Raw genomic sequence first — 59,472 nt, 5'->3', positions numbered from 1 at the left:
TCATAGCAAAACCGAAAATACCATGTACTGCGAAGACTGTAGAAAGTCTGGCAAAGACAGGCACCAGTAATTTTAAACTCGAAACTATAAAGGACTATGAAAAGTCAAATGCACACATCGGTACTATAACATAAAAACAGGCAAAGACAGCTAGTTCACGACAGGACAGCATTGCTTTCAAGTCCCTGGCTGTCATGAAGTCGGCTGAGCTGGAGAGGATGGAGCTGCTGTTTAGAAATGTTAAGCTACCTTAACAGCACTGAATACTTGAGTGCTACGGTAGAGATACATTATATGTTGCCATTCATAAATAAATCTAGATCTTCTGAACTTTAACGTATCATGGTGAAGAAAAAAACTGCGATTTCCTGGCAACAAAATTGTGGCTAGTGAAAAGGCTGAATGGCTAGTGACTCGGGAAAACCACTTGCCACAGTGGCTGGTGAGCAAAAAAGTTAATGTGAAGCCCTGTTCCAAACCCAACCTCCTTTCTACTTTCACCACATGTCACAATATCATCCGCAAGCATCATGTTCCATGGTGACGCTTGCCTCACTTCGTCCGTCAAGCTATCAATCACTATGGCAAACAAAAAAGGACTCAAAACAGATCCTTGATGGAGTCCCACCTTCACCTTGAACCATTCAGTTGTTCCAACTGCACACCTCACTGCTGTTTCACTGTTCTCATACATGTGTTGCACCACTCTAATATACTTCTCATTCACTCCACTCTTTCTCATACAAAACCATAACTCATCTCTCAGCACTCTATCGTATGCCTTCTCCAGGTCTACAAACACTCAATGTAGCTTTCTCTGGCCTTCTCTGTACTTCTCCATTAACACTCTTAAAGCAAAAATTGCATCCGATGTGCTCTTCCTTGGCATAAACCTGTACTGCTGTTCACAGATTGCTACCTCTCTTCTCAATCTCGCCTCCAATACCCTTTCCCATAGCTTCATGGTGTGGCTCATCAATTTTATCCCTCTGTAATTACTGCAGCTCTGTACATCTCCCTTATTCTTGTATATTGGGACTAGCACACTCTTTCTCCATTCATTTATCATTTTCTCATATCTTATGAAACAATCTCGTGAGGAACTCCACAGCTGTCTCACCCAAGCCTCAATCGGGATACCATTCTTCATTCTTTTCATGGCTGCCTTCACCTCATCCTTACTAACCAACTCTGCTTCCTGATTTGCTGTCTCCAACAAATCTGACCACCCCGTTTGTGTCCATTAATACTAATTAGTCATCGCTTGAATGCCACAGCCTATCTTTGTATTGTTGTTAACTATGTGCATTCCTTCTTGGCAACAATTTATCATCTTCTAATGGCTACTTCCAGCCTGATAATGCACCATTTTCAGAGCCTACCATGACTATGAAGTTGTACTTCAAATTACACTAGTCATGGTAGGCTCCTTTTAAATCGTTTGGTCAATAATTTATTAAAACCTCAGCAGGCAATGTAAATGAACAACTGAATCTTTTCATATCAAGTCAATAGAATTTTTATTCAAAACTGAACATTGGGAACATTGAGTTAAATACAGAGGTAGGTAGGGAACCAATAAGCTAAAACAAGCAACAGTAAATTGTAAATCTTCAGCTCTTCAGCTGTTGGTTCTCCTGCTTGCTCCTGTATTGTCTCACACTCCGGGTCCTCCAGCTCCTGCCGCACTGTGTTGCAGTTGCTGCTGTCTGTCATCTGGAATAAAGAGCAGTGGATAAGATAATTTAATTAAATATAATTATAATGTTATTTCTGATTTATTTATTATCTGAACGAGGATTTGAGCTTTGAAAAATGACCGGATTCTTTCTGTAACGTTGATTCCCGCTGTTATCTAGGTCACGTGACACCTTAACGTTGACGGTTACCAAGGAGCTGCCTTGGATACTTTGATACTTTGCTTCGATACATAGCAGCACTTTGATACATACTGGATACAAGCTAGCAAAATGAGTTAAAAGCAGGCATCTTTGGAAAGTTTCTTTGGAAAGGGGAAAAGGCCCATTGAGGAGACAGAAGAAGAGCCTATGACGAAGAAAAAGAAAGCTGCATTTTAGCAGACAGTTTGTCGAGTCCTACACCAATCCTGCTCTGCCTTACATGTTGTGACCGGCTCTCTAATGACGCAATGAAGCCTTCAAAACTGCTAGTGTCGTTAATTTTAGCCTTCCTGTCTTGAATAACACTTTTTGTTGCCTGAAGAATAACAAACGAACGTCCAGGCTGATTAAATGAATGGCCTTATACAAGAAATCAAAGCTAACATGAACCTGAGTAAGCTATCGATAGCTGGCTAGACTCCAAACTAACATTCATTATGATAGCTGTGTTGTTATCCGCTGCCCACATATCGGGAACTTTACAGCATGATAGTGGGCTCACAGAAAGTGGGACTGATATTCGTAACTCTTGACTTACCCCCTGAAATGTTTTTTTCTTGCGATCTTAAAGCCGAACCTGCTTAGGTCTTGCTGTCCACTCTGCTTGGCCATGATGCTGCAATCCGCTGCTGTCACTGACGCCGAATGAAATCAAAAATAACGGAACCCCAACTGAATGTCACCTCCTCAAACGCTTCGCTTGCACGCGCCCTCTCTCGCGGTAGCTTACTGTATGCTCAGTTTCAGCAGAGCTACGTGGAATGGCATTTCTAATTCCAATGTTAAATAGAAGTAATGTCCACATTTATTGATAAAATTGCTCAAGGGAAGGGAGGGGGGATGCCCGTTTTAGAGGGGGGATGATTTTGACCATTTTTTATTCCGGGGGGATGGCACCCCCCCCCCATCCCCCCTCAACTCGAGTACAGATTACTATTATATTGAGATAATAATAATTAAGAGATCATCAGCTTAACATTAACAGCTTAATATGTTAAATGAATAGGATGTATGAATAAATTACTTGATATATACATGCACATGCAATTTTTCTGTTTCATAGACGCAGAGATGATGATGGACTGTCGCTGAGGATCATGGGAAGGCTAATGTAGCGTGGGGAATAGAGAAAATCAATAATCGTAAATTAGAGTTATTATTTCGTTTTGGTTTCCCTGTTTATTATTTGTTCTGTTTTGAGTTGGAAAAAGGAAAACAAACACCAATCCCTCATTTTTTGGTCATACAGAAAAACAGGAAAACGAAATATTGAGTGGTTTTTTTGTTTTTCGTTTTCCAGATTGAATGGAATACTTGAATGATCGGATGATCCACGGACCATGAAACCAAATCAATGGACCTTAGTTGTTTTTGGCATTTTGGCAAATGGGAAAGCAAACTCCAGAAAAGTTCTACTGGTGATGACTGTAAAGCTCTGGACATACAATTCCAGTAAAGCTCCAGTTTCTATTAAAGCAGCAATATTTCTGAGTATTTCGGACTTTGATGTTTTATTTCCTATTCCGACTGATTCAAATGGTAAAAAGCTGTAGCCGTTGTCTACACATATTTCCCAGTCGCCTTCACAGAGATGAGAGCAAACATGAAGAGAATTCCTCAGTCAGGGCACAGTCCAAGTGCAGGAGCATCTTGTGGTATTTTACTGACATCTTGTGGCCAAACCGTGTAATTGCATCTAAATATTATCATCAAGATCTGAAAATTGATGTAAGCTTTTGCTGGGAATGAAGTGACAAAGTTTAAATGCTGACACTTTTTTCTTTTAACCGCTGAATAACCACATGACCGCATATCACTATTATCACCATTGTGGTTTATGCAGTCAGATCAATAATTACTGTCATCATCAGTAAAGAAGGTTTGTTTGGTTGTCCTTGGGTTTTACAGGAATGTTTGTTTTATGTGTCTATAATGTTAGTTTTTGGTTGCATGTGTTGGTTGATGGAACGTTCTCCTTACGTTTGTAAAATAGGAACGTTCGGAGAGGCTTTGGAGAATGTTCCTGTTTGGTTGTATTAAAGTTCCCCTCGCTATTGCAGCACAAGAAAACTTTGGAAAACCTATGACCAGTGACGGACTGGGATAAAAAAACGGCCCTGGCATTTTGCACCTACAAGCGGCCCCGTAGACTGTGGAACGCATTTGAACCAAAAAAAAAGGGGGGGGTGTCATAATCGCAAGAGAGTGTCACGGTCACAGGCAGGCCTATGGTCGATGTTGAAATTAGGTCTGACAACGCCACCACACATGAGTCCACCAATGCGTGGGTGACCAGTGTTTCAACAGACTCTCCCGGCATAGCCTTCTTTTTTTCAGCCGTTTTTCGGGCAATGCGTCCATCACCTCCACTTCAACATCCTCACTGTCGAACCTTGAGTTTGCCCAGCTTACAAACTTGTCTGTGGCCTCTTTCACCGTGTCAAAATCTCGCACAAAACTTTGGAGCTGTGTGTGAGTTTCCCTAACCATTCGGTGGGCGCTCAAGAGATCCAGGCCGCTGGTTTGGAGGTATTTTGACAGGGGTCCAGTTAGCGCAAAAATGCGCAGGAACAGCTGTGCGGTCAACACCGTTTCATACTTTAAAAGTGACTCCATGTATGTGCGAGCCTTTGCACTAGAGGTCTGCGCGGGACAGAATTTTCAGTCCCGCTCCCGCCTGCGCCCGCATTGTGCAGTCCCGCTCCCGCAAAGAATTATGATTTTCAGTCCCGCTCCCACCTGCGCCTGCCATATTTTGTCCCGCTCCCGCCCGCAAATCCCGCATAATGCAGACGTTCGCGTTATTTCTCACGAGTTCTTGTCATTGGCTTGGGGAATTAAACATGCTGAGCTTAGCTGAGCTCTCCACTGACCGATCCTTCATTTATTGTAAGTTTATTGTTTAGACTCTGACATTCTGCTGACACATTCCAAGTTGAGCGCTGCATGCGCTCATGATTGACAGCTCTCGCTTTGATTGACAGCTCTCGCTTTGATTGACAGCTCTCGCTTTGCGCACTCGCACTCCCACTTCCGAGTCTGTGGCGTTATGATTCCAACCGTGATTTCATTCTCCTCTCATATGAAGTGCTGCGCAACCACAACCAGCTCCTCAGATTATACACTCAGGGGCGCAGATACATTTTTTGAACTGGGGGGGACAAAAAACTGGGGGGGGACAAAGCTGCCAGCAAACCAACCCCAACCCCGATATGCCTGTCAAGCTTGTTGTGGGTTACCATAGCAACCAAGCTCGAGCTCGCAACCTGTGCAGTCTGCGCAGCTCAACCAACCGAATATCAGTCTTTGTTTTGTTTTATGTGAGTTGTTGCAACTATGTATACACTGCCGTGCACCTCAATAAACCGAATGGTAATTAGTCTTTTGATTTTTCCGTGAGGTTTGCCTTATGCAAAGAAAGACAGCATAGACGTTTTTTCCTCCCTATAAGTGGGGGGGACCGAATGAAGTGAATTTAAATCTGGGTGGGATGAATCCCCCCCATCCCCCCTCTATCTGCGCCCGTGTATACACTGTCTATTTCTAACTTTAAATTGAACAATCTGTGCGATACACAGTCCTTTTTAATACTAGTTAATACTTTTTAATACTTTTTTTAATACTTTTTAATACTTAGGACTAATACTCTTGACTTTTTAACAGTAAATGTACCTCTTTTTAAAGCAGCACTTACTTCTGAAGCACTGTGAGCTTCACTAGAGGAGCTCTGCTCTTCTGCCATGATTGGAGATCTCAAACATGGAAGAGCGGAAAGGAATCGGAAACGTACGTGAGATTAGACCACATCCGCAAATTTAGGCATCTTAAAATATTTTTATGAATGCCAAATTAAATATCCAGCACAAATTATATATGATAGACATAAATTAATAATTTATAAATTTTATTTTAAACACGTTTTTAGTTAGCGGGACTGCAGCTTATCACCTCTCCCGCCCGCTCCCGCATTGTGCACTCCCCCTCCCGCCCGCGCCCGCAATGAGCTTTCAAAATTTGTCCCGCGCCGCACTGCTTTGCGTCGGGTCCCGCGGGTCCTGCGGGACTCCTGCGGGAGTGCAGGGCTCTACTTTGCATGCGCTTGCGTTGTGAAGCGTGGTTTGTCATGTATGACAAACAAAGCGTTAACAAGAGTCACATACAAACCACTGTCTGGTTTGCCGAACAATCCGAATATCTTATTCAGCGCAGCATCCTTTGCAGACCAACGCATCTTGCCAATCAATTAAATCTGCCTCTGCTTGGGGTCCTAGCTGACACCCTCCCAGGTGTTCATCCGCTGATAGGAGTCACAGAAAAAAATGGCGATGTCATTCAGTAAAGCAAACAATGATGCTGCTGCTATCACGACACTTGTCGTTTCGGCCATAACCAGATTAAGTACGTGGGCGTAGCACCAAACATGAACCTGGCCTGGAGACTCTTTGGACAGCCAAGCAGAGAACCCCTTGTATGTCCCTTGCATATTGGCAGCACCATCTGTTGAATTCCCAATGCAGTTCTTTATGTCTATGCCACAAGACTCCAACATCTGTTTGAGCAGGTTCAGAAAGTCCTCTCCTGTCGCTGATTCACACTGAACAAATGCAATAAGCCTCTCATGGATAGTGTCAGTGACGTAGCGAACAATGACACTGCACTGATCTTTAGCTGTCAAGTCCTGAGTTGTGTCAATTTGGACTGAGTACATTTTTGCTTGGATGATGTCAGAACAGTGCCTCTCTTTAATAAGCTGTCAGATGGCTTCAATGACAGAATTCACGGTGGTTTTAGACATCAGTGTCACAAAGGAACCTCTTCCCTGTCCTTCCGTGCTCTTTTCAATGCATTCCTGGACGTGTTGTTGTAAACAGCGATCATATTTACTGAGCAGGAAAAGTATTTCCAGAAAGTTCCCGTGATCAATGGACATGTCAGCTAACGTCCGTGCAGATTCATTCTTGTTGCCACGATAGCTCAGTGCCCGCTTTCCGATCAGTTTTACTATGTCCACCACCCGCTCTAAAACTTGACGCCTCTTGCGCACTTGTTCTCGGAAGGCCGTCATTTGATTTGTATCAATCAGACTTCTTATGTCTGTCTGATTCATCCATGACAAGTACACCTTAACACAGTCCATATGGGTTGTGATTTTCTCATGTTCATCAAGCCTCTGGTGTAAATGTCTGAAGTCATTGCATCCGTTTATGAATGGATTAGCCTCGGTTTTTTTCGAGAAAGCTAAACAGACAGCACAAAATAGAGAATGTTTCTCCTCACTGTAGCTGACCCATTTACATTGTGTTCCATCCTTATGGCTAAATGCCCTCCTAATAGTTGCACTATCGGTTCTCTGGTGTGGATGAAACTTGAAAAACAAGCTCAATGAGCTGGAGTTTGGCCGACTGAAATAGTTGAACTGATCTTCTGAAGTAGTCACACTTACATTTGCAATGCTCCCTCCTGCAGCATCGGTCTCCATCTCGGTTGCACCGGCTAATACACAGTCAGACCCACCGTTGCCACTGCCAGTTCCATGCATTCATTATCCACCATCATCACCATGTCTTGTTCATCCTCTTTTTGCTCATTTTGTTCATCCTCCTTTTGCTCATTTTGTTCTTGCTCATCATATCCCTCCTCGTCAGTGATGCCAACATCAATGCTAGCGCTGCTAGTTGAGGTTGCAGTAGATGAAAAAAACACATCCAGTTTCGCACATTTTTCGCCCCCCGACAGCAGTGCTCTCTTCAATTTTTCCCTCTTTTTCTCCGCTCCCCCTTGTGTCGTTTCGTGCCTCCTCGATTCATTTTACTAAACTATGGTAAGTATCCGACCTCTACCGTCCGTTTATCTCCTCTTCTACTTGACCAACATCAACGTGACCACTACCACATCGCTGAAGTAGGTTACAGAATGTTGAATCTTCAACGTTTTATTTCTGTCAGTTTGGCGGTAGGCTAAATGAAATTCCCACAAGGCAGTGCTTTACTTCAGTTGTCGCAAACAAATACAAAATACAGATATATTTGTTTTATTTTAAACTGTGCACATTTTTTACATTGTAGGAAGAAATTTCCCGGCAAAATAAAATAGGCTAATGTAAAACCTGAAACACATCATCATGGTGCCACCATCACTGTAATATATGGAGTTGTAAGGGGTATAAATAGCGAACATATCTTGCTTGATATGTCAATAGGGTGGAATTTTTAAGACGACGAAGCACATAGTGACCGAGTAGCTGAGGGTGGACTGCGGCAATGCGGTTGCGGGGCCGCAATGGGCATTGTCGGGGCCGCGGCCCCTCTGGCATGTGCCCAAATGCCAGACCGCTCAATCTGTCCTTGTCAGCCAAGGACAACCAAACAAACCTTCTTTACTGATTATATTGTAATCAGTAAAGAAGGTTTGTTTGGTTGTCCGTGGGTTTTACAGGAATGTTTGTTTTATGTGTCTATAACGTTAGTTTTTGGTTGCACGTGTTGGTTGATGGAACGTTCTCCTGACGTTTGTAAAGTAGGAACGTTCGGAGAGCCTTGGGAGAATGTTCCTGTTTGGTTGTATTAAAGTTCCCCTTGCTACTGTGACACAAGAAAACTTTGGAAAACCTATGACAATGTTCTCTATGACAAGGTTCTCTGAGTGTTCGCTGAGGTTAGTTAGTTTTTTGAAGGTTAGATAAGCACATGCAGTCAATAGGCAACTGGTATGAAATTTAGTTCGAGTTAGTTGCCGTGGTTAATGCCATCACTGAACTCATTTGTTTGCGAGTTATAATCTCAGTACAATAAGCTGGCTGAAGGAGCAACATATCAGAGAAAGTACATTAATACTGGGCGAGATATCAAGGCCAATCGAACTTGTAAACATGACAGAACACTGATTCTCCCCGAGAATAAGTTGTGAAGATGTAACAAAAAATGTCGGCTCCTGTTATTTTTGCAGATGCCTCACAAATACTTCGCCCAGCCACTAGAGGACCACAGAGGTACTTTAGCCAGACAAATTCTCATTCATCTCATCTCATTATCTCTAGCCGCTTTATCCTTCTACAGGGTCGCAGGCAAGCTGGAGCCTATCCCAGCTGACTACGGGCAAAAGGCGGGGTACACCCTGGACAAGTCGCCAGGTCATCACAGGGCTGACACATAGACAACCATTCACACCTATGGTAAATTTCAAGTCACCAGTTAACCTAACCTGCATGTCTTTGGACTGTGGGGGAAACCGGAGCACCCGGAGGAAGCCCACGCGGACACGGGGACAACATGCAAACTCCGCACAGAAAGGCCCTCGCCGGCCACTGGGCTCGAACCCGGAACCAGCAGATTTCCCAGCCAATCATGTCTACTCAGAGGTTAACATTAAAGGGCAGAGCAGAGATGACCCCATACCGGCTTCTCCAACACGCCGGGCCGGCACAACACTTACCTCTATCCCGTCCTCCACAAGACCTGTTCCGAGACTGCCACCAAGGTCTGCCCCTAGACCTGCCCATGCTCCAGTACGACCCGAGAGCAGTACTCAGGTATGACTCCACCTAGTCATCTCACACAAACAATAATACTCAGACCCAGTGGTTTAAACCGAGTCCAGAAAACAGACCAATGCCACCATTGAACTATTTTTCCACAGAATATCAGTGTTTCATCAATGAAGAATCCACCCCTCCAATCTGCGCAGCCGCTGGTGCAAAACTCCGAGTTTTCCATATATGAACAGATTCCAGAAAGGCCAAACAAATCCAGACCTCCACTGCCACCACCTCCGAACTCCAAACGCTGACTCCAGGTCACCACCAGCTGACGTCTAACCCTTTCTACTAGCAAATACACCCGTTTTACACTGGATAAGACAGCTACTCACAGAAAGTGATAAATACCGATACCAAAAGCCTACAGGAATCATTCCATGTAATGCATATGGTACTGTACATTGCAAAGCTTACCTTATCCTGCACAGGTGCCACTTCAGCATTCTTTTATATTTTATTATTTTTTGATAGTTGACAAAGGTTGGATAGCATGTTTGGTGGCACAAAATATTCAGTATGAACTTTAATCTCTTGGATTGACAGCATGCCGAGTCTGATTCACCACTGTCTCTGACACAGACCTGTGTATAAAGAGGATTTATACTGTATCTACTATACAATGGAATTAATCAGTTGGAACATTAATAAACATTTTAAATGAGTTGTTATGGGTATTAAATTTTCAACTAGTCCATCTCAAAAAACAAACAAACAAACAAAAAAACCCCTTTGACTCTTCTAATCAACTATGGGGTGGCATGGTGGTGTAGTAGTTCGCACTGTCGCATCATAGCAAGAAGGTTCTGGGCTCGAACCTCACAGCTGAGCGGGGCCTTTCTGTGTAGAGTTTGCATGTTATCCCCGTGCCTGCATGGGTTTCTTCCAGGTGCTCCGGTCTCCTCCACAGTCCAAAGGCATGGTGAATCTTATCTTCGGCTCTCTCAGCCAGCACTGCCTTGGGCGAGCGGGGAGACTTGGGACAAGTTTTAATCAAACCAGAGCTAATCAAACGCAACTTCAGAAGTTGCACAGGTGCTTTACTCAGAGTTTCCTACAGCAGATTTTGCATCTAAATACACTGACATGTCAGAAAATTCTATTTTCTGGTTGTTAAATAATTTCTATTTACACAGGAGGCTGGGAAAGCCCTGCTTTTGGTCGTTACGTTTAGACCCTTCCATCTGTGTGTGTATAATAACACAAGTTGTAGAAGAGGGAAGACAAAAAAAAAATCTTACTTTTAGCAGCAATACAAAACGATTTTATCATTTTGGCTCAATTAAAAATAAGTAAATAAACATATGTGTTAAGATAATACAACAGCTTTATTACATTATCTTTATTGCTTATAAAATTCTGCACAAACCTGTACAATGACCCTTCAAAAGCCGAATATTTTCTAAAAGAAACATGGCTTCCTTTGGCATTGAGAGGAATGAGGACTGGAATAATGTTTTTTAACCAACAGAGTTTGGACATTTTGGCTGGTCCTCACGTCTTCAAAGGGCTGTTTGAGGGTCAAGACTTAGTTTTAGGAATCAATTTAAGCATTTAGTTGTCACGGTTAGGGTAAGGGGTGAAGGAATGCATTAGGTCAATGAGAGTCACCACAAAGACAGAAAGATAGAGGAACGAACGAGTGTGTGTGTGCGGGGTAATCTTTGACATGATGTTTCAACACAGTGACTTGAGACACGCTTAAAGTGGAATGCATGAATGAATGAGTGGGTTTGCAGAGTCTTATAGTGACTAAAGGTTAAGGCTAGTGCCCTTACCAAATTTACATTAAAAAATAATAATGAAGTGGACATTTCCAAAACACCAACTATATTCTAAAGGCACATTCAAAACCAACTAATTATGAAATTTCAGCTTATTACAACACGATCCATAATATGTAAAGGTTATCTGGATCGCAGCGAATGTGGCTCCAGTCATACCTGGTGCCCACATTGTAGATGTTGTACTGCAGCGTGAGGTCTCGGCCCTCCACGGCGTACCGATTTAGTAAGGACTTGGAGGTGAGCAGGCGAGCTCCTTCCTCCCCCATCGCCGCCAGAGCCAGCGAGGCAAACACACAGCACCCTCATCTGTGGGGTAAGTGAGAAACAGAGAGAGAGAGAGACACAGACAGACAGAGACACAGTTCTTATACGTTGCTCCAAGTTTAGACAATTTATGAAGGAAGATCTATAATCTAGCACTCAACATTCTCAAAGCAGTAGAGGTGTGACGATTAGATCAGGGCTCTATTATCGATCCACTTCAATCTGTGATTCAAAAATCGATTAAAATTTAATGAATCATGACTCACCAACAATACCTAATTTCATCCCGATAACCCTAGATGCATAACAAATTTCGACAAACGGCATAATTTTGATATTAAAAACCGATTCGGTGTCCGGAGCTGTACGTGGGCGCAGCCATGTTTATGGCTGCTATAGCAATCTCACAAGAGCACATGTTGCTTTGTGAACAACATGGTAGACGACTCGGACTTCCTGAAGCCACCGGCTTTTAAAAGCCCAGTTTGGCGGCATTTCTTACTGCCTCGTGACAGAAAACAAGTGCTGTGTAAGCTGAGAGTCTAAGTCTCCTCATCGTGGCAATAAATTATTGCTATCTCAGAACCTACTGAATCTCAGTGCCTTCTGTACTCTCTGGGCAATGAATGTTGTGTCTCAAGAAGTGGTATTCAGTATTCACTTTAACACAAGTGACTGTCTTTTTGTGTTTTAAAAGACTGAGACAAAAGTCATGAAGTTTTCATTGCTTTTTTAGTTCTTAGTGTTTTGCAGTTTGAAAATTAAAACGTGCCAAAAATGACTGAACTGTGATACATTCAGAGTTACATTCAAAGTCAGTGGAGTGACTGGAGTCTGAATAAAAACTATAAAGGCAACATGACTTCTTTTTTTTTTTTAATTGCTCTACATTTCTAAGCTGTACGGTGACGTAGTGGTTAGCACAGTCACCTCACAGCAAGAAGGTTCCGGGTTCGAGCCTAGTGGCTGACGAGGGCCTTTCTGAATGGAGTTTGCATGTTCTCCCCGTGTCTGCATGGGTTTCCTCCGGGTGCTCCGGTTTCCCCCACATGCGGTTAGGTTAACATGGGACGGCCTTGGGCTGAGGTGCCCTTGAGCGAGGCACCTAACTCCTGATTGCTCCCCAGGCGCTGTTAGCATGGCTGCCCACTGCTCTGGATATGTGTGTGCGCTCATTGCTCACGTGTGTGCGCGCATGTGTGTGTTCACTGCTTCAGATGGGTTAAATGAAGAGAGGAACTTTCACAAGTGTGTGATGAATAAAGTTGTGCTTTGTTTCTTTCTGAAGTGCCCTTGAGCAAGGTACCGAACCCCTGACTGCTCCCCAGGCGCATGGCTGTCCACTGCTCTGGGTGTGTGTGCGCGTGTTCACTGCTTCAGATGGGTTAAATGCAGAGGATGAATTTCACTGTGCTTGAAGTGTGCATGTGACAAATAAAGGTTTCTTCTTCTAAGCTGAGAGTTAACAGAATATTGACAACAATTTGCATCCGTTATAAAATAGAGGACCAAAAAAAAAGTGAATCGTGATTCAAATTGAATCAGAAGGTCAAATCGTAAAGAAATTGAACCGTCACACCTCAACAAAGCAGGGTCTGAGAAGCTTACCTTGACAGCTGCTTTAACTCTTTACCCCTTAATGACGACCCCGTGTATATCCCATAACAACGACATACGACGCCGGCGTGTATGCACCATAATGACGACATTTGACGACTCTGAATTTGCCTCTACATACAGTACGTATTTTACCCTTTTACAGGTATCCCAGGTGAATATTTATGATAAAATGTATGATTTTTGAAATGATAATTGAACGTTATATAAAGCATCTTTGTAAAGTTGCAGTAATCATTTATTGTACACCATTTGACATGAATTCTTCATGTAAAATGTGAAGATTGCTTTTCACACAGGTATTACTCACCTTTCAGAGTTGGTGAATGTTGAAACATAACTTTGACTGATTTTTGTATTCTGTGTCATGCCCTCTTTTCAAAAATGATATGAACAATTGATGGAGAAAACTGATACGAACAAAACCTTGTCTTTAGACTTTTTTCTTGTAAATTTGTTCGAAGGGTGAAAAGTATATACATATACAAGGGTGGCTGTAGCAACTGCTTTAAGGGGTAAAGAGCTTAAAAACAAACAAACAAAAAAACTAGTCATATTATCAAAAAAGTTATGTTTTTTTTTTTTTTTTTTTTAAATTAGTATCTTGCCCACACGGTGGTGTAGTGGTTAGCGCTGTTGCGTCACAGTAAGAAGGTCCGGGTTCGAGCCCCGTGGCCGGCGAGGGCCTTTCTGTGTGGAGTTTGCATGTTCTCCCTGTGTCCGCGTGGGTTTCCTCCGGGTGCTCCGGTATCCTCCACAGTCCAAAGACATGCAGATTAGGTTAACTGGTGACTCTAAATTGACAGTGAGTGTGAATGGTTGTCTGTGTCTATGTGTCAGCCCTGTGATGATCTGGTGACTTGTCCAGGGTGTACCCCGCCTTTCGCCCGTAGTCAGCTGGGATAGGCTTCTGCTTGCCTGCGACCCTGTAGAACAGGATAAAGTGGCTAGAGATAATGAGATGAGATGAGTATCTTGCCCACACGGTGGTGTAGTGGTTAGCGCTGTTGTGTCACAGTAAGAAGGTCCGGGTTCGAGCCCCGTGGCCAGCGAGGGCCTTTCTGTGCGGAGTTTGCATGTTCTCCCTGTGTCCGCGTGGGTTTCCTCTGGGTGCTCTGGTTTCCCCCACAGTCCAAAGACATGCAGGTTAGGTTAACTGGTGACTCTAAATTGACCGTAGGTGTGAATGTGAGTGTGAATGGTTGTCTGTGTCTATGTGTCAGCCCTGTGATGACCTGGCGACTTGTCTAGGGTGTACCCCGCCTTTCGCCCGTAGTCAGCTGGGATAGGCTTCAGCTTGCCTGCGACCCTGTAGAACAGGATAAAGTGGCTAGAGATAATGAGATGAGATGAGTATCTTGCCCACACGGTGGTGTAGTGGTTAGCGCTGTTGTGTCACAGTAAGAAGGTCCGGGTTCGAGCCCCGTGGCCAGCGAGGGCCTTTCTGTGTGGAGTTTGCATGTTCTCCCTGTGTCCACGTGGGTTTCCTCCGGGTGCTCCAGTTTCCCCCACAGTCCAAAGACATGCAGGTTAGGTTAACTGGTGACTCTAAATTGACCGTGAGTGTGAATGGTTGTCTGTGTCTATGTGTCAGCCCTGTGATGACCTGGCGACTTGTCCAGGGTGTACCCCACCTTTTGCCCGTAGTCAGCTGGGATAGGCTCCAGCTTGCCTGCGACCCTGTAGAACAGGATAAAGGAAATGAGATCTTGCCCACCTCTTTAACTGAATTGAATCCAAAGATCAATTAATCCAAGAAATAAGTACACCTATAAATAACAGCATTTTAATGCATTTTGTGGCTGGATAGTTTAACAAAAAAAACATTTTGGCTTTTATTGGAGCCATAAGATCACTGTATAGATTTAAATGTCATTGAAAATTTGAACAGCTGGATCATGCACATCAAATTTATTTGTGCTGAGGAGGTCTTGGAATTATTATTATTAATTTTCTAAAGATGGGCAAAGCAAATGTCTGGTGCCTAATAGGAACAGATCATTTCAACGACATTCAAGATATGTTAATTTACCAAGATGTCTTTTGTGCAGTGTATAGAGTTAAAATATATTTAAAATATAACCAAGATATTTATATTTCCACTTGGAGTTTGACACTGTGATTAGCAGCACCGGCGCACCCCAGGGCACAGTGCTGGCCCCTCTTCTCTTCACTCTGTACACCGCAGACTTCTGCTGCAACTCGGAGCTGTGTCACATTCAGAAGTTTGCCGATGACACAGCCATCGTTGGGTGCATCAGTGACGACAGAGAGGAGGAGTATAGGAACCTGGTGAGGGACTTTGCTGTGTGGTGCAACAGGAACCATCTGCAGCTCAACACCTTGAAGACCAAGGAGCTGGTCATTGACTTTGGGAGGTCCGGACCAAGGTCATGACCAGTTCTGATTGAGGGAGTCGAGGTGGAGGCTGTGGATTCCTACAAGTACCTCGGGCTGTGGCTGGACAGCAAGCTGGACTGGACTTGCAACATCAGCCACCTGTACAGGAAGGGACAGAGCAGGCTGTACTTCCTGAGGAGGCTGCGGTCCTTTAACATCTGCAGGAAACTCCTGTGGATGTTCCATCAGTCTGTGGTCGCCAGTGTCTTGTTTTACACCGTGATGTGCTGGGGGGGCAGCACATCCAAGAAGGACACATTCAGGCTGGACAAACTGATCAGGCGGGCCGGCTCTGTGGTCGGCATGAAGCTGGACTCTCAGAAGTCTACATTGGCTGATACAACCAATAAGAACTACATTTTAGTGAAAATACTTTGACTGGGACATTACTTAGCGAATAGAAGATAATATTGTGAAGGAAATAATCTTATAGAACACAATTTTAAACAGAGTTTCAACCATAAGTTTTAGTTGCAGCTCGAATAAAATAAACTTTTTCTAACTTTTTGTCTATGAAAGAAAAGGGGGAAATAGTCATATGTGAAATAACTTATTGGACAACATATAACTGTAGAGCCCAATTCTATACTGGGTTACACTAACTGATGCAGTGAGTAGCTTCTCATTTCTTAACCGAACTTGTCGGAAGCCATATCCCATGCTCATGGAAAAGATATCACTGTGTTTCAGAAGGTCAAATTATTGGTCTGCATCAAGCAAAGAAAACAACTAAGGAGATTGCTGAAATGACTGCAATTGGGTTAACAACTATGCAACACATTATAAATCTTGGAGGGATAGTGGTGAACCGTCAACTTCATGGAAAGAATGTGGTTGGAAAAAGATCCTGGCTGATCATGATTAGAGATCACTTAAACTAGATTAGATTAGATTTAGATTAGATAAAACTTTATTGATCCCTTTGGGCGGGTTCCCTCATGGAAATTAAGAAATGCTTGGTGAAATAGAATCGTAAAAAAAAAAAAAGAGAGTAGAACTCACAGCTATGTTTAATAGTGAAGTTAAGAGCATTTCCACGCTCACAATGTGACAAGAACTCACGGGATTGGGATTAAACTGCTGTGTGGCCATAAGAAAACCACTTGTTAATGAGACTAATCAGGAGAAAAGGCTTTGATTTGTTAGGGAGCATAAAAATTGGACTCTGGAGCAATGGAAAATGATCATGTGTTTTGATGAGTCCAGATTGACCCTATTCCTGAGTGATGGGTGTGTCAGGGTAAGAAAAGAAGCACATGAAGTGATGCATAGTGTCCACTGTACAAGCCTCTGGAGGCAGAGTTATGATCTGTGGTTGCTTCAGTTGGTCAGGTTGAGGTTTAGCAAAATTATGGGGCAATAAAATGAAGCCAGTTGATGACCTGAATGTACTGAATGACCAGGTTATCACATTAATGGATTTTTTCTTACCTGATGGCACAGGCATAACATTTGAGCTCAGATTGTGAAAGAGTGGTTCAGACAGCATGAGGATTCATTTTCACACATGAATTAACCACCACAGAGTCCTGACCTTAACCCTGTTGAGAATCTTTGGGATGTGCTGAAGAAGACTTCAGCAGTGGTTCAACTCTCCCATCGTCAATACAAATTAATACAACTCTGCACTGAAATAAAGGCCATGACATTACAGAAGTTTACTGAAACAATGCCACAGTGAATGCATGCCATAATCAAAGCTAAAGGCGATTCAACTACATATTAGAGTCCAAGACTTTTATTTATTTATTTATTTAATATTTATTTATTTATTTATTTATTGGGGGAGGGGGGCAGTGTATATAACGTCTTTAAAAATGTGGCTTATAAGAACCTGAGTTCTAAGCATCGTAACCCCCTAGGCAAACCAAAACCTACTGGGGTTTACCATATGTCTTTTATGGTTAATGAGCCAAGCCAAAAATAAACCACAGAACATCCTTATGACATCAGCAAGTGTCTATAAAAGGAATGGAAGCATTCTTATTTTATCCTTAACATCTTTGGCAAGACAGGCTAAATATAGTTCTTCTTCTGCAAGACAGGCTAAATATGTCTCTTTTTGTGCAAGGCAGGCGAAATACATTTCTTTACCCATAATCCCTAACTTTGTTGACACATGTGAGACACTCTTCTTTCTCATCAGCCAAAGATGCAGGTGCAGGGGGGATTTCCCCATTCCAAACCAGTTTCAGTACAAAACACAAAGTTCACAGTCAAGCAGACAAAGCTTCAGTTTCCTAAGTCAGCCTGAGGAGTCGCTGGTGATATGAGGATCTTTGCAGTTGATCGTTGATCTCCATGAGATTCTGCTGGTTGTCCTCACAAAGTGTCCTAAGATCCCTTCTTCTATTTCTGCAACACTTTCTGGGATGCTTCTCGGCTTCTCCTTTCTCCTGCCTTTCTTCCTGCTTTTGGATCTAAATGCACACAATTCATGACAATAGTACTAACGTTCCCATGGGAAAGAGGTAAAAGTCTTCTTCCTGACTGAGAATCAAACCTGGGCTGTGGCAGTGAGGGTGCCTCTGAGTACTTCTGAGGCCCATTAGTGGCTGGGTGCAATACTGTTAAGGCTCTGAAGAGAAATCACTATTTATAACAGATTTTCTAACTTATTTCATTGCGTTGTACATTATGACTGTGAGTTAGCCTAGTGTTCTTTAGATTCGTTTCTTAAGACAAGGAACTTGTCCTTGTCTTAAGAAACGAATTTAAAGAATAGTTTCAAAAGGTAGACATAATGAACTTTCACTACATAGTTAGCCTAGTGGTTAGCGTGTCTGCCTCCTGACTGGGAGATCATGATTTCTACTCGTGGTTGGACCAAAGACCATCATTAAAATGGTACCTACTACCGTCTGGCAAGGCACGCTGCAATACAGATGCAAGTGGGGAAGTCAAACTGTCAAAGTGACCAGAGGACCAACCCCCACTGTAATCCTGGCTGTATACATGAGAGGCTGAGGGCTATCGAAATGGAGATTGGTGCTGCACCCATACACCTAGTACTGGGACAGGAGACTGCCTGGGAAGACCAGATTCTGGCATGAAAGGGACTTTGACTTTGTTGTATATTACATGTGCACATGAAATGGATTTGTACGTGAAGCCAGCTTGTGGGAAACAACTTTTCTAACCTAGGAAATAGCTTTGGTGTGCAGCAATTTATATGCAATATATTAGAACAACAAGTTTTTCAAGTTTTTTTTTTTTTTTTGCTCATTTATCAAACATGCTCTTTGAGGCCCTCCTTTGACAGCTCATTTGGTAGCGTGGAGGACTGTAGGTGCTTTTGATGGCTGTCGTTAGGTCACTGGTTTGAATGTGTTTGTTTTGACATTTTAATAATAATGTTCCCCCTGGGTAAGAGGGAACAGCATTTTCTTTAATTAGTGATAGAATTAGCTGATTTTTAAAGCCTTTAATTTTCTGTAAAGCTGCTTTGCAACAATGTCAATTGTTAAAAGAGCATGAAAATGAAATATCATAAAGCAACATGGCTTTTCCCTGACCGGGAATCGAACCCGGGCCGCGGCGGTGAGAGCGCCGAATCCTAGCCACTAGACCACCAGGGAGTGAAAACTCTGGACTGTAGGCAAACTCTTTGCAGTACCACTGAGAGCCACCAGAGGTTGTGGGAAATATTTTTCGAATTTGTCTGCCGAAAGTACCTCTGTGGTCCTCTAGTGGCTTGGTGCAGTATTTGTGAGGCATCTGCAAAAATAAAAGGAGCCGACATTTTTTGTTATATCTTCACAAATTATTCTCGGGGAGAATCATCGTGTTCTGTCATGTTTACAAGTTTGATTGGCCTTGATATCTCGCACAGTATTAATGTACTTTCTCTGATATGTTGCTCCTTCAGCCAGCTTATTGTACTGAGATTATAACTCGCAAACAAATGAGTTCAGTGATGGCATTAACCACGGCAACTAACCCGAACTAAATTTCATACCAGTTGCCTATGGACTGCATGTCCTTATCTAACCCTCAAAGAACTAACTGACCTCATCGAACGCTCAGAGAACCTAGCCGGAACATTGTCATAGGTTTTCCAAAGTTTTCTTGTGTTGCAATAGCAAGGGGAACTTTAATACAACCAAACAGGAACATTCTCCAAAGGCTCTCCGAAGGTTCCTACTTTACAAATGTTCGAAGAACGTTCCATCAACCAACACGTGCAATCAAAAACTAACGTTATAGACACATAAAACTTCCTGTAAAGCCCAAGGACAACCAAACAAACCTTCTTTACTGAGTATGACAGTAATTATTGATCTGACTGTGTAAATCACAATGGTCATAATCGTGATATGCTGTCATGTGGTTATTCAGCAGTTAAAAGAAAAGTGTTAACATTTAAACTTTATGTCACTTCATTACCAGCAAAAGCTGACATCAATTTTCAGATCTTGATATTAATATTTGGGTATAATTACACGATTTGGCCACAAGATGTCAGTAAAATACCACAAGATGCTCCTGCGCTTGCACTGTGCCGCTGACTGAGGAATCCTCTTCACTCTAAAAAATAATGGGGCCAGTACCGGTTCTTCAGGGCGATGCCATAGAAGAACCTTTTTCAGGGCTTCAAAGAACCGTTCATGCAGCAGTTCTTTAAAGAACCATTTATTGAATGGTTCTTCAAAGACCTTGTTTTAGTTCCATGAAGCACCTTTTCAAAAGGTTCTTCCAAGAACCTATTCTTAGAAGGATCTTCAAAGAACCCTCAAACAAGGATCTTCAAAGAACCAGTGAATCTAGTTCATCAAAGAACCACTTAAGGTTCATTTTATACAGCACTTGATTTTATGTTAGTTACTTTTTTTTTTTTTACACAATCTATGCTTTTGGAGAAAGAAGACTGACAATGCTTAACACTTTGTCATTTTTATGTTTATTTAAAATTATGTTTAGTTCATTACAGTGATCAACTATATAGATGGGCACACCCAAAATAGCAATTTTATTATTTCGATACAAACAGGTGTGAACACACACATACCGCAAGTTTTATGAGCAACTGATCCAAGTGTTATTAACTCAATGAACTGATTACAACATACACACCTGCACTACCACACTGATCAGTCAATTGTATTTTACACACAGATGCGAACACACACACACACACACACACACAAAAAAAATCCAACCCTAATCTGAAGTCACAACAAGACATTAACAGTCCACCAGTCACAAGATCTCCTTAAACTACACTCCTACTTAGTGTAGAAGATCCAGAAATGTTAAACTAGAGTGTGAATTTTTTTTTATTTTTTAATCACATTTTTAAAATATATTTTAAAATAACTTCAATGTCTTCTAAACTTCTAAATGCCAAAGATTGTCCAGATAATTATGTAAAGCAAAGTAGCCTAGGCTATTAGCATCAGCTCAGTTCAGAAGAAACTGCAAGACATTGGAAAAGTATGTGGCAGCATAACAATATCTACATAGTATATTTAAGGAAGAAATACAGATTAATGTAACTTTATCCAAATGATGTATGTAAGCCCTTGGCCCTAACTTGTCAGCCTGAACGATTAGCTCTATACAAAGGCAGTCTGCCTGTGGCGCCAGTTGCCTCACACCAAATCACATTTTTACTGTAGTTAATAAAATGCAATATTTTAGACATGAAAAGCCTCCTGTTTTCCTGCCATACATGTTTGAAATTATGTGGCCTTCCTTCAACCAGAGCATAGCAAGTTGCTTGCACAAGGGTTTATTTGACAAGGGCTATTTGACATGCTTTGCTTAGATAAACTCTCCCTGCTAGGACCAATGTTGTATTAAGTACCTAGATGCTCATACACACACACACACTCATACACACACACACATATACAGTACACAAATATCACAAAAATCACTCGAGTGAATTGAATAGTTTCTGAACTGTTAGAGGAACACTAGTTTTCATCAGAAAGACGAAGGCCTCAAGAAAGGCCATTGTCTTTCTGATTTGTTTTGGATAATGGACTTGGTAGACATGGAAAATAGTAAAAGAAATGGCCAAGGCCAAACTGACATCAATGCTACCATCATCTAAAATCATCTCAGAGCCATCCATCTTTACTGTTATGTCTGTGCTGGTCAGGGGGTTGGTGCCAGTCATCACAATGGTGGGAGTGGGAGAAATGGGTTCCTGTAAAATTAGACTGCATGTTACAAAATATTACAAACAGTTTAACCAAATACAAGCAGGCAAACCAACAAACAATGAACCAGCTTTCTTGTAATACATTATCAAATTCTATCATGTGCTCTACCAGTTCTACCATGTGTGACCACAGTATTCAGAGTAACGTGAAAGCAAAAGTATTACATGAAAATAGCATATTAAAGCGATAAGGTAACAAAATGCTACGGCCTATTTTTTAAGGAGGCATTACCTGGTCGTTGACAAAAAGGAATGCAGGATTTTCTTTGAAGAATGATGGCAGCAAGACAATGGCTGCACTGACCATATGAGCTACAACAAAACAAAATAAAAAACAGACATCCTTTCAATTCCAGAACCCCATACTGTTTAGTCACTACATAGCATTCTGCTAAATAGAACTCACTTTACTTTTAAACATTACATTACATTATCAAGGTTCCTTGATAATTATTGTATACATTTTGCATTAGGTTTCATTTGCATACTTGTACACAACATTTCAGAAAACTGGTAATACAAAAGATGTCAATGTGAATAATCAGATGAGGTTTTGTGTGGATATCTATAAGTTGAATTATAAACTATTCCCCTCTAATATAGCTCTCCATGGATATATATACTGTATTATAGACATAAACCTCCTGATAAAACATTAAAAGTTACGCTAAATGCAATGCAAACATCGAGACTCACTGCCCTTTAGTGGTACCGATGGGCCAAATTTGGGCGTCTGGCTCCTTAAATGAAAAACATACACACCTTTTCTTTCCTGCTCATCTTGATTGCAGTGTCTGAAGGCAGGTGTCTTTTAAAGCACCTGTAGAAAATCAGTGATTCAGAAATCAACCATGCTAAATGGTTTGAAAACAAGCACAATTTATATGTCAGTTGCTGAATCCTCTCTAATCCTCTCTAAGACCTGAGCCCTCACAGACTTCACTGGCTCACACTATTGTGATTGAATTTGTGCTCACTGACCACAGTTACATGCAAGGACTAATTACGGTTTTAAACGGAATATTGGCGATATTTGGGTTATGCCAGATACCAGAATACGGCCAAACCGTATTCTGGTATTTGTAATTGATTGATGTCAATCAATCAATTGAGTTTACATGACTTCTGTGCAAACCGAATATCACCACTATTAGTTTAGATTCGGAATAACCCCTGCATGTAACTGTGCTCAATGGCTACATGTTTTTTTAAGGGAAAAAAACTGTACCTTTAGGGGCCTTTTCTAACAACTTTGGCGCAAATTCTCCCATTTTGGCTAGGATGGCTTTATCAGCGTCAATCTGGTGGATTCTTTTCATCTCTCCAAGGAGCGGCAGTAGACACAGAAGAAAATTGATGATTGTACAAACAAAGTTCACTGTAAAAAAAAATAGTTGAGAATACTTGAAATTTCAAGGCAACCGTCTGCATTAAGAATTTTATGTTTTGCCAACGATGTGCCCATGATAATCCAAACTATGATAAAACTGTTATCTTTATTAAGAATTCTTAATTAAGTCAATTTTCAATTCCTCATTCTGCCAACATAGATTTCTCTTTTTGCTGAACAGTGGCATTCACAGTAGTACAAAAAGGCAATTGAGGTTATCACAATTTTTTTTTTTTAGATTTTTTTGGGGCTTTTTTCACCTCTATTTGGATAGGACAGCGTAGAGACAGGAAATGAGCAGGAGAGAGAGACACGGAGAGGGATCGGGAAATGACCTCAGGTCGGAACCGAACCCGGGTCCCCGGATTTATGGTATGGCGCCTTATCCACCTGAGCCACGACTGTGGTCGCCAGTGTCTTGTTTTACACCGTGATGTGCTGGGGGGGCAGCACATCCAAGAAGGACACATTCAGGCTGGACAAACTGATCAGGCGGGCCGGCTCTGTGGTCGGCATGAAGCTGGACTCTCAGAAGTCTACATTGGCTGATACAACCAATAAGAACTACATTTTAGTGAAAATACTTTGACTGGGACATTACTTAGCGAATAGAAGATAATATTGTGAAGGAAATAATCTTATAGAACACAATTTTAAACAGAGTTTCAACCATAAGTTTTAGTTGCAGCTCGAATAAAATAAACTTTTTCTAACTTTTTGTCTATGAAAGAAAAGGGGGAAATAGTCATATGTGAAATAACTTATTGGACAACATATAACTATAGAGCCCAATTCTATACTGGGTTACACTAACTGATGCAGTGAGTAGCTTCTCATTTCTTAACCGAACTTGTCGGAAGCCGTATCCCATGCTCATGGAAAAGATATCACTGTGTTTCAGAAGGTCAAATTATTGGTCTGCATCAAGCAAAGAAAACAACTAAGGAGATTGCTGAAATGACTGCAATTGGGTTAACAACTATGCAACACATTATAAATCTTGGAGGGATAGTGGTGAACCGTCAACTTCATGGAAAGAATGTGGTTGGAAAAAGATCCTGGCTGATCATGATTAGAGATCACTTAAACTAGATTAGATTAGATTTAGATTAGATAAAACTTTATTGATCCCTTTGGGCGGGTTCCCTCATGGAAATTAAGAAATGCTTGGTGAAATAGAATCGTAAAAAAAAAGAGAGAGTAGAACTCACAGCTATGTTTAATAGTGAAGTTAAGAGCATTTCCACGCTCACAATGTGACAAGAACTCACGGGATTGGGATTAAACTGCTGTGTGGCCATAAGAAAACCACTTGTTAATGAGACTAATCAGGAGAAAAGGCTTTGATTTGTTAGGGAGCATAAAGATTGGACTCTGGAGCAATGGAAAATGATCATGTGTTTTGATGAGTCCAGATTGACCCTATTCCTGAGTGATGGGTGTGTCAGGGTAAGAAAAGAAGCACATGAAGTGATGCATAGTGTCCACTGTACAAGCCTCTGGAGGCAGAGTTATGATCTGTGGTTGCTTCAGTTGGTCAGGTTGAGGTTTAGCAAAATTATGGAGCAATAAAATGAAGTTAGTTGATGACCTGAATGTACTGAATGACCAGGTTATCACATTAATGGATTTTTTCTTACCTGATGGCACAGGCATAACATTTGAGCTCAGATTGTGAAAGAGTGGTTCAGAAAGCATGAGGATTCATTTTCACACATGAATTAACCACCACAGAGTCCTGACCTTAACCCTGTTGAGAATCTTTGGGATGTGCTGAAGAAGACTTCAGCAGTGGTTCAACTCTCCCATCGTCAATACAAATTAATACAACTCTGCACTGAAATAAAGGCCAAGACATTACAGAAGTTTACTGAAACAATGCCACAGTGAATGCATGCCATAATCAAAGCTAAAGGCGATTCAACTACATATTAGAGTCCAAGACTTTTATTTATTTATTTATTTATTTAATATTTATTTATTTATTGGGGGAGGGGGGCAGTGTATATAACGTCTTTAAAAATGTGGCTTATAAGAACCTGAGTTCTAAGCATCGTAACCCCCTAGGCAAACCAAAACCTACTTGGGTTTACCATATGTCTTTTATGGTTAATGAGCCAAGCCAAAAATAAACCACAGAACATCCTTATGACATCAGCAAGTGTCTATAAAAGGAATGGAAGCATTCTTATTTTATCCTTAACATCTTTGGCAAGACAGGCTAAATATAGTTCTTCTTCTGCCAGACAGGCTAAATATGTCTCTTTTTGTGCAAGGCAGGCGAAATACATTTCTTTACCCATAATCCCTAACTTTGTTGACACATGTGAGACACTCTTCTTTCTCATCAGCCAAAGATGCAGGTGCAGGGGGGATTTCCCCATTCCAAACCAGTTTCAGTACAAAACACAAAGTTCACAGTCGAGCAGACAAAGCTTCAGTTTCCTAAGTCAGCCTGAGGAGTCGCTGGTGATATGAGGATCTTTGCAGTTGATCGTTGATCTCCATGAGATTCTGCTGGTTGTCCTCACAAAGTGTCCTAAGATCCCTTCTTCTATTTCTGCAACACTTTCTGGGATGCTTCTCGGCTTCTCCTTTCTCCTGCCTTTCTTCCTGCTTTTGGATCTAAATGCACACAATTCATGACAATAGTACTAACGTTCCCATGGGAAAGAGGTAAAAGTCTTCTTCCTGACTGAGAATCAAACCTGGGCTGTGGCAGTGAGGGTGTCTCTGAGTACTACTGAGGCCCATTAGTGGCTGGGTGCAATACTGTTAAGGCTCTGAAGAGAAATCACTATTTATAACAGATTTTCTAACTTCTTTCATTGCGTTGTATATTATGACCGTGAGTTAGCCTAGTGTTCTTTAAATTCGTTTCTTAAGACAAGGAACTTGTCCTTGTCTTAAGAAACGAATTTAAAGAATAGTTTCAATAGGTAGACATAATGAACTTTCACTACATAGTTAGCCTAGTGGTTAGCGTGTCTGCCTCCTGACTGGGAGATCATGATTTCTACTCGTGGTTGGACCAAAGACCATCATTAAAATGGTACCTACTACCGTCTGGCAAGGCACGCTGCAATACAGATGCAAGTGGGGAAGTCAAACTGTCAAAGTGACCAGAGGACCAACCCCCACTGTAATCCTGGCTGTATACATGAGAGGCTGAGGGCTATCGAAATGGAGATTGGTGCTGCACCCATACACCTAGTACTGGGACAGGAGACTGCCTGGGAAGACCAGATTCTGGCATGAAAGGGACTTTGACTTTGTTGTATATTACATGTGCACATGAAATGGATTTGTACGTGAAGCCAGCTTGTGGGAAACAACTTTTCTAACCGAGGAAATAGCTTTGGTGTGCAGCAATTTATATGCAATATATTAGAACAACGAGTTTTTCAAGTTTTTTTTTTTTTGCTCATTTATCAAACATGCTCTTTGAGGCCCTCCTTTGACAGCTCATTTGGTAGTGTGGAGGACTGTAGGTGCTTTTGATGGCTGTCGTTATGTCACTGGTTTGAATGTGCCTTGAAGAATGTGTTTGTTTTGACATTTTAATAATAATGTTCCCCGTGGGTAAGAGGGAACAGTATTTTCTTTAATTAGTGATAGAATTAGCTGATTTTTAAAGCCTTTAATTTTCTGTAAAGCTGCTTTGCAACAATGTCAATTGTTAAAAGAGCATGAAAATCAAATGGACTATCATAATCCAACATGGCTTTTCCCTGACCGGGAATCGAACCCGGGCCGCGGCGGTGAGAGCGCCGAATCCTAGCCACTAGACCACCAGGGAGTGAAAACTCTGGACTGTAGGCAAACTCTTTGCAGTACCACTGAGAGCCACCAGAGGTTGTGGGAAATATTTTTCGAATTTGTCTGCCGAAAGTACCTCTGTGGTCCTCTAGTGGCTTGGTGCAGTATTTGTGAGGCATCTGCAAAAATAAAATGAGCCGACATTTTTTGTTACATCTTCACAAATTATTCTCGGGGAGAATCATCGTGTTCTGTCATGTTTACAAGTTCGATTGGCCTTGATATCTCGTACAGTATTACTGTACTTTCTCTGATATGTTGCTCCTTCAGCCAGCGTATTGTACTGATATTATAACTCGCAAACAAATGAGTTCAGTGATGGCATTAACCACGGCAACTAACCCGAACTAAATTTCATACCAGTTGCCTATGGACTGCATGTCCTTATCTAACCCTCAAAGAACTCATCGAACACTCAGAGAACCTAGCCGGAACATTGTCATAGGTTTTCCAAAGTTTTCTTGTGTTGCAATAGCAAGGGGAACTTTAATACAACCAAACAGGAACATTCTCCAAAGGCTCTCCGAAGGTTCCTACTTTACAAATGTTCGAAGAACGTTCCATCAACCAACACGTGCAATCAAAAACTAACGTTATAGACACATAAAACTTCCTGTAAAGCCCAAGGACAACCAAACAAACCTTCTTTACTGAGTATGACAGTAATTATTGATCTGACTGTGTAAATCACAATGGTCATAATCGTGATATGCTGTCATGTGGTTATTCAGCAGTTAAAAGAAAAGTGTTAACATTTAAACTTTATGTCACTTCATTACCAGCAAAAGCTGACATCAATTTTCAGATCTTGATGTTAATATTTGGGTATAATTACACGGTTTGGCCACAAGATGTCAGTAAAATACCACAAGATGCTCCTGCGCTTGCACTGTGCCCTGACTGAGGAATCCTCTTCATGCTCTCATCTCTGTGAAATCCACTGGGAAATATGTGTCGACAAAGGCTACAGCTTTTTACCATTTGAATCAGTCGGAATAGGAAATAAAACATCAAAGTCCGAAATACTAAGAAATCTTCTTCTGGCTGCTCCTGATTAGGGGTCGCCACAGCAGATCTTTCATCACGATTGCTCCCTGTCTTCCACATCCTTCTCTACCACACCTGCCACTTTCATGTCCTCTCTCACCACCTCCATGTGTCTCCTCTTTGGCCTTCCTCGTTTTCATTTGCCTGGCAGCTCCATCTTCAACATTCTCCTTCCCACATGCTCTGCATCTCTTCTCAGGATGTGCCCATACCATTTCAGTCTCATCTCTCTTAGCTTAATTCCCAAGCTCGCCACATGTGCTGTCCCTCTGATGTACTCGTTCCTTATCCTGTCCAACCTTGTCACTCCCATTGCAAACCTTAACATCCTCAACTCCGCCACCTCCAACTTTGCCTCCTGTCTCTTCGTTAAGGGTATGGTCTCCAATCCATACATCACATCTGGTCTCACTACTGTCTTATACATCTTACCTTTCATTTTTGCTGGGACTTTCCTCTCACAGATGACTCCCGAAATCCTTCTCCAACTGAAATCCTTCCCTGCCTGCACTCTCTTTCTCACCTCACTATCGCAGCCCCCATTTTCCTGCACAGTTGGCCCCACATACTTGAATTCACCAACGTTCTTTACGTCTACTCCTTGCATCTTCACTACATTCTCATCCCCATTCTCATTGAGGCCATGTATTCTGTCTTGCTACTGCTCACCTTCATTCCTCTTCGTTCCAATGCATACCTCCATCTCTCCAAACCAGGGCTTTACATTAGCACCCGCCCACTCGCCAAATGCGGGTAAAATTTGGCTTTGGCGGGTAATAACTTTAGTCCCACTCGCCACTTTGGCGGGTGGTTTATTCTGTGGTATGACAATATATTTTAATTGTAGTTTTCTCTGAAGGCATCTGATATAATAAACGCATTGCAATGTAATATTAGGGTAGACTGAGTACAGTTGAGACAGTTTTTGCTTTCTCATTTTCCACACACAAATTAGACTCTGAAAAGACACTAAACAAAAATGTTTTTGAGACATAATATATCCTCAATATGTGTGCTAATATATAACCAAGAAATTATATCTCTAAGGTGTTTAAATTTTACGTAATTAATCAAAAACAAAAGGTGCACTTTTGTCTCAACTGTACCCATACTCTACACATATGGTGTACAGTTGAGACAGTACCATGGTACAGTTGAGACACCATTAAAAACACTGGAAATCTGACATCAGTGCAAATGCAATTTTATTCCTTTTAATGATTGCAATTTTATTTTGCTTAATTTATCTTATTTCTTTAAAAATGTAATAGTTTACAACTCATCACTTCATATAAACCTTCAATATTTAATAGATTAACGCAACTATAATAATAGCATAACTAGAACAACAAACAGTAACAGAAAACTAGAACAAAAATTTATCTTTTTTTAATGACAGTATCTGGAACTCCTCTGCCACCTGCCTGAGTGACTTCCCTTCCTCTACAACTCTTGAAGCCCTCTCTAACACCTGGGCTGGCACTCCCCTATTTGTTGTTCTAATTCTGATGCGCGGCATCCTGTAACAGGCATAGCACAAAAACAAATAAATAAATAAATATCAAATAGGCTATAGAACACATTCTCTCTTGTTCTCTCTCTCTCTCTCTCTCTCTCTCACACACACACACGTGCGCTTGATGAAGTAACATTTCTATACATAACAGTTTTATGTGATGCCTTAATGATAATGCAGATTAAAAACTTGCTAGGTAGATAAAAACTAGCTAACAAGTGTAATCCATATATCTTTTAGTGTTTTGAGTGAGCTCTGTAAGTACATATACATGACCTGTCTCAACTGTACTTGTTTTACCACGTTATATTTCACTTCATACTCTGATGTCTTGATAACATTCATGCAATACAAATGTATAAATAAATAGTAGAGAGTTCAAATATAAATAAACATTACAAATTAATTCACAGATGTCTTCTCATCTCATTATCTCTAGCCGCTTTATCCTTCTACAGGGTCGCAGACAAGCTGGAGCCTATCCCAGCTGACTACGGGCGAAAGGCGGGGTACACCCTGGACAAGTCGCCAGGTCATCACAGGGCTGACACATAGACACAGACAACCATTCACACTCACATTCACACCTACGCTCAATTTAGAGTCACCAGTTAACCTAACCTGCATGTCTTTGGACTGTGGGAGAAACCGGAGCACCCGGAGGAAACCCACGCAGAAACAGGGAGAACGTGCAACTCCGCACAGAAAGGCCCTCACCGGCCCCGGGGCTCGAACCCAGGACCTTCTTGCTGTGAGGCGACAGCGCTAACCACTACACCGCCCCTAGACTTCAATTGCTTTTTAAAAAATGTATGCCCTTTTCAATAGCAAAATACTAGACGGTTATTGGATAAAACCGACTAAAACGCTCCATTCGGAGACTGAGCCTCACTGGAGATGGGAGTCAATAAGAGGGGCGGGACAAGACTTCCCGAGAGGAGGCTCATCTCCAGCTGCTGATTGGAGGAGGAGCTGTGAACGCGGCTGGGCTGCTCATGATTGACAGAAAGCAGTCAGAGGCGGTACATCATGTTGTGAATAAAATGTGAACATAATAAGTTTGCTACCCGTTTTCATTTCCGTTCGAAAATACAACCAATGATCAAAACAATAGTGTCTTGTGTTCACGTTAGCCTATAGTCTGGTAGCAAAATAGCTCAAGTCTCGTCAGCACCCAATAACTTCATAAACAACAGGTCACGACTGTCCAGCCTTTTCTGATCTGAAACGCACCAAATCAAATCGAGAGAGAGAATAAAAGAGTTTGTGCCGCCTGGAAAACGAAAATCCTATCTAGCTAAGTGGCTTCAACTGTTGTTGCTTGAAATGCTAATTAAAATTGCACTGTTAATGATCATAAGCATTCCGGCACATAACTGTCAGTGACTGGCAAAATTAACTCCCCTTCTTCCCTCTTTCTCTCACTTGCTGACTTTCCAAAGCTGAGTTTGGTTTGTTTTAGTGTAGTAGACTTCTTCATCTTATGTCAATTTTCAGATTCCACGACTAATTGACAAACTGCCTGGCTGTGGAGTCGGGCCTTGATGAGAACACTTCTCAGCTCTTGTGTATCCCGTGGTGCTTAGCTGACTATCGCGAGGCTGCCTGATATGAAATGTTTCCAATGTCGGATATTTCAGCTTCGTTTAAAAATGATTATGTGAACTTTATTTTTAGACAAACAAATGAGAACAGGGGGATGCAAGCTGAATTTAGAATTTTCCACCGATCAAAGTCAGAACAATTTTCATCATATATTAATTTCACATTTCTGAGTGAAAAAAAAAAGACAGTGGGAAAAAAATGCCGAGGACATGACCTCGGTGTCCTCAATGGTAGTTACGGCCCTGGTTACCAGAAACGTTTAGTTGCAGTTATTGCTGCACAAGGGGGTCACACCAGATACTGAAAGCAAAGGTTCACATACTTTTGCCACTCACAGATATGTAATATTGGATAATTTTCCTCAATAAATAAATGACCAAGTATAATATTTTTGTCTCATTTGTTCAACTGGGTTCTCTTTATCTACTTTTAGGACTTGTGTGAAAATCTGATGATGTTTTAGGTCATATTTATGCAGAAATATAGAAAATTCTAAAGGGTTCACAAACTTTCAAGCACCACTGTATATGTGTGTCTGTATCAATAAAGCTCGCGCATATAAGGCCATGTCTATCTGTATATACATGTGTGTGTCTGTATCAATAAAGCTCGCGCATATAAGGCCATGTCTATCTGTATATGTGTGTGTGTCTGTATCAATAAAGCTCACTCATATAAGGCCATGTCTATCTGTATATATATGTGTGTCTGTATCAGTAAAGCTCGCGCATATAAGGCCATGTCTATCTGTATATACATGTGTGTGTCTGTATCAGTAAAGCTCGCGCATATAAGGCCATGTCTATCTGTATATATATGTGTGTCTGTATCAATAAAGCTCGCGCATATAAGGCCATGTCTATCTGTATATATATGTGTGTCTGTATCAATAAAGCTCACTCATATAAGGCCATGTCTATCTGTATATATATGTGTGTCTGTATCAGTAAAGCTCGCGCATATAAGGCCATGTCTATCTGTATATACATGTGTGTGTCTGTATCAGTAAAGCTCGCGCATATAAGGCCATGTCTATCTGTATATACATGTGTGTGTCTGTATCAATAAAGCTCACTCATATAAGGCCATGTCTATCTGTATATATATGTGTGTCTGTATCAGTAAAGCTCGCGCATATAAGGCCATGTCTATCTGTATATACATGTGTGTGTCTGTATCAATAAAGCTCACTCATATAAGGCCATGTCTATCTGTATATATATATGTGTGTCTGTATCAATAAAGCTCACGCATATAAGGCCATGTCTATCTGTATATATATGTGTGTGTCTGTATGAATAAAGCTCGCGCATATAAGGCCATGTCTATCTGTATATATATGTGTGTCTGTATCAATAAAGCTCGCGCATATAAGGCCATGTCTATCTGTATATACATGTGTGTGTCTGTATCAGTAAAGCTCGCGCATATAAGGCCATGTCTATCTGTATATACATGTGTGTGTCTGTATCAATAAAGCTCACTCATATAAGGCCATGTCTATCTGTATATATATATGTGTGTCTGTATCAATAAAGCTCGCGCATATAAGGCCATGTCTATCTGTATATATATGTGTGTGTCTGTATGAATAAAGCTCGCGCATATAAGGCCATGTCTATCTGTATATATATGTGTGTGTCTGTATCAATAAAGCTCGCGCATATAAGGCCATGTCTATCTGTATATATATGTGTGTCTGTATCAATAAAGCTCGCGCATATAAGGCCATGTCTATCTGTATATATATGTGTGTGTCTGTATCAATAAAGCTCGCGCATATAAGGCCATGTCTATCTGTATATATATGTGTCTGTATCAATAAAGCTCACGCATATAAGGCCATGTCTATCTGTATATATATGTGTGTCTGTATGAATAAAGCTCACTCAGATAAGGCCATGTCTATCTGTATATATATGTGTCTGTATCAATAAAGCTCACGCATATAAGGCCATGTCTATCTGTATATATATGTGTGTCTGTATGAATAAAGCTCACTCAGATAAGGCCATGTCTATCTGTATATATATGTGTCTGTATCAATAAAGCTCACGCATATAAGGCCATGTCTATCTGTATATATATGTGTGTCTGTATGAATAAAGCTCACTCAGATAAGGCCATGTCTATCTGTATATATATGTGTGTCTGTATCAATAAAGCTCACTCATATAAGGCCATGTCTATCTGTATATATATGTGTCTGTATCAATAAAGCTCACGCATATAAGGCCATGTCTATCTGTATATATATGTGTGTGTCTGTATCAATAAAGCTCGCGCATATAAGGCCATGTCTATCTGTATATATATGTGTCTGTATCAATAAAGCTCACGCATATAAGGCCATGTCTATCTGTATATATATGTGTCTGTATCAATAAAGCTCACGCATATAAGGCCATGTGTCTCTGTATATATATGTGTGTGTCTGTATCAATAAAGCTCGCGCATATAAGGCCATGTCTATCTGTATATATATGTGTCTGTATCAATAAAGCTCACGCATATAAGGCCATGTCTATCTGTATATATATGTGTGTCTGTATCAATAAAGCTCGCGCATATAAGGCCATGTCTATCTGTATATATATGTGTCTGTATCAATAAAGCTCACGCATATAAGGCCATGTCTATCTGTATATATATGTGTGTCTGTATCAATAAAGCTCGCACATATAAAGCCATGTCTATCTGTATATATATGTGTCTGTATCAATAAAGCTCACGCATATAAGGCCATGTGTCTCTGTATATATATGTGTGTGTCTGTATCAATAAAGCTCGCGCATATAAGGCCATGTCTATCTGTATATATATGTGTGTGTCTGTATCAATAAAGCTCGCGCATATAAGGCCATGTCTATCTGTATATATATGTGTGTGTCTGTATCAATAAAGCTCGCGCATATAAGGCCATGTCTATCTGTATATATATGTGTGTCTGTATCAGTAAAGCTCGCACATATAAAGCCATGTCTATCTGTATATATATGTGTGTGTCTGTATCAATAAAGCTCACGCATATAAGGCCATGTCTATCTGTATATATATGTGTGTCTGTATCAGTAAAGCTCGCACATATAAAGCCATGTCTATCTGTATATATATGTGTCTGTATCAATAAAGCTCGCGCATATAAGGCCATGTCTATCTGTATATATATGTATCTGTATCAATAAAGCTCACGCATATAAGGCCATGTCTATCTGTATATATATGTGTGTGTGTGTCTGTATCAGTAAAGCTCGCACATATAAAGCCATGTCTATCTGTATATATATGTGTCTGTATCAATAAAGCTCACGCATATAAGGCCATGTCTATCTGTATATATATGTGTGTCTGTATCAATAAAGCTCACGCATATAAGGCCATGTCTATCTGTATATATATGTGTGTCTGTATCAATAAAGCTCGCACATATAAAGCCATGTCTATCTGTATATATATGTGTCTGTATCAATAAAGCTCACGCATATAAGGCCATGTGTCTCTGTATATATATGTGTGTGTCTGTATCAATAAAGCTCGCGCATATAAGGCCATGTCTATCTGTATATATATGTGTGTGTCTGTATCAATAAAGCTCGCGCATATAAGGCCATGTCTATCTGTATATATATGTGTGTGTCTGTATCAATAAAGCTCGCGCATATAAGGCCATGTCTATCTGTATATATATGTGTGTCTGTATCAGTAAAGCTCGCACATATAAAGCCATGTCTATCTGTATATATATGTGTGTGTCTGTATCAATAAAGCTCACGCATATAAGGCCATGTCTATCTGTATATATATGTGTGTCTGTATCAGTAAAGCTCGCACATATAAGGCCATGTCTATCTGTATATACATGTGTGTGTCTGTATCAGTAAAGCTCGCGCATATAAGGCCATGTCTATCTGTATATACATGTGTGTGTCTGTATCAATAAAGCTCACTCATATAAGGCCATGTCTATCTGTATATATATGTGTGTCTGTATCAATAAAGCTCGCGCATATAAGGCCATGTCTATCTGTATATACATGTGTGTGTCTGTATCAGTAAAGCTCGCGCATATAAGGCCATGTCTATCTGTATATACATGTGTGTGTCTGTATCAATAAAGCTCACTCATATAAGGCCATGTCTATCTGTATATATATGTGTGTCTGTATCAGTAAAGCTCGCGCATATAAGGCCATGTCTATCTGTATATACATGTGTGTGTCTGTATCAATAAAGCTCACTCATATAAGGCCATGTCTATCTGTATATATATATGTGTGTCTGTATCAATAAAGCTCGCGCATATAAGGCCATGTCTATCTGTATATATATGTGTGTGTCTGTATGAATAAAGCTCGCGCATATAAGGCCATGTCTATCTGTATATATATGTGTGTGTCTGTATCAATAAAGCTCGCGCATATAAGGCCATGTCTATCTGTATATATATGTGTGTCTGTATCAATAAAGCTCGCGCATATAAGGCCATGTCTATCTGTATATATATGTGTGTGTCTGTATCAATAAAGCTCGCGCATATAAGGCCATGTCTATCTGTATATATATGTGTCTGTATCAATAAAGCTCACGCATATAAGGCCATGTCTATCTGTATATATATGTGTGTCTGTATGAATAAAGCTCACTCAGATAAGGCCATGTCTATCTGTATATATATGTGTCTGTATCAATAAAGCTCACGCATATAAGGCCATGTCTATCTGTATATATATGTGTGTCTGTATGAATAAAGCTCACTCAGATAAGGCCATGTCTATCTGTATATATATGTGTCTGTATCAATAAAGCTCACGCATATAAGGCCATGTCTATCTGTATATATATGTGTGTCTGTATGAATAAAGCTCACTCAGATAAGGCCATGTCTATCTGTATATATATGTGTGTCTGTATCAATAAAGCTCACTCATATAAGGCCATGTCTATCTGTATATATATGTGTCTGTATCAATAAAGCTCACGCATATAAGGCCATGTCTATCTGTATATATATGTGTGTGTCTGTATCAATAAAGCTCGCGCATATAAGGCCATGTCTATCTGTATATATATGTGTCTGTATCAATAAAGCTCACGCATATAAGGCCATGTCTATCTGTATATATATGTGTCTGTATCAATAAAGCTCACGCATATAAGGCCATGTGTCTCTGTATATATATGTGTGTGTCTGTATCAATAAAGCTCGCGCATATAAGGCCATGTCTATCTGTATATATATGTGTCTGTATCAATAAAGCTCACGCATATAAGGCCATGTCTATCTGTATATATATGTGTGTCTGTATCAATAAAGCTCGCGCATATAAGGCCATGTCTATCTGTATATATATGTGTCTGTATCAATAAAGCTCACGCATATAAGGCCATGTCTATCTGTATATATATGTGTGTCTGTATCAATAAAGCTCGCACATATAAAGCCATGTCTATCTGTATATATATGTGTCTGTATCAATAAAGCTCACGCATATAAGGCCATGTGTCTCTGTATATATATGTGTGTGTCTGTATCAATAAAGCTCGCGCATATAAGGCCATGTCTATCTGTATATATATGTGTGTGTCTGTATCAATAAAGCTCGCGCATATAAGGCCATGTCTATCTGTATATATATGTGTGTGTCTGTATCAATAAAGCTCGCGCATATAAGGCCATGTCTATCTGTATATATATGTGTGTCTGTATCAGTAAAGCTCGCACATATAAAGCCATGTCTATCTGTATATATATGTGTGTGTCTGTATCAATAAAGCTCACGCATATAAGGCCATGTCTATCTGTATATATATGTGTGTCTGTATCAGTAAAGCTCGCACATATAAAGCCATGTCTATCTGTATATATATGTGTCTGTATCAATAAAGCTCGCGCATATAAGGCCATGTCTATCTGTATATATATGTATCTGTATCAATAAAGCTCACGCATATAAGGCCATGTCTATCTGTATATATATGTGTGTGTGTGTCTGTATCAGTAAAGCTCGCACATATAAAGCCATGTCTATCTGTATATATATGTGTCTGTATCAATAAAGCTCACGCATATAAGGCCATGTCTATCTGTATATATATGTGTGTCTGTATCAATAAAGCTCACGCATATAAGGCCATGTCTATCTGTATATATATGTGTGTCTGTATCAATAAAGCTCGCACATATAAAGCCATGTCTATCTGTATATATATGTGTCTGTATCAATAAAGCTCACGCATATAAGGCCATGTGTCTCTGTATATATATGTGTGTGTCTGTATCAATAAAGCTCGCGCATATAAGGCCATGTCTATCTGTATATATATGTGTGTGTCTGTATCAATAAAGCTCGCGCATATAAGGCCATGTCTATCTGTATATATATGTGTGTGTCTGTATCAATAAAGCTCGCGCATATAAGGCCATGTCTATCTGTATATATATGTGTGTCTGTATCAGTAAAGCTCGCACATATAAAGCCATGTCTATCTGTATATATATGTGTGTGTCTGTATCAATAAAGCTCACGCATATAAGGCCATGTCTATCTGTATATATATGTGTGTCTGTATCAGTAAAGCTCGCACATATAAAGCCATGTCTATCTGTATATATATGTGTCTGTATCAATAAAGCTCGCGCATATAAGGCCATGTCTATCTGTATATACATGTGTGTGTCTGTATCAGTAAAGCTCGCGCATATAAGGCCATGTCTATCTGTATATACATGTGTGTGTCTGTATCAATAAAGCTCACTCATATAAGGCCATGTCTATCTGTATATATATGTGTGTCTGTATCAGTAAAGCTCGCGCATATAAGGCCATGTCTATCTGTATATACATGTGTGTGTCTGTATCAATAAAGCTCACTCATATAAGGCCATGTCTATCTGTATATATATATGTGTGTCTGTATCAATAAAGCTCACGCATATAAGGCCATGTCTATCTGTATATATATGTGTGTGTCTGTATGAATAAAGCTCGCGCATATAAGGCCATGTCTATCTGTATATATATGTGTGTCTGTATCAATAAAGCTCGCGCATATAAGGCCATGTCTATCTGTATATACATGTGTGTGTCTGTATCAGTAAAGCTCGCGCATATAAGGCCATGTCTATCTGTATATACATGTGTGTGTCTGTATCAATAAAGCTCACTCATATAAGGCCATGTCTATCTGTATATATATATGTGTGTCTGTATCAATAAAGCTCGCGCATATAAGGCCATGTCTATCTGTATATATATGTGTGTGTCTGTATGAATAAAGCTCGCGCATATAAGGCCATGTCTATCTGTATATATATGTGTGTGTCTGTATCAATAAAGCTCGCGCATATAAGGCCATGTCTATCTGTATATATATGTGTGTCTGTATCAATAAAGCTCGCGCATATAAGGCCATGTCTATCTGTATATATATGTGTGTGTCTGTATCAATAAAGCTCGCGCATATAAGGCCATGTCTATCTGTATATATATGTGTCTGTATCAATAAAGCTCACGCATATAAGGCCATGTCTATCTGTATATATATGTGTGTCTGTATGAATAAAGCTCACTCAGATAAGGCCATGTCTATCTGTATATATATGTGTCTGTATCAATAAAGCTCACGCATATAAGGCCATGTCTATCTGTATATATATGTGTGTCTGTATGAATAAAGCTCACTCAGATAAGGCCATGTCTATCTGTATATATATGTGTCTGTATCAATAAAGCTCACGCATATAAGGCCATGTCTATCTGTATATATATGTGTGTCTGTATGAATAAAGCTCACTCAGATAAGGCCATGTCTATCTGTATATATATGTGTGTCTGTATCAATAAAGCTCACTCATATAAGGCCATGTCTATCTGTATATATATGTGTCTGTATCAATAAAGCTCACGCATATAAGGCCATGTCTATCTGTATATATATGTGTGTGTCTGTATCAATAAAGCTCGCGCATATAAGGCCATGTCTATCTGTATATATATGTGTCTGTATCAATAAAGCTCACGCATATAAGGCCATGTCTATCTGTATATATATGTGTCTGTATCAATAAAGCTCACGCATATAAGGCCATGTGTCTCTGTATATATATGTGTGTGTCTGTATCAATAAAGCTCGCGCATATAAGGCCATGTCTATCTGTATATATATGTGTCTGTATCAATAAAGCTCACGCATATAAGGCCATGTCTATCTGTATATATATGTGTGTCTGTATCAATAAAGCTCGCGCATATAAGGCCATGTCTATCTGTATATATATGTGTCTGTATCAATAAAGCTCACGCATATAAGGCCATGTCTATCTGTATATATATGTGTGTCTGTATCAATAAAGCTCGCACATATAAAGCCATGTCTATCTGTATATATATGTGTCTGTATCAATAAAGCTCACGCATATAAGGCCATGTGTCTCTGTATATATATGTGTGTGTCTGTATCAATAAAGCTCGCGCATATAAGGCCATGTCTATCTGTATATATATGTGTGTGTCTGTATCAATAAAGCTCGCGCATATAAGGCCATGTCTATCTGTATATATATGTGTGTGTCTGTATCAATAAAGCTCGCGCATATAAGGCCATGTCTATCTGTATATATATGTGTGTCTGTATCAGTAAAGCTCGCACATATAAAGCCATGTCTATCTGTATATATATGTGTGTGTCTGTATCAATAAAGCTCACGCATATAAGGCCATGTCTATCTGTATATATATGTGTGTCTGTATCAGTAAAGCTCGCACATATAAAGCCATGTCTATCTGTATATATATGTGTCTGTATCAATAAAGCTCGCGCATATAAGGCCATGTCTATCTGTATATATATGTATCTGTATCAATAAAGCTCACGCATATAAGGCCATGTCTATCTGTATATATATGTGTGTGTGTGTCTGTATCAGTAAAGCTCGCACATATAAAGCCATGTCTATCTGTATATATATGTGTCTGTATCAATAAAGCTCACGCATATAAGGCCATGTCTATCTGTATATATATGTGTGTCTGTATCAATAAAGCTCACGCATATAAGGCCATGTCTATCTGTATATATATGTGTGTCTGTATCAATAAAGCTCGCACATATAAAGCCATGTCTATCTGTATATATATGTGTCTGTATCAATAAAGCTCACGCATATAAGGCCATGTGTCTCTGTATATATATGTGTGTGTCTGTATCAATAAAGCTCGCGCATATAAGGCCATGTCTATCTGTATATATATGTGTGTGTCTGTATCAATAAAGCTCGCGCATATAAGGCCATGTCTATCTGTATATATATGTGTGTGTCTGTATCAATAAAGCTCGCGCATATAAGGCCATGTCTATCTGTATATATATGTGTGTCTGTATCAGTAAAGCTCGCACATATAAAGCCATGTCTATCTGTATATATATGTGTGTGTCTGTATCAATAAAGCTCACGCATATAAGGCCATGTCTATCTGTATATATATGTGTGTCTGTATCAGTAAAGCTCGCACATATAAAGCCATGTCTATCTGTATATATATGTGTCTGTATCAATAAAGCTCGCGCATATAAGGCCATGTCTATCTGTATATATATGTATCTGTATCAATAAAGCTCACGCATATAAGGCCATGTCTATCTGTATATATATGTGTGTGTGTGTCTGTATCAGTAAAGCTCGCACATATAAAGCCATGTCTATCTGTATATATATGTGTCTGTATCAATAAAGCTCACGCATATAAGGCCATGTCTATCTGTATATATATGTGTGTCTGTATCAATAAAGCTCACGCATATAAGGCCATGTCTATCTGTATATATATGTGTGTCTGTATCAATAAAGCTCACGCATATAAGGCCATGTCTATCTGTATATATATGTGTGTCTGTATCAATAAAGCTCGCGCATATAAGGCCATGTCTATCTGTATATATATGTGTGTGTGTCTGTATCAGTAAAGCTCGTGCATATAAGGCCATGTCTATCTGTATATATATATATATATATGTGTGTGTCTGTATCAATAAAGCTTGCGCATATACAGTAAGGAGGCCATATCTATCTATCTATATATATATCTATCTATCTATATATGAGCTTGGGTACAGAGAAGGTGGTGGTGGGTCTGAATATTGTTTATATATGGTTTTAACTTCCATTCGTGGATGCATTGATGAACTATGTTCACAGACAGTGGTTTTCAGAAGTGTCCCTGAGCCCATGTAATGATTTTCACTACAGAATCGTGTCTGTTTTTAATGCAGTGCCACCTTAGGGCTCAAGGATCATGGAGCATCCATGATTAGTTTTTGTCCTTGTCCCATGCATACAGAGATTACTTTGGACTCTCTGAATCTTTTCATAACATTATGTCCAATAAATGATGTGATCCCTAAATTCTTTGCAATTTTATGTTGAAAGTGATTGTAGCACTATTTGTCTTTCACAGACTGGCGAACCCCTCATCCATCTTTATTTCTGAGAGACTCCACCTTTCTGGTATGGTCTTTTAATACCCACTCATGTTACTGACCTGTTGCCAGTTAACCTAATTAGTTGTGAGATGTGTCAGCAGTTTTTTTCAGCATTAGACAATTTTTCCATTCTTTTTTTACACAATCTCAACTTTGTTTGAATTGTGTTGTTAACCCCGCCGACAGTAGTCGGAGGGGTTATTATTTTCACCTGCGTCAGTCTGTGTGTGTGTGTGTGTGTGTATCTGTCTGTCTGTCTGTCTGTGTGTCTGCAAGATATCTCAAGAACCAATGGATCGATTTGGACCAAATTTTGTACATGTGTTGCCAATCACCCAGGAAGGAAACCATTAAATTTTGGAGGTCAAAGGTCAAGGTCATGGCAGAACTTCGAAATTTTCGCCCAATGTATTTTAATAGGGAAAAGGCGGGGTTTGCACTCGTTAGAGTGTCCCTGTCTAGTTGACTTTCCATTCAAAATGATCATGAATTTAAAAAAAATACAATAATACAATTTCAATATTTGACATGCTGTCTTTGTACTATTTTCAATGGATTATGTTGTTTCTGTGATTTGCAAAATTTTGCATCCTGTTTTTATGAACATTTTACACAGCATTCCAAGTTTTTGGTACCAGGGTTGTACAGAAACCTGTGACTTGCCTTGCAGCTGTCAGAGCTGCTGTTATAGAAAATTAATCAGCACCAAGTAACCTAAGCTCTTGACTGAAGAATTCAGTAAAACAATCAAATAACATTATTCATTCAGCTTAAAGAAATGCTGAAATGAGAAAATTTGTTCTCTGCATTGGATCAGACATCTCCTCTTGGAATTGCAGCTGTTGAAAACTTATTCATATTTTTTGCTTCCAAAATGAACAATAGGGCATTTGTCCCCTATTTTTTGTTCAACAGCACGATTCAAGGATACAAACCAACAGTTGTCTCTGTATAACTCATAAAAGGCAACTTACTACCACTTTTTTCATTGTTTTCAACACTATTTATAAAATGAAGGGGTTTTTGTCATGCGCAAACTGGACAAGTGCATTGTATGCATGGATTGGATTGTATGCATACAGTGTGCTGTCATCTTAATTTTAGGATGTAGATATGGTCAGACGTCCCAAAGTTCACAGGGAACAGAAAATTTCCATTCTCGAGTGAACCTAATTCAGTCCTTGGGTGGCTAGGTGCTGCTACTTGTGGAGTGCCCAGATTAGCAAGGTGAATTTTTTTTGGAAAAGTGAACATTTTGACTGTGTACACTAGCATTCCCAAATGCACTTAAGCAAAGTCTTTCCAATGACAATAAGATACAAACCCACATGCGCTGTGCACTGTGGATTGGAGTCCATAGCCAAAACTTCTTGTTGACCTCGGCCAGCCATTTGACCATACATCCCAGTTACAGTCCCAGAAAGCACACGATATTAATGGAAAGACTCTGATTATCACTGAAGTGAATGGTGCATTGCCTGTCTTTGGATTGATAAAATATTTTAGTTGTTAGTTCATCTTCTGTCATGGCTCAGATGGCTAAGGCACCATACCATAAATCCGGGGACCCGTGTTCGACTCTGACCCGAGGTCATTTCCCGATCCCTCCCCGTCTCTGTCTCTCCCGCTCATTTCCTGTCTCTCTATACTGTCCTATCTATAAAAAAAAAAAAACAGAAGGAGGTGGTGTTCTCAAATACAATATCCTTCCTCATTTATGGAGTGGTGTCCAGTCAACAGGGCTGCACACAGCATCAGAACTCAGCAAAATGGCACTGACTTTCGATCATGTATCAACAAGTATTTGCTTTAGACCAGCCAACATGTAGACACTTTTGCTTGTTAAATCTAAAACAGTGACTGTACAGTTTCCCGTTTGTGGAAAAAGTAGCGTGTCGCCAACGAAAGAAAATCACACTCGTGTACTTCACGTTTTTTCACAGGACAAGTTGGCCCAGGTGAAAACCAAAATCATTCAGCCCTGTGAACAGCCCTCAGTCACATCCAAACAAGGTCATGACAGGCAACTGATTCTTTCCCAGTGCCTTTCATTGTAGCAATGAGATATTGGCATGAAAGGACATGCCTTGACTAGGAATCAAACCCAGGTCACCCACTTGGATGGCAGCTACACTAACCACAAGCCAGCCAACACCTACACTGGGGACAAGTGCTCAAGTGGGATTGCTTCTAGTGTTGCAGCCCAGGTAACAGCAAACTGGCATACTTGCTGTAGTGTCGTGGTTATCACATGTCTCACATGTGAAAGGATCCTGGTTCAAGACCAGGCAAAAACAGTGCTTGATTTCTTGGACTGAGAAGTGAATAAACGTTGAGCTGCCATCGCTGCTCTGTCTGTGACTTTTGGAACAACCGAGAACCTGAAAAACCTTCAGGTATTTTTTCCCCTGTCCTCAAAAACCAATCTTCTTACCGAACTGGGAATCATATTAAACCAATCGTGTTGTTACACTAATGCAAGCACACAATTGTTTTGTATACCAGTGGCCACTGAAAGTGCAGCCATGCTATGTTTCTCTCCTCATTCATTTAAAGAGGGACTTGATCTTATATTCAATCTATTTTCTCTCCCCAACTCCATCTGCTGCCATCTGTTGGTTACACAATGCTCTACAATTACCAGGAGAGATGGAAACAGTTTCAAAGAACTTCCTGTTTCTCCAGTGAACAAAAATATAAATTCAACACTGAAGATTTAGAAACATTTTATGAACCTATGGTTTAATCTAGTGTTGTAGAACTCGAGACTGATTTCAAGACCACTTTTTGAAGGTTTCGGTCACGTCTCGGAATTGACCACAATTTTACTCAATCTTGTCTTGGTCTCAGACATGGAGGACTCGAGATTTTATCTCAAGACCGGTCAAGACCACAACTCTGGGGATTTCACTAAAATTCCTGTGCACTGTCTGATTTATTTGTTAACATCGTTATTGTGATTGGATGTAAAATTTCCTTCTTCAAATGCAACCAATAACATGACTCATTGCGATGTGTTTCGACAAGGAAACACATCGCAAACGGTAATGGAGAAGAAAAAAAATAGGTACCCTATAGGTCCATGTGGCTACTGCTTGCAAATAAAATAGTTTTCTGATCCCATGTCCATACAGTAAATATAGCATATATAAATGTTATCAATTCTACAACCCCGATTCCAAAAAAGTTGGGACAAAGTACAAATTGTAAATAAAAACGGAATGCAGTGATGTGGAAGTTTCAAAATTCCATATTTTATTCAGAATAGAACATAAATGAAATATCAAATGTTTAAACTGAGAAAATGTATCATTTAAAGAGAAAAATTAGGTGATTTTAAATATCATGACAACACATCTCAAAAAAGTTGGGACAAGGCCATGTTTCCCACTGTGAGACATCCCCTTTTCTCTTTACAACAGTCTGTAAACGTCTGGGGACTGAGGAGACAAGTTGCTCAAGTTTAGGGATAGGAATGTTAACCCATTCTTGTCTAATGTAGGATTCTAGTTGCTCAACTGTCTTAGGTCTTTTTTGTCGTATCTTCCATTTTATGATGCGCCAAATGTTTTCTATGGGTGAAAGATCTGGACTGCAGGCTGGCCAGTTCAGTACCCGGACCCTTCTTCTACGCAGCCATGATGCTGTAATTGATGCAGTATATGCTTTGGCATTGTCATGTTGGAAAATGCAAGGTCTTCCCTGAAAGAGACGTCATCTGGATGGGAGCATATGTTGCTCTAGAACCTGGATATACCTTTCAAAATTGATGGTGTCTTTCCAGATGTGTAAGCTGCCCATGCCACACGCACTAATGCAACCCCATACCATCAGAGATGCAGGCTTCTGAACTGAGCACTGATAACAACTTGAGTCGTCCTTCTCCTCTTTAGTCCGAATGACACGGCGTCCCTGATTTCCATAAAGAACTTCAAATTTTGATTCATCTGACCACAGAACAGTTTTCCACTTTGCCACAGTCCATTTTAAATGAGCCTTGGCCCAGAGAAGACGTCTGCGCTTCTGGATCATGTTTAGATACGGCTTCTTCTTTGAACTATCGAGTTTTAGCTGGCAACGGCGGATGGCACGGTGAATTGTGTTCACAGATAATGTTCTCTGGAAATATTCCTGAGCCCATTTTGTGATTTCCAATACAGAAGCATGCCTGTATGTGATGCAGTGCCGTCTAAGGGCCCGAAGATCACGGGCACCCAGTATGGTTTTCCGGCCTTGACCCTTATGGACAGAGATTCTTCCAGATTCTCTGAATCTTTTGATGATATTATGCACTGTAGATGATGATATGTTTAAACGCTTTGCAATTTTACACTGTCGAACTCCTTTCTGATATTGCTCCACTATTTGTCGGCGCAGAATTAGGGGGATTGGTGATCCTCTTCCCATCTTTACTTCTGAGAGCCGCTGCCACTCCAAGATGCTCTTTTTATACCCAGTCATGTTAATGACCTATTGCCAATTGACCTAATGAGTTGCAATTTGGTCCTCCAGCTGTTCCTTTTTTGTACCTTTAACTTTTCCAGCCTCTTATTGCCCCTGTCCCAACTTTTTTGAGATGTGTTGCTGTCATGAAATTTCAAATGAGCCAATATTTGGCATGAAATTTCAAAATGTCTCACTTTCGACATTTGATATGTTGTCTGTTCTATTGTGAATACAATATCAGTTTTTGAGATTTGTAAATTATTGCATTCCGTTTTTATTTACAATTTGTACTTTGTCCCAACTTTTTTGGAATCGGGGTTGTACTCGTCTCATCTCTTGCAAACATCACCAAACTGTGAGCAGCATCAGGGCTTGGAGTGTTTTGGTTACCAATTTTGTTTAGTGTATTTTGTTATAAATACAGTGCTGTGAACTAGATCTATTTTCAAAATAGTACGAAAGCACTTGTTCATGAATTGTCTTCAAAGCATTATTTAGAACTAATGAGCACATTTTGTTTCACAAGTGGAGTGTAAAGACTCTGAAATAAAAAAAAATGCAATTAAAAAATGTATGCATATAGCAGAAGTTTGATATCACCTTCTCAATCTATCTGCCAAAAAGCTCAAAAAAACTTACAAAACCTTTCATTTAACCTTTCAGAAGGACCAAACAAAAGCCGTGTTAATCAAAAAGGTAAATTTTCTTAAAATGAACACCACTTACTCGGTATCGAATCAGTAGCCTTGGTGAACCGCGAGGTGAATTTCGTTTATCTTTTTATCTGCCGATTATCTTACGACACTACGAAGTTATAATGAGGTTTCTCTTATTCCATTTCTGGTTGGTTCTGAAGTTTATCAAGAAGTAGAACGGGTAATCGAACTTGATCAGGATAAGTGCTGATTGGTTACGAAGTTTCACTATTGTTACACTCATTCTTACAACACGATGACATAGTGGCTACTGCCTCGCTTCGCCTTTATGAGGCAGTAGCCACAAAAAAACCCCAAAACAAACAGTGGATTAAATGCTGAGCTGCAGAGCAGGAGTATCTATGAGCCAGATGTTGGTGTGCATTTTTTTTTGTGCTTGTATGAGCATGCGGTGTTACTGAGTGCTAGCAGCAGTTCCCTGGTGTAAACAATAGTCCCATGGCTATACGCCGGCTGCCCCAATATGAGCACGAACAGAAGTCCCCAAACAAGCAGAAAAAACACGAGTGTTCTGAACATAGTTTGTGTAGTAAAATAAATAGCAGTTAAAAGAAACTACGTAAACTGTGAAAAACTGACTGTGTACCACAGTCACATTGGGAGAGGAAGCCTTGACCAGGTCAAGTATTGGGGATAGATGGGTCCATATGGCTGCAGGGCCCTTTTCTTTTGATGAGCTGATTGTGCCAAAGCAGACATGTTCTTCCACTCCACCGACACTTGATGGGTAACACAGTTGACATTTCTTTCATTTTAGGCCCTTGTGCTAGCCGCTAGGTGCTAACATGTCACCTCATGACCTTGATCAACGTCTGTTTAAACAATCTTTCTCTACAGTGTTGTAAATATAATATCTAAATCAAGTGCACACGAACATGTTCATAACACAGTTGACGAGCAATTAACCCACTCTATGTGCAGACAATAATATTGATGAAATATTGAGGAGGAGGAGAAAAGACGGACCACACTGAAGTTAAAATTTCCTCCACTGAAGGAAGTGACATCACCTACTGTTGGACAGGTGACTTTGGAGCAAACCATTGCTGAGTTAAAGGGGGTTTGCCAATGGCTAACACAGTTGACAGAGATTTCTCGGACACACGCAAAGTGAATAATTGAATATATAGTAGTGAGTCAAATAGATTTAAAAACACCTTTATCATGTTTTAATGGTTATTTTCAATAAAAAATGATGGAAATAATATACAAAAACATGCATCCTACTGTTAATTTGGAGAGCAAACCTTGACCTTTAACAAATCGGACAGCACAAAAAAAAATTCCAATGTAGTGTACGCAATTTCTGCAAAATAAACGATGGGACTTGCTGACGTTTTGTATCAAATTAAAAAAGAATGTGTACCAATGTAAAATTAATCATTTTTTGAAGTGAATATTTCGTAAAATTGATAAATACAACCTGTGGACATGACATGTACCCCTAATTATAGAATGAACCAAATAATTAGGTCAATGGATTAAAAAGCTCGACATAAGTATTAAAATAGAACATATCCAAAAGACTGCCTTGTTAGGAACAGCGAGAATATTGCGGAAAGTTTTGGAAAAATGAAAATGATGCTTATGAAGAAACAATTAAATTCCTTTGGACCTTCGGCTACTAGTTGTAGCTCGCTCCTGAGGACAAATCCGGTTTAACATCTATATACTGAGAAATGTAGAAACCAGGGCAGGAATTTCACGAGGGCCACGAGGGCCATGGCCCTCATGCCCTCTCAATTTGGCCTTGTGCCCTTGGAAAAAAATACCTGCCGTAAGGCCACAGTGGCCTTGTTGCCCTGTGGTTTTGCGGTTTTGTACTCTGCCTCATGACTGCCAATAGGCTTTAACATCACCTGCATCTATTGAGAAAAAAATACGTCTTTTGATGACATTCTGGATTCTTTTTGGGCAACTCATCAGTGGTGGATCGGACTCAAGCCTGGCATGAACCGCTCCGACGTGCTATAATGACACCAATCTATCACCAGCCAACCAGGATACTTAATCAAATGCATCCCCCGCCCACTCGTGTCCGCATCTGAGACGTTGAATTTTCACAGAAGGAGGGAAGAAGTTGACTGAGGTAAGACTGTGTGATAAATTAACGAACGAATAAGAGAGGAATTTCAACATATAGGGCTTAAGTTTGTTACCGTTAAATAAGCATTGCTTGTACAGTAACGTTATGTCGTTACAACGTTGACCCATTTTTAACGTGCCGAGTACCGACTGTAGCCGGTAACAAATGCTAATTAGCTTGCTGTCAAAAGTGCAAAGACCTTAAATTGCTCTGTGTAAATTAGAAAATGGCGTAACTTCCTCTGTAGCCGTCAACGGACAAGCACAGACTTGTCTTGAGTTTTGAGCCAATCACAACAGGGCAGCACTGTGGCCTGAGGTAAAACATGATAGTTTAAGTTTGTTTAAATTACAAAAATGAGTACACCCAATGACTGTCTCATATACTCTTCATATACTCATACTGTTTAAGTAATGCAATAAAACTAATCTTTAAAGGTGGTATTTACTCAAACTGTTTGCATAGAATGAACTTTCGGGTTAACAGTGTAATAGTGTTGCAGTGTTCCGCAAATTTGCAATTTAATATTTCAGATCTTGAGACATGAATGTGCTAGTTTAAAAAATAAAAGGTCAGAAATGTTTTCTTTGTCATCTATTTAGTTCATTTTATTTCCTCAATAATTTTCCTTGATTGAGAAATCGGTCTGGGCTCTTATGGGTTAATCAGTAGCCTGCATGCTGGTATATGTTCCATTTGCAGTCAAACATTTTGACGTACTCCAGGCTCAATTTTGATTAATCAAAAATCTGCGTAGTAGTACAGTCTGAAGATGCTCTTGCACATTCGGTGTCAATTGAACAAAAATTGTGGGAGGATATAGGTTTAATAAGTTTTACAATTTTTGAAGTGAGTGATGGATTGATAAGTTTAGATGTGTTCAATATTTTCTTATCTTCAGACATAATAGTGTAGGAGACATTTCTTTACATGCTTGATAGTTTCAACTGAGACTCCAATCTTCCTCAGAAGAGTCATTAGTCCTTAAATTAAATTCATTATAGACGTGAACTTAAAATCATTGTTTTATTTTATGGCCTTGGTGCCCTGGCTTTTGGCCTTGGTGCCCTCAAAAAATTGACAGCACAAAAGGCCAAGTGGCCTTGCCCCTAAAATGACGAAATTCCAGGCCTGGTAGAAACACATAATAATATTAATAATAATAATAATAATAATAAATTAGGCGGCACAGTGGTGTAGTGGTTAGCGCTGTCGCCTCACAGCAAGAAGGTCCGGGTTCGAGCCCCGTGCCCGGCGAGGGCCTTTCTGTGCGGAGTTTGCATGTTCTCCCCGTGTCTGCGTGGGTTTCCTCCGGGTGCTCCGGTTTCCCCCACAGTCCAAAGACATGCAGGTTAGGTTAACTGGTGACTCTAAATTGAGCGTAGGTGTGAATGTGAGTGTGAATGGTTGTCTGTGTCTATGTGTCAGCCCTGTGATGACCTGGTGACTTGTCCAGGGTGTACCCCGCCTTTCGCCCGTAGTCAGCTGGGATAGGCTCCAGCTTGCCTGCGACCCTGTAGAAGGATAAAGTGGCTAGAGATAATGAGATGAGATGAGATGAGAATAATAATAATAATTGATATTGTACTGGATGGCTGTTGGTTTCCCTCATGTGGCCACATTTGGAAACTTGACTCGCTGCATTTTCAGTCAATAAATCAGTTGAAATAATGAAATGATCCAATAATTGTAATGTAGGATATGGATGCATGCCGCTCCCATCCCATTCATCCATGAGAGATGTGAAAAGCGTGGGTTTATTTGTCACCATTGTGTATTAATGCCTGCGTTCAACCCACTGTACTGCATGGCAGTTTGATCAACACTGGAGTGTGAATTGAGGAATATTGTAGACATGTAATACATTAAGTAGTTAGATAAAAAATAATCAAAATAAATAATCACAAAACTAAATAAATACATCGATCTGGTCAAAACAGAGTGTAGATGTATATACATTTACTGTAACCCAGATTGGGAAGATGATGGGCCTTAAACCCCCATTTACTGCGAGCATTGTGTTTATAGAGAAGAAAAGGCCTGGGAGTAGACAGTGCTGAGTGTGCTCATTAGAGCGCTGGCTTTATTTTGACAGATGGGTTTGATGTTCTGCATGTTGGTTTATTTTGCCCAACTGGTGAAATGAATAAGATTTCCCTGTAAATGAAACTTGGAGTTTAAGAATGAGGTTAGTGTTGGTGAAAATGCAGCGAATTTAGAACTTTATAGATTCTGTATTAAATGTTCCATTTGTGAGAGCTGATAAAGTGCGGTCTGATATTTGTTATTGCATTCCTTTCTGTGCTGCTGATGGTAACTTAGATAAATTAATGGCATGTTCATTGACATTTATATAACTATTTTGTCTGGGCCATTTGACTGGGCCATTCTAACACATGAATATTCTTTGATCTAAACCATTCCATTGTAGCTCTGGCTATATGTTTAGGGTCATTGTCTTGCTGGAAGGTGAATCTCCTTCCCAGTCTCAAGTCTTTTGCAGCCTCCAACAGGTTTTCTTCCAGGATTGCCCTGTATTTAGCTCCATCCATCTTCCCATCAACTCTGACCAGCGTCCCTGTCCCTGCTGAAGAAAAGCATCCCCATAGCATGATGCTGCCACCACCATGCTTCACAGTGGGGATGGTGTGTGCAGGGTGATGAGCAGTGTTAGTTTTCCACCACACACAGCGCTTTGCATTTAGGCCAAATAGTTCAACTTTGGTCTCATCTGACCAAAGCATCTTCTTCCACATGTTTGCTGTGTCCCCTACATGGCTTCTGGCAAACTACAAACGGGACTTCTTATGCCTATCTTTCAACAATGGCTTTCTTCTTGCCACCCTTCCAAAAAGGCCAGATTTGTGGAGTGTATGACTTATAACTATAAGACAGATTCTCCCACCTGAGCTGTGGATTTCTGCAGCTCCTCCAGAGTGATCATGGGCCTCTTCTCTGACCAGTGCTCTCCTTGCTCGCTCTGTCAGTTTAGGTGGATGGCCATGTCTTGGTAGGTTTGCAGTTGTGCCATACTTTTTTCATTTTTGAATGATGGATTGAACAGTGCTTCTTGAGATGTCCAGAGCTTGGGATTTTTTTTATAACCTAACCCTGCTTTAAACTTCTCCAGAACTTTATCCCTGACCTGTCTGGTGAGTTCTTTGGTCTTCATGATGCTGTTTGTTCTTCAGTGTTCTCGAACAAACCACTGAGGCCTTCACAGAACAAGTGTATTTATGCTGAGAGTAAATTACACACAGTAGGACTCTATTAACTAATTAGATGACTTCTGATGGCAGTTGATTGCACTGGGTTGTATTTAGAGGTATCAGAGTACAGGGGGCTGAATACTAATGCACACCACATTTTTCAGATTTTTATTTGTTTAAAATTTTGAAGACCATTTATCATTTTCATTTCACTTCACAATTATGTGCTACTCTGTGTTGATCTATCACATAAAATCTCAATAAAAAAACTTTTAAGTTTGTGGTTGTAAGGTGGAAAAATGTGAAAAAGTTCAAGGGGTATGAATACTTTTTCAAGGCACTGTATATTGGAGACTCTGGTCTGTGCCAAAATCCCCTAATGATCTGAACACATTGTGCAGGATATTAATTTTATTGTACCAGATCCACAACAGAACATTTAGATAAAACAGAAGAGTATATTAAAAGTACAGTTTCAAAAAGTATATTAAAAACCTACAAATGGATCTTTCCAAATTGTTTGTTGATGGCTGGTTTGTACAGGCCTGTAGGGACACAAGTTCCTGCAGCAAAAGTATATATTTTTAAGTGAAACTGTATGTTCTATTCCACTAAACATTACTGAATTACCTCTGCAGATGGACATCAGGAAATTCTTCATCCAAAACAGAGGCAGGGAGAGAAGCAGTAAGGAGAGATGTGGATAAGGTGGAGGGAGGTAAGATGATCTAGCTGTATGTTAATGTTATCATCATTGAGCTATGCTCTGTCAGCTGGCAACAGTGATGCTAGTTGTTGATGCTGTATGCATTTGATTTACGGCTGTCAACCTTCAGTAAGTTCACTGCATTGTAAAAAGTAGTTAGTTAGTTCTAATCTACAGAATCCCGTAGCACTCAAAAGCCAGTGCACACTAGCATTTATATAAGCTACAAAAACTATGCAGTCTTGCCAGGGTGAAAATCAATAACTACCGTAAACCTTTGATATGGGGGGGGGGCTGTGCCCCAATAGAGCTTTATGTCTAGCAACACCCCGGGTCTGTATTCATCTTCTAAAAATTAAAAGTGGAGCATAACTTGGTTCCATGGTGTAACGGTTAGCACTTTGGCCTTTGAATCCAGTCATCCGAGTCCAATTCTTGGTGGAACCTTTAAAAGCTTTTGCCCACTTTGAATGATGGACAAAGAAATAACTTTTGCTAAAGATGAAAATGGGTCATGGCTGTGAATTTTGGTCCATGCAGTTAAAGAAATGTGTGCACTGGGTGCAACATGGTGGCTCGGGGAGCATTAGAACAGAGCTCTGATGGTGGCAGGGTCGGGCTTGTTCTACGAACGTGGTCATCAGATAAAATGGGATTCACCTTGCTCCTGGACCAAGCGTCTGATTTTTGCCTCATACGTTACTGATTTTCAGGCAAAGCAGCTCAGTTGGGAGAACACTGGAACGCTATATGGACGAAATCTCAGCAAAGCTGCAAAGTCACATAATTCACTGTCACAATATTCATGCAGCTTGTGACCAATAAATACTGTTAAAACCTGACTGTAAGAATGAAGTGAAAATGGCAAATCACATGAGAAAATATTCCTGTTTCAACAGCTGTCCTAAACAGAAAGGAAGGATAGCCTTTGTGGTGGTATCAGTGCTTTAAGTGGGCCGGTACGCACCGGTACGGAGTACCGGCACTTATCAATTTTAGCCCCTAGCGTACCGGGACTTTTTATGGCGTACCGGCACTTCTCATGAGCTCATCGTACTCTGTCTAGAAAGTTCTATTTCTCTCCTTGCGATTTGTGATCATACTCTTCCTGTATGCTCACGCATATCAATATCTCTCCTCCAATCGTGTCCTCTGCCCTCCGGCACTGTGTTTGACCATAGGGCTGCCATAGACCGTATACAGTCTGTGTGTTTGACAGCGGAGGAGGACAGAGGACGGAGTAGACGAGAGGAGGAGGGATATTGAAGTGTTGCTAGGTCTCGCGAACGTTGAGTGCTGCTGAACATTAGCGCGAGTTTGAGTTACTGGGCGGTCATTGTGGTAGTCTCTGGTTCTGCGGTTGGTCTGAGGTAATTTAGTTTAATTTAGCGAATTAACCTACCATCAGGACTTGAGCTTAATTATGTAAGTATATGGATATCTTGTTCATCGATAATGTCATGTTTTTGGTCCACCCAAATGTGTGAATTTGCCCAGCTAAGCTACACACCACAATCAGGTCTAAAATATTTCAGTCTCTGTCTACTGTTGTGTTATGATAGACACAATCTCAGGAGTATGTCATGTAGTCTGATTGATTTACTTGTCAACTGCATAGCTTACTTCTCCAATGTTCTCCATGACATGGACTGTCTACATCTTTCATCTCTGTATTTCTCTCATGTGTGTCCACAGTTCCCTTGTGCATCAGCCTGAGGTTCTCCCCCCCGATGACCTCCATTGGGCCAATATCCAAATGAACAAGATAAACATAAATTATCTGGAAATGTGAAAGCTCAATAAAAAATAAACTTATTTTGTAAAAATACTTGTAAAATGTAAAAATTATTTAAATATTACTTGGTCTGCTGTTACTGTCACCCACCGCGTAATTTACCTGGCAACAGTCGAATAATGTGAGTACCGGCACTTATTTTTTCCCACTTAAAGCACTGGGTGGTATTTAAATAAACAGATAGAAAGGAAGGAAGAACTATACAAAAGAGAAAGATAAACTGAAATAATGTCCGTAAAAAATAATTATTGTAGTAAAAGAGCTGTTCAAAAAATGACCAGAGACTGAAATGGAAAAGAAAAAAAACAGTGAAGGGGAGCGCTATAAAGATATGTAAGGAATGGGGGTAAAGTTGAGAAAATAAGAGGAGGTAATGGGGATGGGGGTCAGGAGATACTTGTCTTGGGGCAAGTTTGATCGGATGTGACGGTTTAGCACACAAACCAAATCCAAGATGTAAAGCCACCCACACAGAACACTGAATGGGCTACTGAACAACACACAGCGATCAGGATGCTCTCTCTCTCTCTCTCTCTCTCTCTCAGGTAGTGTTGCCACCTGTCCCGGTTTTTCCTGATTGCCCTGGATTTTCATGGTCTGTCCCGGAAAAAAAAAAAAAAAATCCGGGACACTGAATGTCCCGGTTTTTTGTACATAATGGGCAAAATGTGTATTTCAACTTGCGAGCCAGCTGAGAACCTGTTTGCTTTTCCAAGCTCACCGTGCTAAGCGGAGCCACGTCATTACGTCGCTGAATCCGTCATTACGTCGCTGTATACGTCACTTACGTCGCTACGTTTGCATAAACCTTGGTGTGAATATCAAAGCAAAAACAATACGGAAGAAGCAGCAGCAACAACAACAACAATAATAATAATAATGGATGACTTCGCGTTTGTAGAGCTGCTGCTTCTCATCGCCTAAAAATGGCGATCTTTCGCGGTCTTTTTTATTGTTGTTGGTCTTAACAACTCTGCCCCCCCGCTGACGTAAGCGGTTCTTTCCTCTGGCCCAGCAGAGAGTTGGTGCTAGCCTGGAACCGGTTTTTCTGGCCCCAGAGCCAGTTCTTTGTCAGTGGAAACAGAAAACCCGGTTCCAAACTAAGCACTGGCCCCGAACCAGCCCTGGAACTGCTTTGGTGGAAAAGGGGCAATGGAGGATGCTTGGACTGATAAAAGAAACAGACTCTCTGTTGCAATGGTGAAGGCTGAGCTTCAAGTCAGGCTAAACTTTCAGTTGTCCTGTACTGAGTTCAAGACATTCATTGAAAATCAGCCAGGACTCATAGCAGCAGCAAAGAAAAACACCAAATATAAATGGAAGATTAGGTAAGGTTTTGGTGAATTAAATGAAATAGTGTAGTACATACTCCTGTATGTGCCCAGTTATATCAGTTACATGTCCTCCTATGTATTTGTTTAGCCAAGAGCAGAAGAGGCACAGGCAAGCACAAGCAAAGCACACACCATACTCTAAGCAATCAGGTAAGCTGTTTGACACTACACCTTACATTGTTACATTCAGGTATTCTTAGATACAATGAAAAATTAGATTATTTATTTTTATTCCACATAAGCAAACAAACAGAATTTAATTACAGTATGTATTCCCCTTTTACCTGTGCCCACTACTGCCCCCAGGTGTCCACAACCAAAAACTGTTGGAAATAAACCAAAATAATGAAGACCTGCTATATTATGTAAAGCAATTAACTAAACAAATAACTAGCAAAAGCGTCATTTTTACTAATTAGAGCAATACAATTTCAGCGTAGAAGGGCGATTTTTGTCTTGGGTTAGATGTGCGAAGGGTGCCGTTGCTTACAAGCAAAAAGGTCGATTGGATGGTCGAAATGTCCAGGATTTTTGTCAGACACAGGTGGCAACCCTACTCTCAGGGAGCTGATGTCACCTGGTCACATGACCTGGGTTTTCCCCTAAAGTTTAGGGGAAAACCCAGGTCACATGATTCAGACAATTTAATTAGTTCAATTAGTTTAAATGAAGACAGTTTAATTAGTTATGTTTCAAACTCTGCAGTATACAATCATTTTGAGGTGGTACCTCGATATGATTTGATGGCGTTTTTCCTTTATTTTACACTGTAGACTGGATTAAAATATTTCGGTTTTGGGTCAAACCTTCTACTGTACTGCTTGCAACATGGGTGTGAGGAGCTTTTCAAGCAATATGGTAAAAAATACTCCTGAAAAAAATCTCATACTCCACCTTTAATTAGTTCAATTAGTTTAAATGAAGACAGTTTAATTAGTTATGTTTCAAAATCTGCAGTTATATAAGAGCCACACATCCGCACAGAGCTTCAGAGCGACACAAACCTTCACAGCGAGTTTCCAGCGATCATCAGCAACTTGTCAGCAATTCATCAGCGGTTTAATCTTCTCCTTCATAGTAAGTCACCTTGTACTAACTGAGTGATTTGTATTTTTTTAAGTTTTAATAGTCTACTAACACGACACACACTAATCGCATGACTATCTATTCTCATTCCTTCTTCTTTACCTTCATACTGATCAGGGCTGGGTTTCTCAAAAGCCTCTTAACGCTAAGACATTCTTCACTCGGCAGTGTGTTTGACTGGTAATTACTAAGACTGGCCACTAGGTGGTGTGTTTGACTGGTAATTACTAACACTGGCCACTAGGCGGTGTGTTTGCCAGTTACTGTAATCTTCCAGTAAATGTTCCAGTTTATGGTCAGCTGGGTTAGGCTCCAGCTTGCCTGCGATCCTGTAGAACAGGATAAGCGGCCACAGATAATGGATGGATGGATGGATACCTGCTTTGAAATTTTCTGTGAACGAAAATAACAGATTCACAAATGCAGTACTATTTTATTTATATATACACAGTACTATGCAAAAATCTCAGGCACCCTATTTTTTTTTTTCATACAAACTTTTTTGTAGATTTTAATTTTATGACTTCTACATTATCGAGTGAGTACAAAAACATTTTAGAGTCCCAAACATTCATTTTCCAGCACAAAATTAAATGTTACAGAAAAAACAAAATGTTCGAACAGCATATACATAAGAGCACTTTTCAGATTAAAAAAGAAAACGTTATGAAGGCTGCTGGGTTTTGGTGCAAAATGAAGAAGTGAGTGTGACAGTCAAAGTGTCCAGAAGAACTGTGGCTGGTTCTGTAAGATGCTCAGTAAAACCTACAGCTCATTTCCTTATAAAACTGCACTCATTGTACCTCAGACTACTATTTTTTTAAGCAAAGGGTCGTCTCACACCAAATATTGACTTTATTTCATTTATATATATAAATGAATGACTGAATTATAGTGAAGTGTATAAATTACACCTATTCTTTGCCACTTGGCCACCCAGCTGTCTTCAGGACTCATCATTGCAATGACACTGTAAGGAAAACACACAGAAAGCAGCCTTATTTATTCAAAAATAAATAAGTTAATTAGTTGGTTACTTAGTTTAGTTAATTAGTTCATAAATAAAAAGGATTTATTAGAGGAAAAAAAATCCAAAGGAATGCTGCATACCCATCAAAAGAGGAGCTTGTGCATCATAAACCATCTCCCGGTTCCCCTTCATTTGCAGTAAGACTCTCAGTTATCACAGCCATCGTACTCGAACTGGTCAGTAGTCTGGTGAAGCAGAGAGAGAAAGTGTAACCATATCATGTTTCACTCCTCTGCCCTTTAACTCACGACAAAAAGACATCAAGCTTACACATGCATTCTAAATACAATCCTTTACCTCAAAGACTTCATGATTTTTAACTGTTATTCTATATTCATATACAGTACCAGTCAAAAGTTTGGACACCTCATTCAGTAGTTTTTCTTTATTTTTATTCATTAAAACACACTTCATGTCTTAAAGTAATGATGGATGTCGTTTCTCTTTACTTAGCTGAGCGGTTCTTGACATAATATGGATGACTACAGTTGTGGAACAGGGCTGTTTACTGTATTTTTATTATTTGCCTGTTAATTAAAAAGCATTCCAGGTGACGACCTCATGAAGCTGGTTCAGATAATGCTAATAGTGTGCAAAGCGTCAAGGTAAACGGTGGCTACTTTGAAGAATCTATTTAAAATATGAAACCTTTTGGGTTTGTTTTTTACACTTTCTTTGTTTACCACATAATTCCATATATGTTCCATATGTTATTTGATAGTTTCCATCTCTTCAGTATTGTTCTACAATGTAGAAAATAGTCAGATATTTTACAGAGAGATCAGTGGGCTGGATGAAGCTACATGCGCTTGTTACTCTGATTGGACAAGTCCACATGCGCGCTCATTGAATATTCATGTTTTTCCACAGCGCGTGCTAGTGAAGAAAATCCGCATGCTTGTCTCCTTTTGAATGTAAACACGCGAGACTGGTGCGTGAGTAACGGTTCCCGCATAGTTTTAACGGTTCTGAGAAGAGGGGAGAACAGAGAACCTCCAAAAGGAACCAAAATAACAGGTGTATGTTTCCATATATCAGACAATAAGCCACACGTGATCGTGGAATTCAAACTGACTTTGGGTCTGTTTTTGTTTGATTATTTTAAAACAAACAAAGGAGGCTGGTCAAGTCTCCACTGTCAGAAATAGTGTTACAGTAGGAGTTCATTTCTGCTCCCCAAGGTACAATCTACACTAATGTACCCTTAGGGCTCATTATTGGGCCTCAAGGTAACTATGGGTACTTTTAAGGATCAGAAAGGTCCATATACTGTGCGTTCCCAGGAAGTATATAAATGGGACAAATAAGCACATTAGAGGGTACTGTCGCAATGACCATGCATAATAGGACTACTACTGCACTTTATTTTCTGAGAGTGTGACGTGTCGTCGTTATCATCCCCCCCCCCCCCCCCCCCCGCTAACTAGTCAACACTAAAGAGCAACTGTTATAATCAAGTTAGTTTACAAATGTCTATATAAATCAATAACTCCAGTTCACTAACCCTGAGTTCCTGTCCGTTTTCACCAGGTGCTTGCA

The 59,472-nt window shown here is 40.2% G+C and overlaps 2 non-coding genes across 2 annotated transcripts; both read right to left on the bottom strand.

Moving 5' to 3' along the window:
* Positions 1-19,006: 19,006 nt before the first annotated feature.
* trnae-cuc (transfer RNA glutamic acid (anticodon CUC)) lies at positions 19,007-19,078 on the bottom strand. Its single transcript has one exon. It is a non-coding gene; the product is annotated as a tRNA-Glu (tRNA).
* Positions 19,079-26,786: 7,708 nt separating this feature from the next.
* Positions 26,787-26,858, bottom strand: trnae-cuc (transfer RNA glutamic acid (anticodon CUC)). The gene has a single exon. It is a non-coding gene; the product is annotated as a tRNA-Glu (tRNA).
* Between the last annotated feature and the right edge of the window lie 32,614 nt (positions 26,859-59,472).

Source organism: Neoarius graeffei, chromosome 22, assembly GCF_027579695.1.
Source record: "Neoarius graeffei isolate fNeoGra1 chromosome 22, fNeoGra1.pri, whole genome shotgun sequence".
NCBI classification, from domain to species: domain Eukaryota; kingdom Metazoa; phylum Chordata; class Actinopteri; order Siluriformes; family Ariidae; genus Neoarius; species Neoarius graeffei.
This window is presented reverse-complemented; position numbering and strand designations above follow the sequence as displayed.